The sequence below is a fragment of the Schistocerca cancellata genome, chromosome 4 (genome assembly GCF_023864275.1).
Source record: "Schistocerca cancellata isolate TAMUIC-IGC-003103 chromosome 4, iqSchCanc2.1, whole genome shotgun sequence".
Lineage (NCBI taxonomy): Eukaryota > Metazoa > Arthropoda > Insecta > Orthoptera > Acrididae > Schistocerca > Schistocerca cancellata.
In genome coordinates, this window is record NC_064629.1 from 11,625,171 (window position 1) to 11,697,259 (window position 72,089).

Genomic DNA, 72,089 nt, shown 5'->3' on the forward strand with positions numbered 1-72,089 from the left:
CGTTTGATAGATTCCCTGACGTCATCGTTGACGTGCTTGTCCGTTGACGTGGTTGTCCATTGACCAGAATGCCATTTTCCGTGCAGAACAAGACTCTACGGACATCTGTTGACAGTTTGTATGATTATACCGTGAATTAGACACAGGACAGGGAAACAATGGTTTGTCGCTTTAATTGTGGACACCATTATATATTGCCTGTCCAATGTTCATTAATGTAATGTGAAAATTTGAAGTAAATCGGTCAAGAACTTTTCGACTACTTACACAGTGATTTATACGAGTATGTTATATATGTTAAAAACTAGATGCATAAAAACATGCAGGTATTCGAATGCAAAGTTGAACCAAAATTTCAAAGCAATCGATGAAGATAGATTTAACATCCTGAACAAACGAACACTTACATTTTTATTTATATAGATCAGACCTATTATCGCTTATGCATATATGATTTTGTATATACACTGTCGAGTTACATTAATGTGATCACCTGTCAAAATACTGAATAATTACCTATTGCAGTGTGGACTAATGCGAGATGTGCCGGAAGAGTCAATGAACTTCTGGAAGGTATGCAGGGATGCAGAGCCATACCGATTGCAGTGCCGGCCGCTAGGTTTCTCGGTAGAGGATCCATGGCGCGAGTAGCCCGATCGAGGTGGTCCCACAGATTCTCGATTGGGATTAAATCCGGGAAGTTTGGTGGCGAGAGGAGTACGGTAAACTCATGCTGGTGCTCTTCCAACCACGCATGTGACAGCGAGCTGTGCAAAACGTTGTATTGTCCTGCTGTTAGATGCCATCGTGCCGAGGAGAAAACAGCCCTTATGTAGGGGTTGACGCGGTCCAGAAGGAAAGTTGCATGCTTTTGTAGGTCCACCGAGTCTGCCAGAATGACGGGATCATTCACGGAATGCCACGAAAACGTTCCCCAGACCGTAGTGCTCCTTCCTCTGTCATGGACCCTTTGCTTTCAGACGTTTCACGCTGTACACGCCAATTGTCATCTGTACGATGAAGCAAAAAGGTGATTCACCTCAAAAGACCAGCTTCTGCCACCCAGTAGACGTCCAGTTGTGATACTGGCGTGCAATATTTGCAATATTCAGCCTTCGTCATCGTTGAGCAGCTGTTAGCATGGGTACAATAACCAGGCGCCTTCTGCAGAATCCCGTAAGCACCAACGTCTGCAGAATGGCATTTGAGTTGACACTGCTGGCAGCCCCTTGGTTCATCTGGTCCATCAGTTGCTCAACAGTTGTATGTCTATTTGGCACCATATATCTCCGCAGCTGCTGTTCATTCCTGCCATCTATGGCTCTTGGTCCACCACAGTTGTCTTGATGCGGGTTTTGGATAGCGCAATTTTACCATGCACGGTGTAACACCGCGGCACATGAACAGTTTAAAAACTTAACCGTTTGGGAAGTGCTTCCACGCTTCTCCTGAATGCCAATTATCATGCCCTTTTGAACGTCATATTAATAGCTCGATTTTTGGCACTATAACAATGACTACAATGTTTTTCACGTCCCCAAGACGATTTATATACCCACCAATTCTAGTGTTGCCGCTTGCCGTTTGTGAGTGGTTATTGCACGTTGGCGTCGAACATAGACGGTGGTGATTAACGTGACTCGACCATATATAATTCTGTACTAACGGGATCAGAACTGTTTTTCCTCCCAGTGCTCTTCAGTAGTTCTCGCTGTATCTGACTTCAGCCTATACTTTTCTTTTTCCTATACTCTAATCTGCCTACCCGATTGAAGGATATAATATTTCAAGCTCCGAATCGTATAACGCCAGTTTTGTTTATCTGTATGACGACATCCTACTGAATAGTCCACGCCCGTAGATTATCTTACCTGCGGAAGATTTTAGCCTGATGCCATGGTCATGAAGGCATGCAGGAGAGCGGCATGCCCTCGGGATAAACATTGGATGTAGTTTACCTTTGCTTTGAGGTGAAGTAAGTGTTTTGAGTGGTGATGTAAGAAGGCCATATTGGCTAAATGATAAAAGGCCATATTTGTCAGTCATCCAGTTACACCTGAAACTACTGAAAAGCGTGGTGCGGCTCTTCAGAAACCACATGTAGCGCTGTAGATATTTCTACGTTATGTAGCAATTTGAATTCGGAACAAGTTAACGCATCAGATCAGAGTTCTTGTCTCTTTCCCTCAATAATCTAGAAGAACAGAATTTTTTGCCAGTCACAGCGAAGTATTTTTATGATCTTTTACGTTCTGTCTATGTCATCACAGTTTTTTTCCATTGCGCAATCTATCCATGCTGGCTGTAAATTATGTACATTAAAGCCTCTGATCATACGATCCACTGGTGACACATGTGACTGCTGTAAGTTTTACCACAGGTTGGCTAAAAATATGAGTCTATACGGTATGAGTCTATATGGCAACCCCATTTCACGACGACAATGAATGACAGGTCCAAAACCTCCGTCATAATATAGTAATTCACACAAAAATGGTTCAAATGGCTCTGTGCACTATGGGACTTAACATCTATGGTCATCAGTCCCCTAGAACTTAGAACTACTTAAACCTAACTAACCTAAGGATATCACACAACACCCAGTCATCACGAGGCAGAGAAAATCCCTGACCCCGCCGGGAATCGAACCCGGGAACCCGGGCGCGGGAAGCGAGAACGCTACCACACTAATTCACACACAAATGCCCTTACAATGATTGTTCTATGATCATTCGTTGTCATCTTGAACTATTTTAACAACAAATCCACAATACCATCATTATAAAGAGCAAAATATATTAACTATATACAATGTTGTTACAAATATATTGTCACCATGTGCTGTAAAATGAGTGTATGATGATAAATAATTAATATATGTCTACACTTACTGCGACGGTGTTTTTCAGTGGTGCCGGCCGGAGTGGCCGAGCGGTTCTAGGCGCTTCAGGCTGGAACCGCGCGACTGCTACGGTCGCAGGTTCGAATCCTGCCCCGGGCATGGGTGTGTGTGATGTCCTTAGGTTAGTTAGGTTTAAGTAGTTATAAGTTCTAGGGGACTGATGACCTCAGCAGTTAAGTCCTATAGTGCTCAGAGCCATTTGAACCATTTTTCAGTGCTGTGGAGTGGCAACAAGGACGGCTATAGAGCTCCGTGTTGCAGATGTGGACTGGGAAAAAGCGAGGGAGTGGGAGGGAGAGAATGAGTGAGAGAGACTGAGGGAGAGAGACAGAGGGAGAGACAGCAGTAAAGCTACCTGCCAGTTTGAGGATAGCAGGGTTTTCCCGGAGGAAGGCTAAGTGTGCGTGCGGAGCATACAGAACGTTACGGTGCAGGCCTCGTATATCACGTCTTCATTAAGAGAAATGGCGCTGAAGTCACTAAGGAACGAAGATCCACCAACAGGCAGCAAATTAGCTGTTTCACCAGCAGCCTCAAAAAAACTTGAGTGGGAGTTTCTTCTAAGATTAAACTTTTCGTTTATTATACAGCCTCTGGGTACACCAATAAAGCGAATCCACTTTTACAGCGCTGCTTATCCTTTCACCCTATCTTTTGTATAGTTTACGATAAATTTAAAGAATACGTTTCGATGACACGATTAATAACACATAATTAATTTACAGCGGCCGCTTGAGTTAAGCGACAGGTTTCTAGTAGCTCGAAATAAACACTCACACTAATACACACGCACGCACGCACGCACGCACACACACAATCACACACGCACACACACACACACACATACATACCCGCATGCACGAACACAAATACAAATATATACAATCAAATTTATCTAGTGATTCTGAAGATATTTGCCTCTTTAATTTTGTAATGTCCAGGTGTTGCCATAACATGCAATGATTGCTCATGGGTTGCTTCATCCAATACACAAAAGACGGACGACGTCATTATCCTCCTACTTATGAGGGGAATATTATTCGCAGCCCGATGGCACTGCATGGTCAGTTGCTGGGAGTGTAAATCACCTACTTGCTCCTGCATTCCACTGGGAGATTTTTTTTTCATAACTGTCTTTGCTGTCATCTTCTCTTTCTCTAGTCCAGCGTGGTATCAAATTTTAGGATATATTCTCACGAGGTGATGGAAGGCGAGAAGAGGAATCACAATTCGTAGTAGCGGCTGTGCACCTATAACATGAAATACGTTCTACACATACTTCTGTTGCAAACAGCAATATTCGGACCCTATTGGAATAACGAATTTCCTTCGTGATTTAACGTACTGCGAGGCAGATTAATTGCAGGGTGCGTTATTGATCGTGCACATGAACACAAATTTTTGTTTTTAATGGAAACCAAAATGATGTTTCATGTACGAAATGGTCGTCGCACGAAATACGAGGTAGACTGTATCTGTTTTTGATCGACACCACCTGAAAGGGCGCAAGTGTGATTATCCGCCGTAATGCCACAGAAAATGAACCTGGCGGCACTTAGACAGTTCTGCATTCTAGCCCGAAAGCCTCCTTTTAAAAAGTTTATCTGAGACACATTATTAACAGCATCATCAATATCGCGAAATTGCTCTCAGTGCTGTGGCAAGCTCCTGTGGCCCTTTTGTGCAGAATCTAGTTTTAACCCTACCACTGAGCTGTAAGATTTTCGTACTTGTAGGGGTAACGCACGCAGTCGGATTTTACAGTAGAATTACATGTTCATTTTTAAACATGGACCGAGCCACGCAGCGTACTGGCTACCATATTTGGATCGCATTCTGATGAAAGGGATTCACCTCCCCCCTCCCCCCTCCCCCTCTCAGTGAAAGCAAGAATACCCTTCACGTAACGATAAATATGTCACTAGCTTAAATGTTTAATACAGTTTCAAGTCATTCTCATTTATTTTATGAGATTATAATCGTTGTGTTACGACAATATTAACCAGTTTATTTAACGTCTTAGTGAATGTAGACGTGTTACATGATCATCACTGCCAAATTACAATACACTAAAACGGCAGCCCCATTTTTAAACTGCTATATTTTCAACATTTTATTTGTGTTTTAGCATTTGTAAAAGGCGTATGAGTAACACCCATTCACATGCCAATCCGTACAGTTTTATTATTCCCATTTCACTGAGACGCAAATGCCGAATTTCTGAGTACTTTCATTTACAGTCACAGAGCTTCCGTTTATTTCTCATTTTTCTCCTTGCCCATTACCTGTTCACGGTGATAATTACCATCTGAAAAGGTATAGCACTAGGGAACATACATAACTTCCTTTCTCCTTTTAGTATTTTGGTTTAATTGTTATATTTTAGTAATAAACTTCATTGTATTCAAATATTACTAATACACTTTAAGATTTCTATAGATATCATCCTTTATGGGAACTGACTGCGACTATTTAACATGAACTCTCAAGTGGTATGGTCTATGAGGAGGGAGAGGAATGTTTACGAAACAGTATGGTTGGTGGTTCGGGTTCGTGTGCAAGGACATTGCTAAAACGTTAGATTAACCCTTTTAGTGTAAACTGCAGAAATACAGTTACTGCTGTTGAGAAAACTGTGAAATGTGTGATGCCTTTTATTCTTTACTGGACTAAGACTGCGTAGAGCTCCGGTACATAGCGATAGTGGTGTGGAGTACATAACACCCGGGAGGGCAGAAGCACTGGCGAGGGCAGGTGGTTGAAAGAGCGACGGAGACCTGAGAGGGATAGTGTCTCACTGTATAAAATCTATGTTATACGATATTTCAGTGCCTGTGTTACGATGCAAAGTCCAAAGGAACAGGCACTGCGGCTACCACAGCCATTACAAAACACACCAAATGAATTCACAATTGCGAATAAGGACTACCATCAGCTGTAGAACAGAATGACGACGGGGAAAATTCGTGGCAGACGGGACTCGAAGCCAGATTTCCCGTATATCGCCAGCGGTAGCCTTACCACTTGGCTATCTGTGCACAACTCATGGCCAAACCCAAACTTCGATATGTCGTCAAACCATGCGTCTACGACCTGCACTCATACATCCATTATGTACATTCCCGCAGAGGTCAGATGTCACTTGCATGGTATCGGCAAATAAATATGATAATGAAGTGCCTTTCTGAGAAATACATTTAACAGATTGCAAGAAGCATTCTCATATCGCCTTTTGTCTATTTTTACTGAGTTCTGCAGACTGGCGACAGTACATTAACGCCACCAGAAGGATCTCCTTGTGGACCACCAGCAGCAAGATAGTACAGGTCTTTATCCCTACTTGCGATGGGGGGGGGGGGGGGAGTAGGGGCAGGGAGTGGGTGAGACTGCCTCCAACTTGGTTATTTCGACAGCACCCATCGAGGAGAATGCACTTTCAAATATCGCCGCTCTGCAGTCTTTTGGGACGATGATTTTCCCCAGTACATGGTCTACTTTATGACCTATTCATAACGAGTGCTGGTTTTTTCACGACAGTTTCGACATGTAATTTGAACAATAATGCATTTTCTGTTACTTGTGGTATTGTGTGTTGGCTTCGATTACCTGCGTTGCAAGGTGATTGTCGAGTAGGCATCTATAGCGAACTCTGACGTCAAGCAGCAATAGATACAGTTCTCAGCTGTATGGTGACACCTCTCTGTCCAACACCAGCATCTCATCAGTTGAATATATTTACCACCAAAAAAAAAAAAAAGATAGTATCTTACACACCAGCCTTTTTTCTGCCAGCTTGTAGGTGAGAGGAGAGTATCAGCACGTCTGCCAGTAGTTTTGAGTCGTATTGTGAAATTTTTTCCTAACAGGGTAACACCAGTTGTATGGCATCGTCAATTTTTGAACTGTATTGCAATTTTAGGTAGTTCTTGTGTAGCGCTATGCATATAATTGTGTAATTAGGACTGATCTTTACCTTTAATTACATAATTAGAGCTGATATTTCCTTCAAAGTAAATGAAGTAACCTAACCTTTCTCTCCTTCATCTGGGTAGTTTCCATGTTTTGAGGGGTGCACTTGTGCTTTCCATTCAGAAGAATCAGGGTTCGAGTCCCAGAAAGGGTGTCGCCAGTTTTAATTTCTTGCCAATTCCAAGCGCCTTTGGTGGTATAATTGTGTTACTAGGTTGCACTTGAGCTTTACCTCCAGGAGAACGAGGGATCGATTCTGGGAAAGGGCACCTTATTTTGAATTTCCCATCAGTTTCTGTGGGATGGGGTGGGGGTGGGACGTCTGCAGAGCCCTGGAACAAAGAAATTCCCAACAAAATTCGAAATTCCCACGAAAATTCGAAATTCCTGACAAAATTCTAAATTACTGCAAGTAGGGTAGGAGGGGGAGATGGAGTATGAGGGGGAGGAGGAGGTGGGGGAGAGCAGGTAGGAATCCATGTGCAGTCTGAGAAAAACATGGGACGTCATCTGGGGTTGGGGGTGGGTTGGGAGTGGGCGTTGTTGATGGGGATTAATTATCATATCAATTTGATATCAAAATTGCGCCAGCAACCTCATCTCCCTACTACTGATGTCTCCATCATTGGAAGATGAAACGTAAGACAGAGTTATGTCTTGGACCAAGGCCTCATCCTCATAAAACAAACATCAGCAATTAAGCAAATACCGGTCATGAAAGCCTTAGTCCATAAATATGTCAGCCACGCCTGTTTCCAATTGTGTGTAACACGGAACTGCTGTCCCACGACATCGCGCTCCAGACGACAGCTGCGGCTGTACGAATGTGTTATGATTACCTCTAACAGCTACATAACGCATCAAGAGACATGATTTTCAATACACAATCGTCGGATGCCACCAGAGCACGTCAGAGTCAGCTCCCTATCTCTGAATTCTACAATGACGTCTAATGCAGCCATAGTGGAGATTAGTGAAACATGCAGATAAGCAGGATCAGGCTTTCATTTCCAAAGATTGAGTATTATTTGTCTTCTCTTCAAAATTTGTATGTTGTGTCACTTATAAAAATGAAATGCAGCGCTTTTCTGGACATTACTCTGTATGTAAAGTAAGATCTTAGTATCTTCTCCTATTTAGTTTTATATAGTGATAATTGATGATTAACCGTGACAGGCAAATTATTTTGGCTTGTGAATTCTAAAACTGGTAAATGGTAGATTTCTTAGAAAGATACCGTTGTGACAAACTGTCACTTCAGTACTAAGTTACCAATGTAATCTTGGCTCTACATCCCTCTCTATATTTTATCTGGTAATTGGAAAAATAATAGTCACATATACTCCCATTTATTCAGTGGGTTTTCCAAGTCCGCATATTATGATTTCTTACGCACTAAATGATTTAAATTGTGAAGTGGATAAATTTGCAGTCCGCCTTTATATAGCTTTCTTGCGAACCTATCATAAATATGCTTTGTCCTGAGTGTCGGAAACCGCTGCAGGCGCTTCATTCAAATCTGTCAGCTGGTGTACATATGTTTGGGGCTGGCTATCCCTCGATATGCGTGTGATGGGCCGATCAGTGTATTGCGAGTCATTGAGTGCAATTCTCGATGCATGTATACTGATTATCCAACAACACTGACAGAATTACATGTGGTTGTGAGAACTATATATAACGTCAGACAATCATACTTACTGAATTTTCTTGATTCGGTTTTTGCGGGCTTGGGTCTAGGCACAGGGCGAGTATACGAGCCCCATTTTATTGAGTTTGAGTTGGCCGGTAAATTTAATTGCATTCTTCTCACCCTGAAATCGCATGCATCTAATTTATCACTCTTGACTAATGTCCTTAATTCCATTGAGTGTGAGATAATGCAACTAAGTTACCACTTGATTACTCTGTTCATATCTAGGTGGACCATCTCCGGTGTGTTAGACATCATCTCGGTGTTTTAGGTAATCTGCTACGTTAACGTACCAGAAGGGAAAATGCTCCTATCATACCACAAAAATGGCAAATATTTCCTGAGCAGAGTTAGGAACGTAAAAGAAGGGAACCAGCTTTTCGACTTACCTGGCAGCTTCAGAGGCATAGAAATCCAAACAGCTTGACATATTCAAGCTTATTTACTTGTTAACACTAGTATCCATCGAGTAATCCAATACATCGTGTCAAGTAAAGAAGCATGATACATGATGTCATATTATATAACTTGAGACACACCAGAATGTACCCCACCATGGCATTTTTAATGTTGTGTAATATGACACAAGGTATCATTAAAGTTTAGGATGCATGCATCCCCACTATGGGATACTTCCTATTATAAATGCACCCCCAATCCCGGAGAAGTCCTGCTGTAGATACATCCCACTCGCTAGGAGACCTTAAATTTATGTCTATTTGTTCTTACACCCCTTACCATACATTAACAGAGGTTCGGTAACGGGGAGGCAAAATCCCCTCTGGGAAAAATTCAGCCACTCCTTCCTCCAACCAGAAATCAGAAACATGTTTTAACGTCTCTCAAGGAATAAATTCGCCCTCATAAGTATTATCTACCCAGAAAAAATTGTATCTATTACATGTATGCTCTTCAGCCATAGGATATTATACAGGGTGGTCCATTGATAGTGACCAGGCCAAATACCTCACGAAATAAGCATCAAACGAAATAACTACAAAGAACGAAACTCGTCTAGCTTGAAGGGGGGAAACCATATGGCGCTATGGTTGGCCCGCTAGATGGCGCTGCCATGGGTCAAACGGATATCAACAGCGTTTTTTAAAATAGGAGCCCCCAATTTTTATTACATATTCGTGTAGTACGTAAAGAAATATGAATGTTTTAGTTGGAACACGTTTTTCGCTTTGTGATAGATGGCGCTGTAATAGTCACAAACGTATAAGTACGTGGTATCACGTAACATTCCGCCAGTACGGATGGTATTTGCTTCGTGATACATTACCCGTGTTAAAATGGACCCTTTACCAAGTGCGGAGAAGGTCAATATTGTGTTGATGTATGACTATTGTGATCAAAATGCCCAACGGGCGTGCGCTATGTATCCAGCTCGGTATCCTGGACGACATCATCCAAGTGTTCGGACCGTCCGCCGGACAGTTACGTTATTTAAGGAAACAGGAAACGTCCAGCCACATGTGAAACGTCAACCACGACCTGCAACAAATGATGATGCCCAAGTAGGTGTTTTAGCTGCTGTCGCGGCTAATCCGCACATCAGTAGCAGACGAACTGCGCGAGAATCGGGAATCTCAAAAACGTCGGTGTTGAGAATGCTACATCAACGACTTTGAACGTCGTGTACAGTTCCGCTACTGGGCACAAGGGAAATGACAGATTTTTTGCACGCGTTCTGTTTAGCGACGAAGCGTCATTCACCAACAGCGGCAACATAAACCGACATAATATGCACTATTGGGCAACGGAAAATCCACGATGGCTGCGACAACTGGAACATCAGCGACCTTGGCGGGTTAATGTATGGTGCGGCATTATGGGTGGAAGGATAATTGGCTCCCATTTTATCGATGGCAATCTAAATGGCGCAGTGTATGCTGACTTCCTATGTAATGTCCTACCGATGTTACTACAAGATGTTTCACTGCATTTCTGAATGGCGATGTACTTCCAACATGATGGATGCCCGGCACATAGGTCGCGTGCTGTTGAAGCGGGATTGAATAGCATATTTCATGACAGGTGGATTGGTCGTCGAAGCACCATACCATGGCCCGCACGTTCACCAGATTTGACGTCCCCGGATTCCTTTCTGTGGGGAATGTTGAACGATATTTGCTATCGTGATCCACCGACAACGCCTGACAACATACATTAGCGCATTGTCAGTGGATGTGCGAACATTACGGAAGGCGAACTACTCGCTGTTGAGAGGAATGTCGTTACACGTATTGCCAAATGCATTGAGGTTGACGGACATCATTTTGAGCATTTATTGAATTAATGTGGTATTTACAGGTAATCACGCTGTAACAGCATGCGTTCACAGAAATGATAACTTCACAAAGGTACATATATCATATTGAAACAACCGAAATAAAATGTTCAAACGTACCTACGGTCTGTATTTCAATTTAAAAAACCTACCTGTTACCAACTGTTCGTCTAAAATTGTGTGCCATGTGTTTGTGACTATTACAGCGTCATCTATCACAAAGCGTAAAAAGTGGTTCAACTAAAACATTCATATTTCTTTACGTACTACACGAATGTGTAATAAAAATGAGGTTTCTTATTTAAAAAAACGCAGTTGATATCCGTTTGACCTATGGGAGCGCCATCTAACGGGCCAACCATAGCGCCATCTGGTTCCCCCCTTCAAGCTAGACAAGTTTCGTTCTTTGTAGTTTTTTCGTTTGACGGTTACTTCGTGAGATATATGGCCCGGTCACGAACGATGGACCACCCTGTATACTGTTAATTATGGATGGCGAATCTTCTGGATTTTGGGCAGATTGTGAGGGACTTTATCCTACAGATTGCAAGATGCAAATGATACAACTCCTTGCAGCTAAGATAATTCACTGAACTCGAGAAATAGGTTTATCTCGTCAGAAACGCCGAATATGTCAAGATATTTTGATTTAAATGTCCTTGAAGCTAACAGATAAGTTTAAAACCTCGTTCCATTCTTTTACATCCTTAATACTGCCCATGAGGTATTAGCCCTTATTTGGAATGATAGGAGCATTTTTCTTCTGCTTCCAGCTTTCACGCTAATGTAATTATGAAATTACATGGCCATAGCTGGTAATCGACGTGGACAACGAATGATTGCGTGTAGCTTTTTTAATTGTCTTTCGAACCATGTTGCTTGATTTGGGCATCGTTAGTGTGGCTCCTCGATGGTTACTTGTCTGGTATGGTTAAACTTGTCCGGTATAGCTTATTGTGTCCTCAGAGCAGACAAGCCTCACCACCACGTCAAGGTGCTTTTTGTCTTACTTTTTAAATTATTTTATTTTTATAATTATGTCATTCGGTTATATAATTTTAATTTTGTTCAGTTTTTTATTGTTTTTTTTTGTAGCGTCGTTACACACATTTTATTTGTATACGCAAGAGACTGTGTTCGCAAATATATCAAAAATAACCGTAAATAGTTAACTCAGTACACAAAATAATAGCAAACGTAAATGCGATACTGAACGAAATATTTAATACTGTGCGGAGTTTCTGATAATAAGGTAAGTAAATAGTTATACTACGTAGATAGCCGTACGATAGGCCCATATTACACAGATAAACGTACTTAAAAGCTTACTATATCGCAAGCTGAGCGATTTGCGCAACCACTTTAATTACCGACAAGCATACATCTTGTTATAATCTCGTATCTTAAAAGTCTTATCATTGTACGATTAAAGTACGTCATAATAAAAATTGAAATGTCAGAAGGTGCCACAGTAAAACAAAAGTGATGGATTTTGCCGCGAACTGTTGCAACAAACAATCCGAATTAAGTATGCGTATGATCACCTGGAATATGCAGAAAAACTGTGACACAACGTATGCACCGCAGTCGTATGCACCACAAAATAGTACCATATTTTAAGCCCTATATTCAAATTGACGAACTTAAGCTTATTAGGTCCGAAAGTAAATTTCTACGAGATAGCATAGTAGTTTTTAAAGAAATCGCAGTAAAAAGTTCTCTTTGGTTAGACATAAGGTGACCTTCTCTCTGTAGCAACTTTCTACATCGACATCTACACATATACTCCGCTAGCCACCAATCGGTGTGTGGCGGAGGGCACTACGCACTAAAGTGATATTTCTCCCCCTCTGTTCCAGTCGGGGATCGCGCTAGGGAAAGACGACTATCTAAATGCCTCAGTACGAGCTATAATTTCCCTTATCTTTGAATGGTGATGATTGTGCGATTTTTAAAGCTGGTGGTAGTAATATATGCTCTATATCCTCGGCGAAGATCGGATTTTGGAATTTAGAGAGCAGCCCCTTCCGTTTAGCACGTCGTCTATCTGCAAGTGTGTCCCACTTCAAACTTTATATGAGATATGTAACACTCTGGCGATGGTGAAATGTACCAGTCAAGAATCTTGCCGCTCATCTTTGGACCTTCTCAATCTCTTGAATCAGACCCAACTGGCCGGACTGGTAAGAGTCCCAGACAGACGAACAATACTCTAAGACTTGACGAATTAAAGTATTGAAAGCAATTTCCTTTGTTGAAGGAGTGCATCGCTTCAGGATTCTACCAATAAACCCCAATGTAGAGTTCGTCTTACCCGTTACTTGTGTAATCTGATCGTTCCATTTCCGATCATTTCTAATAGTCACACAAAGATACTTGACGCATGTTACCGCTTCCAGGGATTGGGCATTTATTTTGTACTCGTACATTAATGGGGATTTTCGGTTTGTTATACGTAGTAGGTTACACTTACTAATATTGAGAGATAACTGCCAGTCATTACACTACGCATTTATTTTCTGTATATTCTCATTGAGTTGTTCACAACTTTCGTGTGATACTACTTTCCTGTAGACTACAGCATCATCGACAAACAGTCTAATGCCGCTGTCAATACCATCAACCATATCGTTTATGTAAAGCGTAAAAAGCAGCGGACCTATTACGCTGCCCTGGGGCACACCTGATGTTGCGTTTGTTTCTGTTGAAGTCTCCCCATTCAGGACGACATAGTGCTCTCTGTCTGTTAGAAAAATTTCTATCCAACCGCACATGTCGTCGGATAAACCGTAAGCGGGCTCTTTTTGGAGCAAGCGACAGTGCGGAACTAAGTCGAACGCCTTTCGAATGTCGAGGAATGTGGCATCAACCTGGGAGCCGCTATCTGGATCCTGCTGTATATCATGCACAAAGAGGGCCAGCTGTGGCTCGCATGACCGCTGTTTCCTAATACCATGCTGCTTTCTGCAGATGAGCTTCTCAGAGTCTAGAAAGCTCATTATGTCTGAACACAAAATATCTTCCAAGATTCTACAACAAATCGATGTCTTTGAAATTGGTCTGTAATTATGTGCATCCGATTTTCTACCTTTTTTATAGATTGCTATGACCTGCGCCTTCTTCCAGTCCCGTGGAACTTCTAGCTGTTCCAATGATCTCTGATAGATGATGGATAAGAATGGTGCTATATTTGTAGCATAGTCACCATAAAATCTTAGGGGGATACCGTCTTGGCCAGATACCTTCCTGGCGTCTAATGATCTTAACTGTTTTACAATCCCAGATTCACTAAACACTATGTCAGCCATCCTTGCCTTTGTTCGATAATTGAAAGGGGGGATGGTGCTGCAGTCCTCTAACGTAAACGAATTTTTGAAAGCTAGGTTTAGAATTTCGACCTTCTGTTTATCATCATCCGTTACATTACCCGTACTGTCAGCAAGAGAAGGTATTGAATTATTTGTAGCGTTCATAGATTTTACGTACGACAAAAATTGTTTGGGGTTATTTTTGGAATCCATCACCCGTTACATTACCCGCACTGTCAGCAAGAGGAGGTATTGAATTATTTGTAGCGTTGATAGATTTTACGTACGACGAAAACTGTTTGGGGTTATTTTGAGAATATGCAGATAAAATATTGCTTTCAAATTCCTTAAAAGAATCTCTCCTTGACCTTTTGATAACTGCTTTCATTTCGCATAATTTCTGTTCGTAAGCGGGGCAGTGACTACGTTTAAAACAACAGTGCAAAATTCTCTGCTTCCTCAGCAACTTCCTAACATATTGGTTGAACCAAGGTGGATCCTTTCTCTCCGCTATATTTTTGCTAGGCACATATTTCTCTACCACGTGGTGGACAACACCTTTAAATTCCGACCAAAGATGCTCAATATCTTTGTGTCGTGCGGTGAATGCTAGGAGGTGACTATGAAGATATTCTTTTATTTACACTTTTATTTTTCTTCCCAAACAAGAAAACTCTACGCTGTTTCTTTGGTCTTTTTGCAACTTCCAGTGACATAGAAGCCACAACGACATTATTGTCGCTAATACCTTCTTCTAGATTAACTTCCTCAAAAAGATCAGGTGTGTTTGTGGCCAAGATATCTAATATGTTTCCATCTCGAGTTGATTTTCTAACCAACTGCTCAAGGTTGTATGTTTAGAGCGCTCCTAGAATAACTTCACACGAGCCTTTGCATCTGCATTGCAGATATCCAAATCAAGAAAAATTTCTACGAAAATTTACAATACCTTTCAGTACTATTCAAAATAAATATAAAATGGATATAAAAAGCAGCCAGTGCAAGAAATTGATTTCTTTGGAGGAGGATCTAAAATTAGAGAATTGATAACCGCGTAAGTGACAGCCGCGATGCTCACGACAACAAACAGCGTGCGCCAGTTGTAAGATGCCTACCATGAACTATTATGTTTTCTGTATTCTTGAGTTCACACTTTCGCTGGTGCATTTTTCATAGCGACGCAACGAAATATCATATTAGAATTGTTATCAATCGTTAGTTGATGCGATGTATGCTTCCCACGGCCCTAACGCTATATTTCACAAGAAACAGAAAATACAGCTGGTAAAGCGGAATACTACTAGATGCCAGCAACGCTCAGAAGCGGTACAGCGTACTCCAACAAACACAGTTAATACGGTTACTGGTAAGTATATCCTCCAATGCCAACAATGAAGTATGTAGGCTATTTCAGTGCATTTCGTACCTGATACGGCACTGAACCTCCAAATAGAGGAAATATTAGTTGTTGATTTAGGCAATTTCAACAAAGTTTATGTCCCAGCAAAAGGAGAACGGGGTGGCTGATCGTGTGTGTCAGACGCGGACGTGAGGCGAAAAAAGGATCACCACACAGGTTGAACATTTTACATCAGTGGTTGTGAACTATAAAACTTTCTATCTCCATCTGCGTGTGGGTCATCCATGTCCCCTTTTTATTTAATGAAATAAAAATTAATTAAATCGGTGCCTAATTTGCAATAATCTTATGGGTATAATTTGTGTCGAAGCCGGCCATTTCGTAAAAAAAAAAAAAGACTTGTTCTAGACTGCCCTTTTCTAATCATACCTGCAAGAGTACAGAATTTTGAATCGGGAGACAGTTTAGGATTTGAATAGAAAAAAGGTACAAATTTGCTCAGAGCAAGGGATGTGTTTGCTTGGTAATGGGAGCCTAGCGTTCGATAAGAGGAAGATGTCAGGGCCTCAGGAAGTGGGCGCACGCGATGTTGTGGACCGCCCGTTCCCTCACACTGTAGCTAGTGTTGGTGGCACAGGCCCTTTGTCGCCATTGGGACAACGACCAATAAAATGGAATACTTCGTTTCTTTCTCGAGATAACGACTCCGCGCTGCGTGAGAAACTGGCTGTTCCAGATCCTTTATCGGGGCGAAGGATTTAGCGCTTGCACGTGTCTGGCCCATAAAATGTGATACCCCCGCGACAAGTGCGCGTTCTCACGATAAGGCTACCCTTTATCAACAGGCTTCTGGCGTGACTGTACCTTACCTTCTCGTGTCCTGGCCTTTCGTCCAAAAGTAACCGAGGCATGAAAGCGATAAATAGCAGCTTGTAGCCCTGCAGTTGGGCTAATTCTTGTATTGACGTGACAGGGAACACATCTAATTAAGGAAAACTATCGAGTTTCATTTCATCAGATATACACCTACTACACTTACGTTTCAGCACCAGTATTCAATGTAGTTCAGATTTATTGTGTTTCGATATATAAATTTTCTTGGTGGATAGTTGTCTAAAATCAAGAGCCTTGAACTACTAAAGCATATTGTACATAGGTGTGTTTATAAATTAGTAATACAAAAGTAACCTTTAACTGTAAAAAGGCTAAAAATTTATGGAAATGTTTGATACAACGTTGAGTGCTGTATATATTCAAGCTTTATTCCCACATAACACAGTTAGTTCTGGCCATACTCACTGGGTGGCATGTGCAGATGAGTTATTCGAACAGCCATCTTGGAGTTGTATAGCAGTTTAGAGTGCGTGCAGTGGTCAGTGACGAAACCATCTTCCTCCAAAGTCAACTGGCATACAGTTCGGATGTGGGGTGAGCAGAAATAGTGGGGTAAAGGGAGTGTACTGGCGTTTTGTTAGTGTGGGTTGCCTATTCAGAGGCACACATTCCTTCAGGGGCACACCTATTGTTCCCTTCTGATTGACAGCTCCTTAGCCTAATGTTCTGCTAAGCGGATTACGACCCCTTAGGGACAATCTCCTCTTCTGGAAAGTCTCCTCCTATGCCAACCCCCTCCCACTCTCCTCCCCACGAATCTGGGAACTCCCCTCCCCAATAGAAGTACACATCCAGAACTGTGTTATTCGGACAGCTCCATCCCACTCCAATAGTTTGATTGACTAACTTATTAAATCAATCAATTAATTAACTCCTCTCCCCCTGGTAAATACCCCAGTCCTCCCCCTCCCATCCCCCACCCATAACTTCAGGGTAAAAACACTCAGTTAATTGGCCATTTGGCAGGAAATCGATTGCAGTGTCTGGAATATTGTTTAAATAATTACCTGTAGGGAAGGCAATGTGTGGAATATCGGTTATTTAAACTATTTATGGGAAAGAATGCAGTTTTGGAATATAATTTATTTTCTTAGTCAAAGAATTTGTTGGGAGTTTTACTGCAGTGCATGGAATACTGTTTATTTAAACATTCTCTGGTTGACAATGAAGTATGGAATATTTAAACAATTGCAGCACTTTTTTATCCTGATCACACAAGGAATGCCATCAACATATCTCATTTCACGTAATTACACAGTTAAAAATCCTTCACACTGACTGCAGGACATTGCACACCCACGCCCCAACCACTTTGCTGGGCCGACCACTTGGTGTATTCCTACACGTGCAGACCGCATTATGCCCACTTGCAGCTGGCATAATGAATGTCGTGAAAATCTCTGAAAAAAGTGTAAGGTGGCGATAACTCTTTGATATTGATACCTGAGAAATTTCTGTCAAAACATGTACTCTCTCTGTCTCTGTCTCAAGTGGTCATGTCATGTCCTTGCTTCCAATTGGTGGATTCTAGGATTGGAATATTTGACAAGATTCGATCCTGCAACCACCCAGTTCCAAAACCGTCCTGGACTTTTTTCGCTTGCCTTTTATTGGTAGATGATGGCACAGTTACGTCGTTTGGTAGGAAGTCCATTACATTGGAGGTAAATGAAAATTTAAAATTTGAGCTCAATTGCCGGCTAGGTCCTTAAGCAATCTGTGGAGGCTTAGGACAGGTGTGTTTACTGCCAATACCACTATTGGAAACAATAAATTGAAGATTAAGAACCTTTGTGTCGCGACTGGGTTGCTAAAAGAGCTCACTCACTTGAGTAGAGCTAACATCTGCACCCTCAATGTCCACTTCCTAGGACATAATAACTGTCACCCCCAAGGAGTGGAATGAAGTGCTTTATAGTAGTTACCATTTCGGTTCTCCCACGTGTGTGTCTATAGTCACGGCGCTGCTGCGAATGTCAAAACTGCCTAACGTCCAAATAACATCCCACGTTCCTGTATACCATCGACCACGGACCAGATGTCGACCTCCTTTGATCTTGCGCTCCCAACAAAGCATCAAGTAGCGGCATTCTGTTGATTGCGAAATTCTAGACTTGCTCGCTGTCCCTGTCTCTCTTAAGAGGCCACTCCCTTTATGTCTGTGTGAATCAACGTATCCAGATGGAAGTTTTCATCTCTCTTCAAAATACTGTGTTTGTGTTGGTTAATGCTGGAGACAAAGTGAGAGGTGGCCACGCAATTTCTCTATCAAAAATAAAGTTAAATAATCCATTTGCACTACCATAGAAAATTAACTGTTTATCAACTTGCAGGGGTCAAACAGACTTCGTAAAACACTCACCTCCAATGTATGATGATCCTTCTTTGTAATAATATATATTTTCAGCATCTGAGAATCACACGCAGACATTATGCAAATCAAGTAATGAAATTTACGCCACAAATAGATCGTAACGCTAAATATATCGAAGGTCTTGTATGCAATAATGTTTAAGAACACAAAGAACCTACTCCACCTCAACCTCTCCACTCAACATATCTGGTGAAAAGAATGCCATTAATACACTCGCTCGTGATCACGAAGCGAGCACTCTCCGCACACTATATGGTAGCCCTGTTTGTGTCAGCCAGGAGGGAGCCGCACCTGCACTGACCATGCTGGCAGCTGCAAGCCCATACCCCGTCATCAACAAGCCCGTCATACCGAACGCTCAGCAGATGGAGTGACTGTCACCAAACAGTGAACCAATGAATTTACATGGGGAGGAATAATCATACAGCGCAAACACCCATAATATTGAATCTTCTCTCGCAACGCACACGTCCGCTTCTGTCGCCACTCACCCATCACACAGGCCATTTGCGTACCACCGCTACCGTAGTCAAGATCAGACAGGCCGGAGCGTTATTTGTACCTATCCTCCAGTTACAGGCTGAGCAACATCCAGTCACCGAAGCCTCGTTTCCACTCCTGCCACCAGTCGCGGTACACTGAAAAACAAACAAATGTGGCTTGGATGTACACAGTACCTCTAACCAATTTCACCCCAATGGACGACTCCCCCCCCCCCCCCCAGTTCAAAAGTTGCCTTTATATCTGTGTATATGTTGTAAAAGCACTGTACAACACAATGGCATAGGCTATGTTTCCTCTGAGTATTTCCTCACCAGGTAGAAAAATATCATTTCTAATCAGATTAATATGTGCTGCATCCTACATCACAGGACTACAATATTAAACTCATATTTGGCTCAAGACAGAGTGCTAAGATTTACCTCTGTCACAGCATGCCTCCTCACTTTCAAGCCGGCTGGTGTGGCCGTGCGGTGCTAGGCGCTACAGTCTGGAACCGCGTGACCGCTACGGTCGCAGGTTCGAATCCTGCCTCGGGCATGGACCTGTGTGATGTCCTTAGGTTAGTTAGGTTTAAGTAGTTCTAAGTTCTAGGGGACTGATGACCACAGATGTTAAGTCCCATTGTGCTCAGAGCCATTTTTTGAACCTCACTTTCAAACTCACTTAAAGTGACCAAATGGTCCGCCACTCACGTAGCCTCGTAAGGTAATGGCACAGAGAAGCTGTAAATATCAGGTTTATACTACGCATCACCATTATAAATATGGTAATACATCTACATCTACATCAACAACCATACTCCGTACGCCACCTGACGGTGTGTGGCGGATGGTACCTTGAGTACCTCTATCGGTTCTCCCTTCTATTCCAGTCTTGTCTTGTTCGTGGAAAGAAAGATTGTCGGTATGCCTCTTTGTGGGCTCTAATATCTCTGATTTTATCCTCTTGGTGTCTTCGCGAGATATACGTAGGAGGGAGCAATATACTGCTTGACTCCTCGGTGAAGGTATGTTCTCGAAACTTCAACAAAAGCCCATACAGAGCTACGGAGCGTCTCTCTTGCAGAGTCTTCCACTGGAGTTTATCCATCATCTCCGCAACGCTTTCGCGATTACTAAATGATCCAGTAACGAAGCGCTCTGCTGTCCGTTGGATCTTCTCTATTCTTCTATCAACCCTATCTGGTACGGATCCCACACCAGTGAGCAGTATTCAAGCAGTGGGCGAACAACAAAATCTGTAAGATGATTGATGATAACTTTGGGGTCACAGCTGAGCTTCTGATCCGACATATATAAATTTATTAATCCACATTTGATGGTTATCCATGTTAAACATTCTATTCCAGCTGCCTCATCGCTGTTGACGAAATATGATTGTAAACTTTTTCTCGTATTCCTCTTGCTGTCACATACTCGTCCCCATATACAACAATATTCCTCCACGAAGCAAAAGAGATGCCAGTACTCCCTCATTCCTCCTCAGTTTCCCCGCACTTCGGCATCAGTTTATGTGGTGTCACCGCCAGACACCACACTAGCTAGGTGGTAGCTTTTAAATCGGCCGCGGTCCGCTAGTATACGACGGACCCGCGTGTCCCCATTGTCAGTGATGGCAGACCGAGCGCCGCCACACGGCAGGTCTAGTGAGACTTTCTAGCACTCGCCCCAGTTGTACAGCCGACTTGCTAGCGAAGCTACATTGACAAATACGCTCTCATTTGCCGAGACGATAGTTAGCATAGCCTTCAGCTACGTCATTTGCTACGACCTAGCAAGGCGCCATTTATCCTTTGCTATGTATCTAATGAAGCATGTACAGTAACGAGAGATGTACAACAATAATGGATTAAACTTAAGTATTCCAGCAACTACGTTCTTTTCTTACTAGACTCAACTACTTTACTGTTCCAGACCTCACGCCCGTCTGCGTGAGCTTAACGCGTGCTTTTCGGCACCCTCGCATAGTGACTTGGCTGTCTTGCCAAGTCACAACAGTTTATACGTATTTTCGTAATTTTGTAGATTTTGTGCCACTTTTACCCATGCAGTCATGGCTCACTTCTCGCCAGGTATTCTAAAATTACTTGTCAAAGTACTACAGTTGTCAACACTTAGCGCAAATTCATTATTTTTCTGGTCGACAGTAAAGTATAAAACTACTCGAATACAATCAGTCTCCTCCAACCACATGTTCTACAGTTGCCGTGCATTTGCTCTGTTTTCCTTATTTCTCTATATGTGCATATGTCGCAGATGACTTCTATGACCCAGTGCTCCCATTGGTGGATCCACCTTCGAACATAGAGCACATATCCGGATGTAACGCATGATGGATTCACTTTCGAACCCTATCCCACATGTAGCGAATTGCGGATCCACCTCTGAACATCACACCAGATGTGATGAATGGGGGATCCTCCTTCAGACCCTATCCTGGACATGGTATATTGTTGATCCACAACTGAACATCCCTCTGGATATGTGAGGCAGATCAGCACTCAAAACCTCAGGTATGCTCTAAATTAATGTAATGTAGAGGTCATCACCTTCGTGAAGCTGTTTGGAAATGCTCCACAATGCTCAAGACTCTCAGTTTCTGTATGTTATGATGTCTTCCACATTTTTGTGAATGAGAAACACCGCCTCTACCTTTTATTTCAACCATCCTGTGGGTTGTGGGAGCAGCGCAGTTTACACCATGCGATGTCCAGCTTAGTGTGAGAGCCAACGGATCGAAACGTGTTAGCTTCAGTTTATCACGTCACACAGACCTCAAAGTCGTGGTGGTACAATAACAAAATGTATGGTGGTGTACAAAGTTGTACTCATAGACTACTTGAACGTGTTACAGCAGAAAAAATAACGTATCAAAATATACAGTGATCCTCTCTTGCGGTTGATAGACTGTGGGATATAGTCCTCCTAGAGAACGGCTGACGAAACCTTACACTGATCTGTGCGAGCAACTTGGATCACTGCCTTCTCCAATGGACCAATATCTGTATATTATGTAAGATCGCCACATATGCCCGATGCCAGCACACACTCGGTATTTCTTTTTGATATATCAGAGGAGAGGTGCGTGGTGTATCTTACTGACTCATCTACTGGGTGACATTAGTAGAGTTTTTGTAGTTTGCAGTTTTTCTCTATTGGAGGGTACACAATAACGAGGATAGAGAGAATGTTTGGGTGACAGACATGAATGCACCCTGAACGACGCACGTGTCCTTTAGACTGCAGTACCTGTACATAGTTTGGAGACTCACCGTGATGCAGTAGCAAAATCCGTGCCTTTCTCCCAGTTCCCATACGATGTGGAGTCTTCCTAATTTTCCTGATAAGAAACACGATTGTAACTGCTTGTACCGGCTTTTCTACTACCCCGCATTGCAGGAGAAAGCTTTGTTTGGTACTGGCCTTACACTTTGTACACGGTTGGACGAGGTATGACAACATGTTATCATTTCCGCCCAGAGGTCAAAACACGGACCTGATACATTAACTCAGCTCTCCCTGTATCGGCACAGGATGCAGAAGGTCTTGGATGTAGTGCGCTTCGACTTCCGCTCAGTTTCGTCTTAAACTGACATGACCACATGGACAAAGCTGCAGCGACAGAGCAATAGTTACAAAATGCAGAATGAATGTCTAAAACCACGCTGGTGTTTTGTTGCATGGGGTCCTTAGCAGATAGATTACAAAAAAGTGACATGTTTGGACATATGAGAGTGCCATATGAGAGTGATTCACCAGTGGCTGTAATCATTAAAAGACATCTCCATAGGATCCAATGCAAGTATGTAACTGAATGGAGAGACCTGATTACAAATCGCTGGCAGCATTTTTACAAAAAAAATGTTACACTATAGAACAGCCAGTGTACTGCTGACAGGATTTGTACACTTCTTACAACCTTAATCTAGCGATGCATTTTTGTGGTTCCTAACATAAAAAAAAAGTCGTGTGACTAGGGCCTCCCGTCGGGTAGACCGTTCGCCGGGTGCAAATCTTTCGATTTGACCCACTTCGGCGACTTGCGTGTCGATGGGGACGAAATGATGATGATTAGGTTAAAAAATGGTTCAAATGGCTCTGAGCACTATGGGACTTAACACCTGAGGTCATCAGTCCCCTATAACTTAGAACTACTTAAACCTAACTAACCTAAGGACATCACAAACATCCATGCCCGAGGCAGGATTCGAACCTGCGACCGTAGCAGTCCCGCGGTTCCGGACTGAGCGCCTAGAACCGCTAGACCACCGCGGCCGGCAGATGATGATTAGGACAACACAACACCCAGTCCCTGAGTGTAGGAAATCTCCGACCCAGCCGGGAATCGAATTGGTGCCGTTAGGATTAACATTCTGTCGCGCTGACCACTTTTTTTTTTTTTTTTTTTTTTTTACAGGGGAACCACTTTTCTTGCCAGGAGTGAGGTCTTTTATTATTATTTCTTTTATTAAGGAAGGTAGGAGAAACAGAAACCTTTATTATTCACAAAATAAACATAGTACGTCCTCACACATGATAACTGTCCTGGAAGGAACCTCGCTGCCGTTCTACCATGCAGCATGAAATAACAACAAAATCAAAGTGGGGCCACCTCCAGCACCCTAAGAAAAGTATTTATAGATATGAAAACAAAATTTGAAGTACATCCATTTGCTAACTGTACAAGCGTTAGGTTATCCTAGGTCGCATACTCGCATAGTGTCCTTAGCTGATCACTTTACTTGGTCGGTTTCACAACGACAGCACCTCCGCTCATCTTTGCGCACCCGGCACACCCCTAGTATATGGCGGGTCCGCAAAAACCGTTACTAGGAAATTGGCATACCAATCCTTGTAGTTTTGAAGCCGTAATAGTTTTGTGTGTCCATCTTGCAAGTATTGCCAGTAATCCAGGACGTTCAGTACCACTTAGCTACCGGGGGCGGACATTCCTCACATAGCATATCGTCTACTACGTATGATCATTCTCAATCAATCATCATCTTCCCTCCCCTGTAGTCCTGTCGATATATCTCAGAACCTCTGTTAGACTGTCTACATGGTATCAAGACAGAATTCATAACAAATACTGTTTGTTACCGTGAGAAATGTCTAGTAACAGCAAGAGGAAGTTGCAAATATCAGTTTAATACCACGTTCCTTTGCCGAATCACTTTATAAATTCGGTGATAAGGGTGATTTTATTACGAGCTTACATCCTTGGCGACATGCACAAGTATTGTCAGTCTGTTAATACATACCCTGCGATCAGCATTTGTATTCAGGGTCATGGTATTTGTGTGGAAGTCCACTTCATTTGGAAGCAATACCATACCTCAATTTACAAAGCAAGCATAGTTATTGACACACATATAGTCAGCGACTCTTGTATGTACTGTAGAATCAAGATCGCTTTCATACAGCATCACAGTAGCTAATCTATTCTTGCCAAGAGTTCACTGTGAATTTCAAGGAATAGTTTTGCACAACTCCAAATCCTGTAGACATTTCTTAAGCTCTTGTCCGTAAATGCTGAAACCCCTTGTTTGAAACTTGTACAGCGTGTGAATAAGCTTACAATTATTTTTATTCATTTTTCATTTTTTCGAGTTCACATCTTTCTGCAACCTGATAAATAATTTTTCGAGCTTCACGAGGAAGAATGGTTCAAATGGCTCTGAGCACTATAGGACTTAACTGCTGAGGTCATCAGTCCCCTAGAACTTAAAACTACTTAAACCTACCTAACCTAAGGATATCACACACATCCATGCCCGAGGCAGGATTCGAACCTGTGACCGCAGCGGTCGCGCGGTTCCAGACTGATGCGCCTAGAACCGCTCGGCCACTCTGGCCGGCTCACACGGAAGAATTCTGCCTCTAAAGCTAGGTCTACGGGGTATCGTAGGAGGTGAGCTCAATTTGCCAACAGTGGCTTCTTCGCCATTCAACAACAGGATTCTTCATCAGACAACTATTGTGACACACCTGTTGAATCACTGTCGTTGGCAGCAGTGAGACAAAGAGCACAGTAGCGAAGAAGTGTTCCGAATAGCGCCGCCATGAAACGATCAGTACTTTTCGCAGACCACCGATAGTCACTGCTGGCTACTGAAATTCCACGTTTCCATCATCATTTTGTTTACGTAAGAGGTGCGTAAATAGAGTTTTCTGTTATTGTTTTGAAAATGAACCGTAAAAATCACTCATCTGTGTGGATTTTTTGACGAAAATGGGAGGTAATAATCAGTTTGTAAAGTGTACCGTCTGCATTATAAACGTGATCAGGGAATAGGACTAATTTAAGAGCGCACTAAAAAGAAAGCATAGTGAAAAACTAGAAACCAAGAATTAGTAACAGAATTGAAAGGTGAGGGCTCAACTTGTGCGCTAGAACAAATGCAAGAGGTGCAACCAAAAGAATCGTGAAGCTCCATAAAAATTATTCCAACAGAAGTTCGTTGTATGATGCCAGTTCAAAAGTAAAAAAAGACCTTGGCTCTCTTTATGCACAAATGATTACTATCGATATGCTACCTTTTAGAACTTCCGACCATCAAGTTTGAAAAAATTTGCTTATGTATTTGACAGCAGATATGAGTTGCCAGATAAAACCACACTTAAATGGTTACTAATCTCGAAACTATAAGAAAAGATAAAAAATAAATTTAAGAGAAAGCCGTTACTCAATGTAATTCTTTTATAGTGTTAGAACGGACATATGGAAAAGTAACGCGAATGAAAGCATACTGCCATTAACTTTCAACTTTATTATAGACGAAAAATTAGTTTCACCCATATTAAAAGCGACAAAAACTGCAGGTCATCACAACACAGAATCTATGCACATGTAACTAACATTTTTTAAATTGTTTCTTTCCTTAATTCGTCAATGCCATTCTGAGTTTCGTCTCATTCTTGTGATCGGTACAGGTCAGTGTAAGTCAAGTCGGCGTAACTTGTAAGGTAGTTCTTGGCAGTTTCACCCCTCCCCGCTCCCATCGCTCTTGTCAATAGAAATCTGAAGCCGTCGTGTCATTTGTGTTCTGTTTACGGACACTGCCAACCGTAACAAATAATTCAGGAAACAATTTAATCATTGCGTTACAACAGTCTTAATTCATTTTCTTATTCATTACTACAAATAAGCAACACATTTGAACATAGATGCCTCTATAATGCGCTTTCTTAAACATTGCTACTTCCGCGTCCAAAGTTTTCAGTTGAGAGTTTGTGCAATGGCAGACTAAAAAGTGAGAAACGAACGTGAACCCTAACACAATTACTGTGCTGCTGTCTTCCGAGTGTATAAACAACGTGCTTGGGTGTGCGATTTATGTGGAAATATTTCCATGTGTTAGCGAATAGGAATAGAATTAAAACTTTCGGTGCTTATAAAACAGCGTCAATATTAATGCATATATTTGCCAAAAAAGACTAACCGTAGCAAATTGTAAATATGGGCCTTATTACCCGAATCGTAACCTTCCAATGATAATGGAAAACTCTCACCTGTTGTGTAATGGAAACTATTGTATCGCCACTACAGTGTGGCCGAGCGGTTAAAGGCGCTACAGTCTGGAACCGCACGACCGCTACAGTCGCAGGTTCGAATCCTGCCTCGGGCATGGATGTGTGTGCTGTCCTTAGGTTAGTTAGGTTTAAGTAGTTCTAAGTTCTAGGGGACTTATGACAACAGCAGTTGAGTCCCATAGTGCTCAGAGCCATTTGAACCATTTGAGCCACTACAGTGATGCTGACTAAACGCTATCTATCAAGTTCTGTCACGTGGAGGCTTTGAGCGGCGCCCGTATATTATAGGAATACTTCAGTATAATGGATGAAGGTGGGAGCACTGCTGTGTCTCGCCGCACCTTTCCTTATCCTTCACTAATACCGTATTGCGCTCTTTATGCCGCTCTCTGCGCTTACCCCGACGAAAGGCGAAACAGTCAACATAACTTCTACAAGCTACACACTTTCGACTGCACTAAGATCACAAGTGCTGCCGATCTCAGCGATGTAGCAGCTGTAACACTGCAGTAGAGTGATGGCCCTTTTGTTTTGTTCTGAGTGTCAACTCAGCTGAGAAAAAACATAATGAATGAAGAAGCTGTTCTTTAACTCTTCAACGCAGTTTCAATCTTGTTATTTGCATGTGCAGTTTATACCGTATCTGCTGCAGTCCGTCAGCAAGCATGCACATCTAGCGTAGCAGCATTGCGTGGCAGACCAGTAAACACTTCCTCTCTCGCATCCCTATTCCTTATGGTGCCCTTCCTCTTCTTCTTCTTCTTCTTCTTCTTCTTCCTCTTCCTTTTCCTGCTTTTCCCGTGCTTCCAAAACGCTGAAGCTATCCGACAAGTAATATATTGTCCAAATTTATATGAGAATTATTTTTATATTGAAAGTAATTTTTCAGATAACAAGACATTGAAAATAGAAATTTTTTGACAATATTATGCAAAATTTCCCACATAATGGCAGGATACTTTAACAAAGCATTTTTTCTGTTCATCAATCAAATCTTACTAGAATACAGTATCCTTGATAAGACAGTAATAGTGGTTTCAGACAACGCCGCAGTTACAAAAAGGCTGCCTACATCTTAAGGATTCGACATTAAACCCTGTTTTGTCCACCGAATCAAATTAAAAGTACAACATTGTTTAAAAACAGATACATTTTCCAAAATTTTACTGAAAGCAAAGGCTATTGTGACCTTCTTTCATAACTCTACTCTAGCCACAGACAAACTGCACAATTTCAAAAAAGAGCAAACAAGAAAGAGCTGAGACTGATACAAGAGGTGTCGACTGGATGGAACAGCTCCTGCAGCACGCTCAAAACAATTTTGGAAGTGCGAAATGTGTGGTGTCACCGCCAGACACCACATGATTGCAGACCGAGCGCCGACACACGGCAGGTCTAGAGACACTTCCTAGCACTCGCCCCAGTTGTACAGCCGACTTTGCTAGCGATAGTTCACTGACAAATTACGCTCTCATTTGCCGAGACGATAGTTAGCATAGCCTTCAGTTACGTTATTTGCTACGACCTATCAAGGCGCCATTACCAGTTACTATTGATGCTCTAAAACATGTACCGTCAAGAGCGATGTTCACAAATTATGGATTAAAGTTAAGTATTCCAACAGATACGTACTATTTTTGCTAGACTCAATTCCTTGTGATGTTCCAGACCTCACGCCATCCTGCGTGCGCTTAAACGCGTGCCTTTCGGCTTCCTGTCATAGTGGATTGGCATTCTTGCCAGTCTACAACAGTTGGCGACGAGGCCACTTCGCGTTCGTAACTATACTGCCCTGATTTACTTGTGTAATGGCTTCGCCACAATCTCCAGATGTACTGTCCGAATTTTATCGCTTACAGAATCAGCAGACGCAGGCCTTACTGGATGCCCTTGGACAGCTCGTCCAGGGTCAACGTGCAATGGAAAACGATGCGGCAGCCGCCGCTCCACCGCTCACGCAGCCACAACACGCAGTTGCACCACCTTTTCGTCCTTTTGATGCTGCATTGGAAAGCTGGACGGAGTGGTCACGCCAATTTGGATTCCATCTCGCCGCCTACAGAATTCAAGGCAATGAGCGGCAGCCTTATCTCCTTTCGTCCGTCGGCGTCCACACGTACCATGTGTTAGTCAATTTATTTCCCCGACGCGACGTGGCAACTCTGTCCTACGACGAAATTTTGTCTGCAATAGATGCGTATTTCAAAGAATCAGTCAATGCAGTTGCCAAACGGAATACCTTCTTTCGTACAAAACGTACGGCAGGTCAGAATAATCGGGAGTGGGTTGCAACCTTTCAAGACCTTACTATGGATTGTGCTTTTGAGTGTCAATGTGGACTCCCTTATTCAGATACTATGGTACATGATGCAATTGCACAGAACGTTTCTGATGTTTGTATACGGGAACAGATTTTGAAACTAGTCAATCCCTCCCTTCAACAAGTGATGGTCATATTGGATCGGCAGGACACACCTGACTTTGCTCAGGAATCATTTGAAACTTCGCCACCCGTGTGTCAGGTTAACTGGCCCACCGGGCGAGCTGCACGGAACAGTAAACAGTCCTCGCGCCCGACCGCACCAAAGCCGCCTGGCTCTCAGCCACATGTACCGCGCCAGCAAGCAAATGCAGTGAAATCAGGCCCGTGGTGTGCTACTAGCATTCGTGTGAGAATTGCCCGTCACGCCAAGCAATTTGCTTCTTCTGTAATAAAAAAAGACATGTTCAGAGTGTTTGCCAGAAAAAGCTCAGATCGGACACTCACAACCATTCCAGGCCCTTTGCTTCGCGCCAAATTCGAACCAAGGATACTGAGGCTCGTGAAACTTCGCCCATGGAAATTCATGTAGTTCATTCCACTCCGCCCAGTGCTACTCTCTCTCACAGTGACTGTGTTCGTCCCACAAATCGTGTGCGTCAACATCGCCGGAAATCCCGTCAAGTCGCAAGTGATTCTGTACCAGTGTCAGTTCACGTTGCACGAGACAGTCGCTCTTGTCGTCAGCAGGACAATAAACTTTTTGTAGATTTGGACATTAACGGCAAAGTGATACCGTTCCAGCTCGATACCGGAGCTGCAGTTTCACTGATCAATCACGACACGTACAAACAGCTGGGCACACCTCCGTTGCGTGCCGCAAATGTTAAGTTAAGTAGTTATTCAGGACAAGCCATCCCTGTGTTAGGACAGTGCAGCCTTCTTGCAACATACAAGGGACAAACAAAACTTGTGTCAATTTACGTCCTTCGTTCTTCTTCTGCAGTGAACTTGTTAGGTTTCGATTTATTTCAGTTATTTAACTTGTCTATAGTCAATCAGATCCTATCAGTGAACCAGACTGTGCGTTCAGCAAGTGTTTCTCGTCTATGTGAAGAATTTGCAGACATTTTTGCACCGGGCCTTGGTTGCGCTAAGAACTATAAAGCACGTTTGGAACTGAAAGTCAACGCGCAACCGAAATTTTTCAGAGCGCGCAATGTTCCCCACGCATTGTGTGATGAGGTCACAAGAACATTATACGATTTAGAATCATAAGGTGTAATTGAACGTGTGCAGGCTTCTCTCTGGGCATCACCCTTAGTAATTATGTAAAAACCTTCCGGAAAATTGAGACTTTGCGTGGACTTCAAGGCAACAGTGAATCCACATCTAGTGACTGCAACTTTTCCTTTACCCTGCCCGGAAGATCTTTTTGACAAACTGTGCCCGGGTAAATATTTTTCGAAGTTGGACCTAGCAGATGCGTACATGCAAATACCGGTGGACGACGAAAGCTAGCGCGTTTTGGTGGTTAACACACATCTTGGTTTGTATCAATTCAAACGACTGCCATTCGGGTGTGCATCCGCCCCTGCATTGTTTCAGCAATATCTACAAACTGTTTGTGCGTCGGTCCCTACTGCAGCAAACTATCTGGACGATATTGTGATCTCCGGAAAGATGGAAGCAGAACATTTAGCCAATCTCAGAACATTATTTCTGGTCTTGCGACAAAATGGTCTTCGCTTGCGGAAGGACATATGTGTGTTTTTTGCTCGTGACTTACCCTACCTGGGACATGTACTCAATGCCCAAGGCATACATCCAAGTCCAGAGCACCTCAATGCCATATAAGACTTGCCTTCGCAGCAGAATTTGAAGCAGCTACAGAGTGTGCTGGGAAAAATTAATTATTATCATCGCTATGTGCGCCACGCCTCTTCCATTTCAGCTCCGCTTCATCGCTTACGCCGTAAGGGTGTTCCGTTCGTCTGGACGACGGAATGCGAACGCGCCTTTCGCCAGTTGAAATCGGCGTTGTTTTCCAATACTTGCCTTACGCCATTCCATCCCTGGAAGCCCCTTTTGTTGATGGTGGATGCATCGGATTTCGGGATCGGTGCTGTGCTTGCGCACAAAGATGGTTCGCACGATCGCCCTATTGCCTTTGCGTCCAAATTGCTCTCGTCTGAGCAAATAAATTATTCACAGATCGAGAAAGAAGCATTGGCCCTCGTGTTTGGTGTTACAAAGTTTCATGATTTCTTGTATTGTCGTCACTTTACTATCATCACAGACCACTAACCTTTGACATCGCTTTTTCATCCGACGAAGCCTGTACCTCCACGTACAGCACAGAATTTCATTCGCTGGGCTCTTTTCCTCTCGCAGTACCGCTACGATATCTTGTATCGGTCCACTGCTAAGCACGGAAACGCCGATGCGTTATCCCATTTGCCTGTTGCTGATATAGAGCATTCGATTCCTCCGAACTTGCTTGCATATCCATTGATTCGCAAACCGATGACGTGGTCGAATCGTTTCCGATTGATTTTCGTCGTGTAGCTACGGCCACAGCTGCCGACCCTGTCCTTGCTACCGTTCTGCGTTTTGTTGCTACGCAATGGCCCTTGTCAAAGTCACGGATCGGGGATCCGTTGGTTCGCCGATTTTTTGCTCACAGAGAGGGAGACTTTTTGTACGACGTGGTGTTTTGCTGTTGCATTCTGATAATGATCAGTCCAGGGTCGTGGTCCCACGTTCATTACAGTCCTCTGTCTTACAGCTTCTCCTCCAAGGACATTGGGGTATAGTGCGAACGAAACAACTTGCTAGTCAGCACTGTACTTGGTTCGGCATCGATGCCGCGATTACGAATATGTGCTCTTCTTGCATGGTGTGTGCCGAACAACAATCAGCACCACCGCGGAAATTCTTTGCATGGCCAAAAGCCACTTCCTCTTGGCAACGCTTACACATCGATTTTGCTGGTCCATTCTGGAATGCTCGATGGTTGGTTGTGGTAGATTCATTCAGTAATTTTCCTTTTGTTGTCCGGATGTCTTCCACGACGACCTCTGCCACCATCCAAGCGTTATCTGCTATCTTTTGCATTGAAGGTCTTGCGCAGACTATTGTTTCCAACAATGGCCCACAATTCATGTCCGCAGAATTTCAGTCATTCTGCAAGGCCAATGGTATTCAACATCTGACGTCCGCGCCGTTTTCGCCACAGTCAAAGGGTGCCGCTGAACGTTTGGTCAGGACTTGCAAGTCACATATATGTTGAAGTTGAAAGAGTCTCATTCTCGGGAGGACGCGTTATTGCTCTTTTTGTCCTCGTATGGCTTTCAGCCCCGAGATGGTCGCTCGCCGGCTGAGTTGCTCCACAGTCGCCCTCATCGAACCTTGATGTCTTCACTACATCCGCCGCATCAGGTTCCTGTGCAGCGGCAGACGTCTGCTTTTGCACCAGGCGATCTTGTCTACTACCGCAACTATCGAGGTTCACGGCGTTGGCTCGAAGGGCGCATTCTTCGCTGCCTCGGCCGCGCGATGGATCTGGTGAGGTGCGTCGGCATCTCAATCAGCTGCGCCTCTGTCGTCGCTCGAGATCTGCCGCTCCCCGTCTGCTTTCAGCGACGGTGCCGTCCGGTCAGCGCCCTGGGGACCCGTCTACTGGCTCGCCTCAGCCCCAGGTGTTACCGACGCTGCCTTCCCTTTTGCCCCATGGCGACGCGCCGCCGCCGCCGCCGCCGCCTGTTCTGCCGCCCGCGACGCCTGCAGTGGACGCGTCGCTGCAACCGCCGAGCGCCTCCCTGGGTCACGCGCCGCCGATCGCTTCCCGTGACCAGTTGTCCTCCGACATGGAACTCTTGCCCACTCCGGACCATATGTCGTCTTCGCCCGTCCGGTGCCCCGGCCCGATGGAGGTCGACCCCTCGGCCCCTCCTGTCTCTCTTCGGGCGCATATACCGCATGTTGGCGTGCACCCTGGAGCAGGTTTTCAGGCGTTTCCTAGCTCCCCTCGGGCCGAATGGCAGGGTGCGAGTGGCACAGCCTCGCCTGTAGTTAGGCTCCCCACCTCGTCGCACACGTCAACATGGGGTCCTCCCTACGGCGGGCGGAGGCCTTATGCCACAACCGTCCGCCGATTTGCGGGGGAGGAATGTGGTGTCACCGCCTCACACCACACTTGCTAGGTGGTAGCCTTTAAATCGGCCGCGGTCCGTTAGTATACGTCGGACCCGCGTGTCGCCACTATCAGTGATTGCAGACCGAGCGCCGCCACACGGCAGGTCTAGAGACACTTCCTAGTACTCGCCCCAGTTGTACAGCCGACTTTGCTAGCTATGGTTCACTGACAAATTACGCTCTCATTTGCCGAGACGATAGTTAGCTTAGCCTTCAGCTACGTGATTTGCTACGACCTAGCAAGGCGCCATTACCAGTTACTATTGATGCTGTAAAACATGTACCGTCAAGAGCGATGTTCACCAATTATGGATTAAAGTTAAGCATTCCAACAGATACGTACTATTTTTGCTAGCCTCAATTCCATGTCATGTTTCAGACCTCACGCCAGCCTGCGTGAGCTTAAATGCGTGCCTTTCGGCTTTCTGTCATAGTGGATTGGCTGTCTTGCCAATCCACAACAAAATGAGCTGGAGATTGCGATCAATGAAAGATTAAAGGAACTGTGTACCCGCATAGCAGAAAATCACATAGCTATACAAGAGATACTAGATCATCTTGAACCTTTTGAAGTAGCTACAAAAACAATCTCAGGGGAATCATACATCACTGCTTCCGTAGTTACACGTTTTATACGAGGTATTGCTGCAAAGTTTTCCGACATGTAAAGCACCTTAACAACTAATGAAACACGAAGTGTTCTGGATTCCTTAAGTAAACCAGTCAATGAAAGAATGAAACCATTTAACACACTGATTGTTAATATGCTTGTGATATTATTAGATCCTAGGTTTAAAAAACTAGTTTCAGTACATTTCAAGAGGCAGAGAACGCTGCACAAGTACTACAGAAAGAGTATGTTGTTATCAACGCATCAACTACAAGAATAATACCTGAAACATGAGCACCCATGAGCAGTGTTAATTCGCCTGCTGATAGTCTAACAGCTCGAAATCGGATTATCTACTTGTTTTGCCCAATTAGCAACAGCTTAACGTCGATGTCGTTACACCAGTCAGTGATCCCATAATTGACCTACATCAATATTTTGAACCAACTGTAACAGACAAGCATGCTTGTGTATTAGAATAATGTGAAAAATCTGATAGAATGTTGCGTGTAATGGCCATTAAATATTTGTGGCCTCCAGTGACTTCAATCCTGCAGAGAGGGTTTTATCCATGTTGAGATAAATAATTACTTAAAATCGCAACAAACTAAAGGAGAACAAGTTGATCACCTAACGTGTATCTTTTAATGTTGTATTTTAAATAACAGGGGGCAACGGCCTTGCCGCAGTGGATACACCGGTTCCCGTGAGTTCACCAAAGTTAAGCGCTGTCTGTCGTGGTCGGCACTTGGCAGGGTGACCATCCAGGCCGCCATGCTCTGTTGCCATTTTTTCGGGGTGCACTCAGCCTCGTGATGCCAATTGAGGAGCTACTCGACCGAACAGTAGCGGCTTCGGTCAAGAATACCATCATAACGACCGGGAGAGCGGTGTGCTGACCCCACGCCCTTCCTATCTGCGTCCTCCTCTGAGGATGACACGGCGGTCGGGTGTCCCGGTAGTCCACTCGTGGCCTGAAGACGGAGTGCTTATTTTAAATAACAGACTGAAGGACAAGATTTTAAATACCTTACTTTTTATAAAACAAAATTTGTATATCTTGTAGTATTTTAAGCAATAAAAATTCTTTCAAAGCTATTTTTTATTTCAAATATCTGCTCAACTCAATCGATAGATAATCGATACATCGATAGTTTCTAAAAATGCTATCGATAACACCGTATGTGCCTACTATCGATGCTGAAGTAACACTATTGCTCATTCGTATCACTATATACGGTCTGTGGCAGATGAGATTTCCTGCTTGTGCGTAACTGTGTTCATTACCGCTGTTGAAAGTCCATCACTACGGTCAAGCAGATTGAATGAGCAAGGCGCTCGCACGCTCGCGCGCTCGCGCTGCGCGTATGTATGTATGAGTGTGTGTGTGTGTGTGTGTGTGTGTGTGTGTGTGTGTGTGTATGTTTGGGTTTCTACTGAATGAATCGATGAAAATCGTTGTTATCTGAGAAAACATGAGTAGCAGGATAAAGCCATTTCTAGCGAAATTTCGATTTCAAATTGATATAAAATTAATTAATTACCCCCCAATGACATCATGGGTTTTCCGCAGCAAGTACATGAGTCCCTCCCCCCTTCCGTCCTCTCATCTCCCCCCGCCTCCTCCACAACTGCCCTATTGGCGGGAATTTCGTATTTTTGTGGGAATTTCGATTTTGGAATGAAATTCAGAATGGCAGATGCCCTTTACAGGGTTCGGACCCTGGTCCCTTGGATGGAAAGCCCAAGCGCACACCCCTACACTGGGGAAACAGTCATTCTCTATCCAGCTGCAGGAGAGGAAGGTTGGGTTACTATAATTTATTTCTTTTGGGTGGGAAACTGAAATACAGATCAGTTCCAATTATGTAATTAATTATAAGTATCGGTCCTAATTAGACAAATATATGCATAGTGTGACACATGGAGCGCCAAGAATCGCAATATAGCTCAAGAATTGAAGATTCCATACTAATAGTTTTCTCATGCTGGGAAATTTCCCAGTACCACTGGAAACTAGTTGTAGACATACTCAGAATAAGTAGTAACTCTACATAGGGTGTTCCATTTACCTACAAGTCGAAATAAATCTCTCTGCTTCACTAGTGAATTGGCGGGAATAAGGCTGGAGTGGAAGATACTTTTATTTTTGGTGGAAATGTGCTCAACTGACGAGATGCTGGTGTTCGACCGAGAGTATTTTAGTAAGTGTATTTATTACCTGTAATCATCTACATCTACATCTACATTTATACAAGCCACCCAACGGTGTGTGGCGGAGGGCACTTTACGTGCCACTATCATTACCTCCCTTTCCTGTTCCAGTCGCGTATGGTTCGCGGGAAGAACGACTGTCTGAAAGCCTCTGTGCGTGCTCTAATCTCTCTAATTTTACATTCGTGATCTCCTCGGGAGGTATAAGTAGGGGGAAGCAATATATTCGATACCTCATCCAGAAACGCAACCTCTCGAAACCTGGCGAGCAAGCTACACCGCGATGCAGAGCGCCTCTCTTGCAGAGTCTGCCACTTGAGTTTGTTAAACATCTCCGCAATGCTATCACGGTTACCAACTAACCCTGTGACGAAACGCGCCGCTCTTCTTTGGATCTTCTCTATCTCCTCCGTCAACCCGACCTGGTGCGGATCCCACACTGATGAGCAATACTCAAGTATAGTTCGAACGAGTGTTTTGTAAGCCACCTCCTTTGTTGATGGACTACATTTTCTAAGGACTTTCCCAATGAATCTCAACCTGGTACCCGCCTTACCAACAATTAATTTTATATGATCATTCCACTTCAAATCGTTCCGCACGCATACTCCCAGATATTTTACAGAAGTAACTGCTACCAGTGTTTGTTCCGCTATCATATAATCATACAATAAAGGATCCTTCTTTCTATGTATTCGCAATACATTACATTTGTCTATGTTAAGGGTCAGTTGCCACTCCCTGCACCAAGTGCCTATCCGCTGCAGATCTTCCTGCATTTCGTTACAATTTTCTAATGCTGCAACTTCTCTGTATACTACAGCATCATCCGCGAAAAGCCGCATGGAACTTCCGACACTATCTACTAGGTCATTTATATATATTGTGAAAAGCAATGGTCCCATAACACTCCCCTGTGGCACGCCAGAGGTTACTTTAACGTCTGTAGACGTCTCTCCGTTGATAACAACATGCTGTGTTCTGTTTGCTAAAAACTCTTCAATCCAGCCACACAGCTGGTCTGATATTCCGTAGGCTCTTACTTTGTTTATCAGGCGACAGTGCGGAACTGTATCGAACGCCTTCCGGATGTCAAGAAAAATAGCATCTACCTGGGAGCCTGTATCTAATATTTTCTGGGTCTCATGAACAAATAGAGCGAGTTAGGGCTCACACGATCGCTGTTTCCGGAATCCATGTTGATTCCCACATAGCAGATTCTGAGTTTCCAAAAACGACATGATACTCGAGCAAAAAACATGTTCTAAAATTCTACAACAGATCGACGTCAGAGATATAGGTCTATAGTTTTCCGCATCTGCTCGACGACCCTTCTTGAAGACTGGGACTACCTGTGCTCTTTTCCAATCATTTGGAACCTTCCGTTCCTCTAGAGACTTGCGGTACACGGCTGTTAGAAGGGGGGCAAGTTCTTTCGCGTAATCTGTGTAGAATCGAATTGGTATCCCGTTAGGTCCAGTGGACTTTCCTCTGTTGAGTGATTCCAGTTGCTTTTCTATTCCTTGGACACTTATTTCGATGTCAGCCATTTTTTCGTTTGTGCGAGGATTTAGAGAAGGAACTGCAGTGCGGTCTTCCTCTGTGAAACAGCTTTGGAAAAAGGTGTTTAGTATTTCAGCTTTACGCTTGTCATCCTCTGTTTCAATGCCATCATCATCCCGGAGTGTCTGGACATGCTGTTTCGAGCCACTTACTGATTTAACGTAAGACCAGAACTTCCTAGGATTTTCTGTCAAGTCGGTACCTAGTATTTTACTTTCGAATTCACTAAACGCTTCACGCATAGCCCTCCTTACGCTAACTTTGACATCGTTTAGCTTCTGTTTGTCTGAGAGGTTTTGGCTGCGTTTAAACTTGGAGTGAAGCTCTCTTTGCTTTCGCAGTAGTTTCCTAACTTTGTTGTTGTACCACGGTGGGTTTTTCCCGTCCCTCACAGTTTTACTCGGCACCTACCTGTCTAAAACGCATTTTACGATTGCCTTGAACTTTTTCCATAAACACTCAACATTGTCAGTGTCGGAACAGAAATTTTCGTTTTGATCTGTTAGGTAGCCTGAAATCTGCCTTCTATTACTCTTGCTAAACAGATAAACCTTTCTCCCTTTTTTTATATTCCTATTAACTTCCATATTCAGGGATGCTGCAACGGCCTTATGATCACTGATTCCCTGTTCTGCGCTGACAGAGTCGAAAAGTTCGGGTCTGTTTGTTATCAGTAGGTCCAAGATGTTATCTCCACGAGTCGGTTCTCTGTTTAATTGCTCGAGGTAATTTTCGGATAGTGCACTCAGTATAATGTCACTCGATGCTCTGTCCTTACCACCCGTCCTAAACATCTGAGTGTCCCAGTCTATATCTGGTAAATTGAAATCTCCACATAAGACTATAACATGCAGAGAAAATTTATGTGAAATGTATTCCAAATTTTCTCTCAGCTGTTCTGCCACTAATGCTGCTGAGTCGGGGGGTCGGTAAAAGGAGCCAGTTATTAACCTAGCTCGGTTGTTGAGTGTAACCTCCACCCATAATAATTCACAGGAACTATCCACTTCTACTTCACTACAGGATAAACTACTACTAACAGCGACGAACACTCCACCACCGGTTGCATGCAATCTATCCTTTCTAGACACCGTCTGTACGTTTGTAAAAATTTCGGCAGAATTTATCTCTGGCTTCAGCCAGCTTTCTGTACCTATAATGATTTCAGCTTCGGTGCTTTCTATCAATGCTTGAAGTTCCGGTACTTTACCAACGCAGCTTCGACAGTTTACAATTACAATACCGATTGCTGCTTGGTCCCCGCATGTCCTGACTTTGCCCCGCACCCGTTGAGGCTGTTGCCCTTTCTGTACTTGCCCGAGGCCATCTAACCTAAAAAACCGCCCAGCCCACGCCACACAACCCCTGCTACCCGTGTAGCCGCTTTTTGCATGTAGTGGACTCCTGACCTATCCAGCGGAACCCGAAACCCCACCACCCTATGGCGCAAGTCGAGGAATCTGCAGCCCATACAGTCGCAGAATCGTCTCAGCCTCTGATTCAGACCCTCCACTCGGCTCTGTACCAAAGGTCCGCAGTCAGTCCTGTCGACGATGCTGCAGATGGTGAGCTCTGCTTTCATCCCGCTAGCGAGACTGGCAGTCTTCACCAAATCAGATAGCCGCTGGAAGCCAGAGAGGATTTCCTCCGATCCATAGCGACACACATCATTGGTGCCGACATGAGCGACCACCTGCAGATGGGCGCACCCTGTACCCTTTATGGCATCCGGAAGGACCCTTTCCACATCTGGAATGACTCCCCCCGGTATGCACACGTAGTGCACTTTGGTTTTCTTCCCCTCCCTTGCTGCCATATCCCTAAGGGGCCCCATTACGCGCCTGACGTTGGAGCTCCCAACTACCAGTAAGCCCACCCTCTGCTACCGCCTGGATCTTGCAGACTGAGGAGCAACCTCTGGAACAGGACAAGCAGCCATGTCAGGCTGAAGATCAGTATCAGCCTGAGACAGAGCCTGAAACCGGTTCGTCAGACAAACTAGAGAGGCCTTCCGGTCAGTCCTCCGGAATGTCTTTCGCCCCCTGCCACACCTTGAGACGACCTCCCACTCTACCACAGGTGAGGGATCAGCCTCAATGCGGGCAGTATCCCGGGCAACCACAGTCATAGTCCGATCGGGGGATGCGTGGGACGAGCTGGCTGTCCCCGACAAACCCCCATCCGGACCCCCACAGTGATGACCATTGGCAACAGCCTCAAGCTGTGTGACCGAAGCCAACACTGCCTGAAGCTGGGAGCGAAGGGATGCCAACTCAGCCTGCATCCGAACACAGCAGTTGCAGTCCCTATCCATGCTAAAAACTGTTGTGCAAAGAACGTCTGAACTAATCTACAGAGAGCGCAAACAAATCGACACAAAATTTAAACGGTTATTAAAATACAAGATTGCCTAGTAAATGCAGTAATGCTGCCACTTGTGCACTGCTGACACACTGCTCGGCGGCGGAAGGAGACTACGCGATTTTACATTATTCAGGTACTAAAACGCGATGCTACAACTCTCAAATACTATAATACGCCCGAAATTTATGAATTAAACAATGCAAGTACCAAAAACACGCAAAGAAATTAAGAATTAAACTATGTAACAAATGAGTGAGCTAGGAGTATACGACTTGCTGCTGCAGCTGCTTATCCAACGGCGGCAGGGAGCACACTGACTGACCAACCGACACTGGCCGTTCAAAACAAAAACAGAAGACAGACGACTACGCGAATTTACACTATTCAGGTACTAAAACGCGATGCTGCAACTCTGAAATACTATAATACGCTCGAAATTTATGAATTAACCAATGCAAGTACCAAAAACACGCAAAGAAATTAAGAATTAAACTATGTAACAAATGAGTGAGCTAGGAGTATACGACTTGCTGCTGCAGCTGCTTATCCAACGGCGGCAGGGAGCACCGTACATATGGATACAGGGCAGTTCTACAAAATGGTTCAAATGGCTCTAAGTACTATGGGACATTATCATACAGCTAAGGACTGTGTCTATGACCTCCTACATGTGAAATCGAAGGAGGTGATAATGGACGAGCGTGGGGGCAATAATTTACAGCAAATAACGAAGAAGCTGTGGTGTGAACTAGAGATCCAAATAATGGTGATGCAGCAGGATGGACTGAAGATGCGTTTTACAACTCATGGAGACTATTGCCTGTGCTGGAGTTGTTCGTGTTTCTGAAATAGCCTGTCAGTCCAAAGTGCAGGAGATGACTTCACACACCCGTGAGTGTGTCTCGCCTGTTTGACGTCTGAGTTCGCTGCAGAAGCCTCCCACTGCTTTGCAGTATACCTTACATGACAATCACCCTGCAGCTCAGGTGCTGGAAATTCAAATGAACAGTGCTCTGTTTGTTTCTCGACAACTTTGTCCTTTCCACTACCCCAAAGAGGTCACCTTGGCATAGCTGCTGAGTAGCTTGAACACTGATACATAGCAAGAAGAAATAGGGAAGCAAAACTTCACTGAATTGTAGGAAGGCCAATACACGCAACCACAGCTGATGGAAAATGCTTCAGTTTTCTAATTACTCACCGAAATTGTCGTGAAAAAATCAGCAGAGTCATAATGCAACACACATACTGTGGACTGAGAAAAATGATTGTAATAACACAACTACCGCAAAAAACAACTCCAAAACATCGCACCAGGAGAGCCGGGTGGCAGCTGCAATTGTGTTCACATCGATGTGTGATCACGGACTAACCAACTTAGCCTGCTACCACCCCTCGTCCCTCCATCTCATCACCGTACATATGGATATAGGGCAGTTCTACAAAATGGTTCAAATGGCTCTAAGTACTATGGGACTTCATATTTGAGGTCATCAGTCCCATAGACTGAGAACTAACCTAAGGACATCACACACAACCATGCCCGAGACAGGATTCGAACCTGCGACCGTAGCGGTCTCGCGGTTCCAGACTGAAACGCCTAGAACCGCTCGGTCACACCAGCCGGCTGGGCAGTTCAATCCTGTTGCTGATGGTCCACAAAGAGACCCATCTGGTGGCAGAGATATACTACTTCCGGTCTGCGGAAATCGGTCGCAGTTGGACAAAAGACAGGAGGGTCATTCCATGGTGACTAACGTAACATTTTTCAGTGACAACACACATTTTAACCCCTCCCTTTTGGCAACAATGATTACTTTTTCACAACCTTTATACTACACATGATAGTTCGACTTCCAGGCTTCTTTGAGAGTTTCACAAATTGCCTATAAATACAATAGCCTATTTATACATAAAATTTAAAAAAGTGTGACAAACGTAACATTCGTGTGACACTTTAAAAACCAACTGATGTTGTAACAGCTTTTGTCAAGTGCCAATGCTGTTCAGTTTCACCCTCAATATATGACTTTGACCTCTGTACTCTACCTTACTTCTTACCAGCTGCTTAATGATGTGTGGCTAATTATTAGGTGGAGGCAGAAAGATTTTATCAGTAAGGTGCTGTGTCAAACGTAACGTGACAAACGTAACACAATGGTCATAACTATTAACTTTATTTCAAAATAAGCTAAAGCCTTATGATAGAAGCACATGTGTAAATACAAAGCATACAGCATTGGATAAATCTCATATAGCCTCACTGAACTTGAAATGAGCACGATGGGCATGGTGGTGGTTGCAGTTTCTTCACAATGTCACTCTTGTGATAAATAGCTTGATACTTTCTGTCAGGCCATTTATATGTAGATGTGCCAGCAGGAATCATTACAGACATTTGAAAAGAATTAGACTCCTCAGGATCCACTCCAACAACTTCTCCAGGATACCTCTGATTATCATACCAGTCATGTACAGATAGTTCTATAGAATCAGAATTAACAAATGTTAGGACATTACTAAAGTCTTCACTACTATCTTGGGGAATACTGCTATTTGAATCATCATTGCTATTATGAAGACTGACAGTATAAAAGTTTTACACTATCAGATATGGCAACCACATCTTCTGTGTTTTCAAACAACAAAAATTGCTAATTTCCTACTCGTTTCACACAATGCGCTCGCTTGATACCTTGGACAGGAGCTACATGTTTAAAAAAGTTACTCAGTTCACGCTTTTCTTCTTGCATGTTACTCTCGGCGACAAACAGTACCTGCATATTCAAATTACCAGCAACAAGAACATCATTGAACTCTCTAGCATTCGAAATATGCTCGTCACCTTGGAGGACGCGCCTCCACACATATCTTTTTGCGACAGCACCCACACCATCATGTGCGCCCTTACCATGATGCGATTCAAAAAAGTTCCAAGCAGAATATTTTGGGCACGCTGACATAGCTGCCATGGAATACCTGTTCTTGAAATGACTGGCTGCTCCAGCACTCCATACTGTAATTTTTTCAACTGTCTCAAAGTGCTCTTCAAAATGTGTCATGATGGCTTTGTTGAAGATCTGTACTTCTGCAGATGTGTGACTGGTGCAATCTGAAATTACAGCGTAACACTGATGCTTGACATCCTCGGTAGAATCTGGTCGATGATGTATGACTGCAGTATATATTGTCACAGCACAATCGTTGTTCCAGTGTGCTGCCATTACTTCATTCTGGTGTCTTATACAACAGTTTTCAGCAAAGTCTGTTTGCAGTATCACACTTCCGGGCTGGAGAGAGTCTTTCTGTTTCTGCAGTTCTGATGCCTGTCGGTATATGCTACATAGGTGTAATTTTACTTTCTGGAGTTGAGATGTTAGTTCATCTCTTGCTTCAAGAAGCTTCCATTCTTGCTTCACAATTGCACCTCTTCTATCCCACTCAGTGACTTGAATCTTGCAGTTCTCAAGTTCTTCAGTTGACTGTTGCACTTTGAACTCCAAGGTGTCTACTAATTGTTCGGAGGCTAAGCACAAGTGACACATTCCTATCATACAGTTTTTGTTATGCGTATCACACACAATAGAACGTACAAAGCCATTTGTGGATGTTTCTGCACTTGTGTACAAATGAATCTGGCGAAGAAGGAATTCAAAGTTCTCACAGTATAAACAACAACACACTTCTTGTCTCAAACAGCCAAACAAGTCAACATGTGGTGGACGCAGTTGGCAAAACATTGACAATCCTATTTTCAATCAGGGTACTTTTCTTTAAACAAAAGTGGGCCTCCTTCAGACTGAACATCATCAGCCTCTTTTGCATGCTTGTCTTTGTCTTTGTTTGTGCATCCCTGACAACTTTCAAATCTTTCTTACCAGGCAGCTGACGTGAAATTGTATCACTGCATAAGAAAACTTGCACAAGTTGTTTCGTTTCTTCAGTGATTGCAGTTGACCTGTGTCTTGACACTGTGTCACACAGAGAGACACTACATAAACTTGTTGAAAATAACTTCGTTATCACTTCTTCGTTATCTTCGTTTTTGAGGACTGCTGGGTAAAGCTTCATTCACTTTTCTGACAGCTCTTTGTAGTGACCGAGCACTTTTGTATGGTGATATTTCAGACGAACTTGTTGGTATTGTAGGGGATGTTGTTTCCTCAGAAACCTGTTTTCGGCGTTCTCTCATTCTTTTCATACGGATTCTTGAAGCTTCCCTCTCCGTTTGTTGAAATTTCTTCTTACCTTTCCTACTTTCTCGGAGTTTCTTCATATTTTCACTTGCTTTCCGTCTTTCCATTTCCTTCTGCTGTGGATCTTGCTTAGCTCGACTTCTTCTTTTCCGTTCTACTGGTGTCATTGGAGCCATTGTGGACAATGATGCACGTTTCAACTAATTTTCCTACCAAAAAAAGTAGGCTATTAATTGTCATAAATATTTTATACGTTATTTTTGACACACACTAACATTGTCTCTTTGAAATTAAATCGTAAAATTAAGCTGTTATTTCCAGTGAGGCAGATAAAATGACGGTATAGCCAATGACTAACGTAACAAATAATGGAGGTTACGTGAGTCACAAAATACCTGTTACGTTTGTCACGTCTACTATTAGAGTTTGTAGAAGCATATTACGCATCCCCTTTCTCAGTATGCTATATTGGATGTCTGTCCTAATGTTTATGGATACAATAGCTCAAAAAAACTGAAACCACAGTACAAATGTGAAAAAATTGCGTGTTTCGTGACTAACGTAACACCGACGTGAAAGCTACTATGATTATTATCTGCCCACACCATAATAGTCAGTGGGTTGTGAAAACCTACATTAATTGACAGGGGAGTTCACCATATAGCATGTCACATGTAAAATACGTTTAATATAGAAGTAAAGACTTACGTTTTAGTTCACTGAAAACTGCCAATAATGGCTTCTGCGCAAGGCATTGTTACTGTTTATATTCGGGCTTCTATTGCATAGCTCGTGCTACGTTTATTGTTGCAGGGTTGCCAAATTCAGAAACTACACATTCTGAGCTTTAATATGACATGCTACACGATGAAGTGGAATAAAATTTTAATTATGACAAAAATGTCGCATTTCCGTGGAATTACCCAGGACGCTTCCTACAAGTCGTTAAACGTGTTACTCTCGAGACTTGCCCCCGTGGAACAATAGCGAAATACATGACAATTCATCCCAGATGAAGAAGGGAATGGTCAACAGTGGTAAAATCAGGATCATGTGGGAAAAAACATTGAAACGATACATCCTGCGTAAATGAGATACAAATGGATCTTTATATTAGTTCCCTCACCTTTCTCCGAGTCACACGCTATGCCCCCATACTGACGGACAGCAGTGTCCACTGCTGCATGCAGTTATGACCCGTATTTGCTGACGTTTATTCTACCTCTTCATGTAAACAGTCCGAAAGCAGTCTGATAAAGGTTTCAGACGCTCCACCCTACCCAGTAACAGCTTCTCGTACGTGCCTGTATGGTTTGTATACTGTGGAAGGATGACCTATTCCGCTCGCTTCACAGATTGTTACCTTTATGGATAACCGAATAAGTAAAATGCTCGTTGACAATGCTCTAGGTACATAAGTGTGCGGTTGGGACCTGCTCCAGATAGAATATGCACACAAAGCCATTGTGCTGGTGTTAAAAGAGTGGAATTACTGCTTTACAGACGTTGAATGAATAGAAGACGGAGAAACTTTACACAACTCACTTGCTGCTAATAAATTAACACAATGCATGTCTTCCTAAAGTATTGCCATTCTCAACAGCACAACTGCTGTAATGTCAGCTCATTGTTAAAAAAAATTGACTAAATAATCATGAACACTCATTTGCTGCGTGACGTATAACATTATACAGTCCCTAGTTGTGATTCTTACGACTGGTACAACGCATATTGTACCAACAGTTCTCACCTGACTTCGTGTAAGGAGTGTAGTCTTAAGGTTTTGAAACGAATACTGTAACGTCAGTAGTGCAAACAGTGGATATATAACTAAAATCAAGAATTTCTGCAGCTAAATAAGTATAAACTCACATTTGTGATAACAGTGGGTAACAGTCAAAATGAAAAAAAAGGACATATCAGGAAGTTGTGTGTTACTATGCGTCTGCACCTCAGCATTGGTTCTACAGCAAACCTAATCAGAAAAACAGATGCGGGTATCGCTGTGTTGATTATCATGTTAAAGGTATAGGCGGTTTTATAAATCGTGGTTGCCATCATAGTATCGAGGAATCGATGTACGGTATTGACTGCTATGACTCATTTAAAAACTACATTGTTCCACTACCAGATATAAAAGCCACACTGCACGGTGTTTGTGATCACATTAATTGCGTATTAACCACTCGGTGGGGAAGTGCGGGATCGTGCGGCCAGAAAGCACTACGCCACATGATGTAACGTCGTAATAAAGTAGTCCATCTTACCGCATTATTATAAAGTGATGACATGACCACAGGTTGTCTATCAGTAACTAAAGACCTATTCCGTCTGTGAAGATTTTTACATGAAACCTCGAAAAAAATAAAGGAAACTGGTAGTTCCACTCGTATTTTATTTTTTTAACGAATACCGATATCAGTGATACAACATATTCCAGGTCATCCTTGTAATTTACAAAGTCATCTAAGGGTTTTAATAGTAACAATCATGTGTGTTTCTCATGTCTACAGAACCAGAAAATATCTTCTCCACCAATGTTTCATCTTGGAAACAAAGTAACAGAATCGATGTTCTCTCAACGTAGTAAAGACCGGAAACGTGGAGAATGGCAGTGTACCTCACAGTCGAACATGAGGCCTCGCACCTACCGGACTGATCACACACACACACACACACACACACACACACACACACAGAGAGAGAGAGAGAGAGAGAGAGAGAGGGAGAGAGAGAGAGGAGAGAGAGAGAGAGAGAGAGAGAGAGAGAGAGAGAGAGAGAGACTCGTCTCAAATATATTATGTGATCAGAAGTATCCGGACACCCCCAAAATCGTACGGTTTCATATTACGTGCATTATATTGCCACCTACTGCTAGGTACTCCATATCAGCGACCTCAGTATTCATTACATCCCTAGGTCCACTGTTTCCTATGAGATATTGAAGTGGAAACGTGAAGGGACATGTACAACTCAAAAGCGTACAGGCCTACCTCGTCTGTTGACTAACAGATGCCATCGACTGTTGCACAGGGTCGTAAGGTGTAATAGGCAGATATAGCGTGACGGACTGCCGTCCTACGGGCCGGGGTTCGATTCTCGGCTGGGTTGGAGATTTTCTCTTCTCAGGGACTGGGCGTTGTGTTGTCTCCATCATCATTTTATCCGCATCCGGCGCGCAGGTAGCCCAATGTGGCGTCGAATGTAATACGAACTGCACCAAAGCGGCCAAATCTGCCCCGAAAGGGGCCTCCCGGCCAATGACGCACCAAACGCTCATTTCATTTCCATCTACCCAGACCATCACATAAGAATCCCAAATTGCATCAGGATCCACCGAAAGTACTAGGACAGTTAGGTGAGAGGTGAGAAAACTTGGATTTCATGGTGTAGCGGCTGCTCATAAGCCACACATCACGCCGGTAAATGCCACACGACGCCCCGTTTGGTGTAAGATAAACATTGGACGACTGAACCGTGAAAATACGTTGTATGGAGTGACGAATCACGGTACACAATGTGGCGATCAGATGGCAGGGTGTGAGTGTGGAGAATGCCCGGTGAACGTTATCTGCCAGCGTGTGCAGTGTCAACAGTAAAATTCGGAGGCGGTGGTGTTATGTTGTGGTCATGCGTTTCATGCAGGGGGCTTGCACCCCTTGTTGCGTGGCACTATCACATGATGTTTTAAGCACCTTCATGCTTCCCACTGTTGAACAGCAATTCGGGGATGGCGACTGCTTCTTTCAACACGATCGAGCACCTGTTCATAATGCACAGCCTGTGGCGGAGTGGTTACACGATAATAACATCCCTGTAATGGACTGGCGTACACAGATTCCTGACCTGAATCCTACAGAAAGCCTTTGGGATGTTTTGGAACGCCGGCTTCGTGTCGAGGCTCACCGACCGACACCTATACGCCTCTTCAGTGTAGCACTCCGTAAGGAATGGGCTGCCATTCCACAAGAAACATTCCAGCACCTGATTGAAGATATGCCTGCGAGAGTGGAAGCTATCATCAAGGCTGATGGGGGGGGCCAACACCATACTGAATTACAGTACTGCCCATGGAAGGCTCCAAGAACTTGTAAGTCATTTTCAGCCAGGTGTCCGGATACTTTTGATCACATAGTGTATGCACGAAACTAGTGTGCCTTTATGAGATTCGACAATGAGTGAAGTATCGGAAATACCCCTTCATGGATACTGTAGCTCTGGAAATGCCAATTGCAAACCTATAGCGTTCTGCAACTGGACCTAATGTTTGCACGCAGTATCCTTTATATCTCTGCGGCCTGCACATGCGTTGAAACAACAATTTTCCATGCCATATCTGTACCTACATTACAACCAGACATTGTTTGTCACTTCCCACCCACCTTCCCTTCTTTTGCAGATGTCTGAACACAGACCACAGTAACATTACACTACAAATGGTTCTGAGCACTATGGGACTTAACATCTATGGTCATCAGTCCCCTAGAACTTAGAACTACTTAAACCTAACTAACCTAAGGACATCACACGACACCCAGTCATCACGAGGCAGAGAAAATCCCTGACCCCGCCGGGAATCGAACCCGGGAACCCGGCATTACACTACAACACATATGCATTTTAGACATACAATGCATTTATCCTTATGTGTGTATAACGTCCGAAAAAATATGGTCTGCCCACATTCACACCGGCTAGGTGTCTCGATTCTCCACTGCTCTAGGAAATTATTTAACATTTATATCTCCAAGCCAACCAGATTCGAGAAAACTCTGCGAGTATTTTCAGCCAGCGCTTCCGGAAGGTGTTGCATCCCATCAAGACTCTCTCAAACTAGTGTTGTAAAACAAAGGTGTCTTTCACTACGTGATATGGACACTGAACAAACCATGTACTGTATTCCCATTCCAGTGTCATTACTACCATTCCATTGAAATTATCTCTCAACCAGAGAAGCGCAACCTTCCCCCCCCCCCTTAAATTGCATACATTTACATCTACGTCTACATGGTTACTCTGCAATTCACACTTAACTGCCTGGCAGAGGGTTCATTGAACCATTTTCGTACTACTTCCCTACCATTCCACTCTCGAATGGCAGTGGGAAGAAGAAACACCTAAATCTTTCCGTTCGAACTCTGATTTCTCTTATTTTATTGTGATGATCATTTATTCCTATGTAGGTGGGAGTCAACAAAATATTTACACATTCGAAAGAGAAAGTTGATGATTGAAATTTCGTAAATAGATCTCGCCGCAGAGAAAACCGCCTTTGTTTCAGTGACTGCCACCCCAACTCGCGTATCATATCAGTGACACTGTCACCCGTATTGCGCGATAACACGAAACCACCAGCCCTTCGTTGCAATTTTTCGATGTCTTCCGTCAATCCTACCTGGTAAGGATCCCATACCGCGCAGCAGTATTCCAGCAGAGGACGGACAAGTGTAATGTAGGCTGTCTCTTTAGTGGGTTTGTCGCATCTTCTAAGTGTCTGCCAACAAAGCGCAGTCTTTGTTTCGCCTACCCCACAATATTATCTATGTGGTATTTCCAATTTAAGCTGCTCGTAATTGTAATTCTTAGGTATTTAGTCGAATTGTTAGCCCTTAGATTTGTGCGATTTATCGTATACCCAAAATTAATCGAATTTCTTTTAGTACCCTTGTGGATGACCTCGTACTTTTCCTTGTTTAGTGCCAATTGCCACTTTTCGCACCATACAGAAATTCTCTCTAGATAATTTTGTAATTGGAATTGATCATCTGATGATTTTACTAGACGGTAAATTACAGCGTCATCTGAAAACAATCTAAGGGGGCTGCTCAGATTATCATCTAAAGCATTTTTATAAATCAGGAACAAAAATGGTTCTAATGGCTCTGAGCACTATGGGACCTAACTTCTGAGGTCATCAGTCCCCTAGAACTTAGAACTACTTAAACCTAACTAACCTAAAGACATCACACACATCCATGCCCGAGGCAGTATTCGAACCTGCGACCGTAGCGGTCACGCGGTTCCACACTGCAGCGCCTAGAACCGCTCGGCCACACAGGCCGGTTAAATCAGTAACAGAAGAGGGCCTATGACACTACCTTGCGGAACGCCAGATATCGCTTCTGCTCTACTCGATGATTTACCGTCTGTCACTACGAACTGTGACGTCTCTAAGAGGAAATCGCGAATCCGGTCACATAACTGAGGCGATACTACATATGCACGCAATTTGATTAATAGTCGCTTGTGAGGATCGGTATCTAAGCCTTCTGGAAATCTGGGAATATGGAATCGATATGACACCATTTGTCGACAGCACTAATTACTTCATGGGGATAAAGAGCCAGCTGTGTTGCACAAGAACGATATTTTCTAAATCCGTGTTGGTTATCTATCAATAAGTCATTTTCTTCAAGGTGATTCATAATGTTCGAGTACAGTATGTATTCCAAAATCCTACTGCGAATTAAGGTCAGTGATATGGGTCTGTAATTCAGTGGGCTACTCGTATTTCCTTTCTTGAATATTGGTGTGATCTGTGCTACTTTCCAGTCTTTAGGAACAGACCTTTCGTCAAGTGAGTTGTTGTATATGATTGCTACGAAAGGCGCTATTGTGTCTGCATACTCTGAAAAGAACCTGATTGGTATACCATCTCGACCGAATACTTACTTCGTCTTCTTTCGCGAAGGAATTACGGAAAACTGTATTTAATAACTCCGCTTTAGTAGCACCATCATCCGTAACATTTCCATCGCTATCGCGCAGTGATGGTATTGACTGTTTTTTGCCACTGGTGTACTTCACATACGACCAGAATTTTTTTGGGTTTTCTACCATATTTTGAGACAACATTTCATTGTGGAAACTATTAAAAGCATCTCGCACTGACGTCCGCACTAAATTTCGAGCATATCAACTACTCCGATCGTTCGAATTCGATGACTAAGAAGTGCTTTCAAACGATAGTCTATTACATTGGTGGTTACAGGTGTGTTTGTGTGGACTGATGGGTATCAAAAATGCACTCAAATGTGCTAAAGCACTCTTTACTAACTTTGACTGGAACGAGCACGTACAGTCGTCCTCAATAGTATCCGAACGACCTGAATTACATTTCGCCTGATTCTAATGCAACCCACATAGCGCAGCTGTCTAGTAGGTCCTCTAATCGCCCCTCGGTACAGTCGTTTGACTATTGAAAATGGTTCCAACAAGTCACCACTAGAAAACACTGCTCTGTATCGCAATAACTCAAGATGTAAAGTAAGACCAAGGTACTGCAAATATCAGGGAACATCTTATCTGAGATAAGACAATTCTTCAGGCTTGTAAGCTCATATTTATTACAATAAATGACATACATGAAATGTTACCATTCTCATTATTACGTCAGATAGGTAATTCACGTAGTAAGTTCGTCGTATTCATGATTTCCTCTTCAAAATAACATACCGTACTTATTATTTAACACAAAATGACATTAAAATTTAAGTTATTCACGAGCAGCTAGTTGAGAATATGTATGAACTTCAAATGACACGACGAACCGTCTCGTTCTGCATATGGATTCAAACCCAGGTCCTGCAGACTAAGCAAAGAATTCGTGACTGACGGAAACTAACAGTCATTCCTGACTAGGCATACAGTGAGTCATATGCCTCGATTTTAGACAGTATCAGTTAGCAAATATCAACTTTAAATTACATATCTAAACATTTTTAACAGACGCGAATTCCTACCCAGCATCTATTGTCCTTGTTAACGAACTACGAGAGATGTGAAATACTGCTTCTTCACAAGTAACTGAGGTTGTGTTGGACAGGGATTCGAACCCAGAACCTAATTGGATTGTCATCGAAGCACAATCAACTGTGACATATCGGATTTTCTCGGCATTAGCTAGATGTTTTAACTGAAATGACGAGACGAAACATAAATTTTTTCTATCCCAGGACTCCAACCTGGCACCTATCGCTGTTGTATTCTAGAGAAAACGAACGTTAAAATGGATTTGTTACACCAGCAGCGACATGTGAGCATGTTTGAACTAGAAAAATTATGACGAAGAGTTCAGTGCTTACTGGGAATCGAGCCACTCACATATCGTTGTTGACTGCACACAGATCCCGGGTTCGATTCCCGGCGGGGTCAGGGATTTTCTCTGCCTCGTGATGGCTGGGTGTTGTGTGCTGTCCTCAGGTTAGTTTGGTTTAAGTAGTTCTAAGTTCTAGAGAACTGATGACCATAGATGTTAAGTCCCATAGTGCTCAGTGCCATTTCAACCATTTGACTGCACACAGAGCGACGCCAGCTACCGAATTTTTCTCCACCAGCAGCTCGGAATAACACCCTTGAATTTACAATGATTTCGCAAACAGTTCTGTGCCTCACTGGGACTCAAAAACGTGAGATACCGTTAGTGTTGACAAAGAATGAAAATACATTAAAAATCAAAATTATTACCCACCAGCAGATAGGTGTTCTCATGCTAGAGCTTGATAATACATAATAAAAGCTTTAGTGCCGGGCCAGGATTCGAACCCTTTCACGCGCAATATGTGGAGGTGTTGAGGAATCTGCAGTTTTGAACAAACAACAAATTGCAGTCGAGCTGTATTGTCACGAAGGGATCAAATTCCGCGTTAACGGCGGTCTGAGTTGCATTCCCAGATCAGAACCAATTTTATCGACATACAGAAGCTCAAATAAAAGATGGAATAAGTGTCCTGTGACCCTACATAGCGTTTGTTTCGTCACTAGAAATAAATAACTAGTATAACATACGTTACTGTTGATAGAGTTTCTGCGTGTCGCGACCCATGACTTTATTGTGGTTCAACCTAACGTCTACTTGGCAGAGAAGGAATATCATGTTTAACATCAATGTCAGACCACAATGCCATTATACCTTCTTCACTTGGCGTAGCCAGAAGAGAACAGAGTCTGTCTCTCCTTTTTAAAAATCATCAGCAGAAGTTGGAATCGAACCCAGACCATAAGTATATGAACCTAGTATCAATCCGAGAGACCACCAAATTCTCTTCTCTGTTACTTATTTTTCGATCATAACAATGTTGCGCCACACTGGATGAGAATTCTGAAACACAGACTCCCTGTAGTGGTTTGCAGCACGTTCAGTACATTCATTTACTTGGTTGACCGAATCGCCATGAACTATTTGCCTCGGCTACCCAGTTCATGCATTCGACTTTATTTTGTAATCGCCGAAATAAAATCACGTAACTGACACTTACACAGAACTACCAACAGTGTAGGATGGAGAAATTTAAACAGGAAGTGTTCCTTTCGACTTGAGCTACTCTATTACGCTATCTGTTTGTTAAAAACGTCGTGCAGTGCAAAAGAAAAGCTGTAACTGTCTGTTTCTCAGAAGTCTAGAACCGGCCATATTCATTATCTCACAGCACTGTGCATTGCGCAAGTTCTGGAGGAATTGTTGTTGAGTTCTGGAGGTGTTGTAGCTCTGTGTCAGCTAGTAGCGTGACGGTAAGCGTCGCGCACTGTTGATAAGACGTCGCGAGTTTGGTTATATTCACTGCTACGATTTTTAAAACGCCATACTGCTGTCTGCTGAAGTTATCGATCTAATGGAACTATGAACATAATTCCTTCACTTTTCAACACAAAATAGTCGCAAGTGGAAAAAGGGCTAACTACTGCGACATTTTGTTCTTTTCTACATCTACATCTGCATTTATACTCCGCAAGCCACCCAACGGTGTAATGCCACTGTTATTACCTCCCTTTCCTGTTCCAGTCCGGTATGGTTCGCGGAAAGAACGACTCTCTGTAAGTCTCCGTGCGCGCTCTAATCTCTCTAATTTTACATTCGTGATATCCTCGGGAGGTATAAGTAGGGGGAAGCAATATATTCGATACCTCATCCAGAAACGCACCCTCTCTAACCTGGGGAGCAAGCTACATCGCCATGCAGAGCGCCTCTCTTGCAGAGTCTGCCACTTCAGTTTGTTAAACATCTCCGTAACGCTATCACGGTTACCAAATAACACTGTGACGAAACGCGCCACTCTTCTTTGGATCATCTCTATCTCCTCCGTCAACCAGATCTGGTACGGATCCCACACTGATGAGCAATACTCAAGTATAGGTCGAACGAGTGTTTTGTAAGCCATCTCATTTGTAGACGGACTACATTTTCTAAGGACTCTCCCAATGAAACTCAACCTGATACCCGCCTTACCAACAATTAATTTTATATGATCATTCGATTTCAAATAGTTCCGCACGCATACTCCCAGATATTTTACAGAAGTAACTGCTACCAGTGTTTGTTTCACTATCATATAATCATACAATAAAGGATCCTTCTTTGTATGTATTCGCCATACATTACATTTGTCTATGTTAAGGGTCAGTTGCCACTCCCTGCACCAAGTGCCTATCCGCTGCAGATCTTCCTGCATTTCGCTACAATTTTCTAATGCTGCAACTTCTCTGTATACTACAGCATCATCCGCGAAAAGCCGCATGGAACTTCCGACACTATCTACTAGGTCATTTATAGATATTGTGAAAAGCAATGGTCCCATAACACTCCCCTGTGGCACGCCAGAGGTTACTTTGACGTCTGTAGACGTCTCTCCATTGATAACAACATGCTGTGTTCTGTTTGCTAAAAACTCTTCAATCCAGCCACACAGCTGGTCTGATATTCCGTAGGCTCTTACTTTGTTTATCAGGCGACGGTGCGGAACTGTATCGAACGCCTTCCGGAAGTCAAGAAAAATAGCATCTACTTGGGAGCCTGTATCTAATATTTTCTGGGTCTCATGAACAAATGAAGCGAGTTGGGTCTCACACGATCGCTTTTTCCGGAATCCATGTTGATTCCTACATTATAGGTTCTGGGTTTCCAAAAACGACATGATACTCGAGCAAAAAACATGTTCTAAAATTCTACAACAGATCGACGTCAGAGATATAGGTCTATAGTTTTCCGCATCTGCTCGACGACCCTTCTTGAAGACTGGGACTACCTGTGCTCTTTTCCAATCATTTGGAACCTTCCATTCCTCTAGAGACTTGCGGTACACTGCTGTTACAAGGGGGGCAAGTTCTTTCGCGTACTCTGTGTAGAATCGAATTGGAATCCCGTCAGGTCCAGTGGACTTTCCTCTGTTGAGTGATTCCAGTTGCTTTTCTATTCCTTGGACACTTATTTCGATGTCAGCCATTTTTTCGTTTGTGCGAGGATTTAGAGAAGGAACTGCAGTGCGGTCTTCCTCTGTGAAACAGCTTTGGAAAAAGGTGTTTAGTATTTCAGCTCTACGGGTGTCATCCTCTGTTTCAATGCCATCATCATCCCGGAGTCTCTGGATATGCTGTTTCGAGCCACTTACTGATTTAACGTAAGACCAGAACTTCCTGGGATTTTCTGTCAAGTCGGTACATAGAATTTTACTTTCGAATTCACTGAACGCTTCAAGCATAGCCCTCCTTACGCTAACTTTGACATCGTTTAGCTTCTGTTTGTCTGAGGGGTTTTGGCTGCGTTTAAACTTGGAGTGAAGCTCTCTTTGCTTTCGCACTAGTTGCTTAACTTTGTTGTTGAACCACGGTGGGTTTTTCCCGTCCCTCACAGTTTTACTCGCCACGTACCTGTCTAAAACGCATTTTACGATTGCCTTGAACTTTTTCCATAAACACTCAAATTCAGGTTTAATAAATGGCCAGGCTGCAGATGCATCTCGAAACTTTTGTATTATGTATGGGGAGAGCGCATCGTGCCAAAATACGTCAGAAAAGTATTTTGTACATTAGCTGTCGTGTGGCAGTGGCATTTTATTCTTCATAAAACCATGTTTGACAGCTTTAACTCAGAACAAGTTTTCTACATGCATGTAATCAATAAACAGCATGTGCATTGTCAGACTGTTATAGACAACATTAGAGAATTCGCATATATCGTTGATGATTAATTTTCCTCTCATGTTAACTAATGTTTTAACAACACCAAAAGAAACCGTACTAAAATTGTGCACTGTATAATAAGAATTGAAATAAAGCTACCCACCATAACCTTACGACGAAAGTCTTCTTCAATAAAACTGAGTATCTGTACACAAGCGTGCCTCTATCGGCACGAATTAGTAAAATACTAATCACTTAGAATTGTATTGGGTCTGTGTTTGATTGGTATGCTGTGTCATACTCTAGTGGTATGAAAATGTGGCATTTCATAAATAAAGTTATGTATTCCTAGAAACCCAAAATTTGTTTCTCAGCAGCGGAAAGAGGCGTTACCTGTTGTGCAGCATTGTAAGTTTTTCACCATAGCACTGTGAGCCGAATGTATTTTCTTGCGAATTTCTTATCGATGTGCGATCTGACTGCTTGTAGCTCTTTCACAGAACGGATAAAAACGTTACAGTCAACAAGACTGGAACCGCAAACAATAACATAAGCTTTCTTTCAGGTTACCACGTTTCCACACACCCAGCGAAGAGGCATGCGCGTAGGTCTTCTCTTACGCGACCAGTAGTGACTAGAACTCGTAAACCGCTATTTAAAGGACGAGATTAGGTGCGATTTTCACGTGCACCGACGTTCCCGGGCTGAAAACCATAAATTTACAATCGTTTGTTACAGCTCAAGCGTTAATAATAACTCAGATTATTCCATGTAAATGGCAGGAAAAATCAAGTGAACCTTGAGGCTTAATTCCGCGCACACCAGGAAGTAACTCGTTGATCACAGAATTGCCAAATATACCTTGCTTTGTTGCCAAACCACAGCTACATTATCAGCAGGAAGAAGACGAACCGATGTGATCCTACAATGGGCTGGGAAGTGGCCATAGCTGACGTCTCAAAGACGCGGTTGGTACGGCCTGGAGTACGTAATCCGTCTGATTCACATTTCTGTAAGTGGGTTTAGGGACTGGAGCGTAGTTACTAATAATACTCAGAACTGACTGCAAACTAAGCTTCATAAAGCAGTAACTCTCATAGTTGTTTTTATATATCTTTTGTAAGTGTACTCAAAACTAAGAAAATCATTGACGAGCGTTTTCGTACCTCGCCAACAGTCGGGCACAGCAAACAAATAAAAATAAAAAGAGACTGTGTGCGTGCGTGTGTGTGTGTGTGTATGTGTGTCAGGCACGAATTACAGAAATTCTCGCCAATATCTGTAACACTAAACTTGAAAAAAATATACAACAGTGTTTGTAATAAACTGGGACTCCTTTAAAGACCCTTTCGTCCCTGTTAACTAACCACGAAAGATGTGTGATATACCTCCATTCATAAGAAACAATGTGTTCATGCATTTAAAGATGAAGCGCATGATGTGAAGTTCTGTGGCGGAGATACGAACCCACCACGCAATCGGATTGTTAACTAAGTAAAATCAAATGTTACTTATCGGTTTTTCTTACCAGATGCTAGGTGTTTGACTCTAAAATAAGGATACAAATTTTTGTGCCTGACCGACAATCGAACTGCACACCTACCGTCCTTCTTTATCATCCACGAACATAGCTTAAGTAACACTTGCTTACTCACCAACAGTAAGATGTGTGCGTGGCTGAATAGAAATAACGACAACTATTGCGATTGTTGGCAACACATGAACAGACATTAAAAATGCACGTTAATTTTCACTAGCAGACTGGTATGCACGTGATAGGGCTTGAAATGAAATTATGAATAATTTTGTACTGGATCAGGATTCGGACCCACATACTTACCTTTGGAGGACACCTAGAGAAGATTGCAGTCTTGGGAAGAGGAATGAAATGATTGAAGTATACTGTTCCGAGAGATTCAGATCCTCGAAAGATGAGATACGAATTCGAATCACAGTCCAGCACCAAATTTTTCAACGTCTGCAGTTCAACCAAGTACAAGAAATATAAGAGCCCTGTTCCTTTATATGGCTTTCGTGTCATGAAATAAAATAAAATTTTCTAATGTAAGTAAGTTTACTGGAGACAGTATTTCTGTTTACCATGACTTCCGCCTATGTCATTTCCCACCGTAATCCGGCTGTGCCCAATTGGTAATGAAGGAACGTGATGTTTAATGCGGATTCTGGATTATAACGTCTTTCTCTTGAGGTTACCAGAGGTAAAGTAAATCCGTTTGTGCCTCTTAAAAGTAAATGCCTGAACCCAGGCATTGCACCTGTGATAACTCGTTCCACCAGACCATTGTGGCCACATTTCCCAGCCCCAGTAGTGTGCTGTAACGGATGATGTGCTTAGCTTACAAAATTAGTCACGGTGGAAAAAATGCGAGTCTATTAAATGGTTAAGTAGTACCAATCTTCTGACGTGGAGATTATGCTATTCTCATGTCAGCAGGATGTAAAGACTCTTATAGGCATCATAGCATCATATTCACAAATTCAGCAAATTTCTTAGTTCGAGAAAATCCACTGTGAAGTGTGAGGTTACCGGATAATTCGATTATTACCGTCATTGTTACTATCTTTTTCTTCTTACCGTTGCTGGAACACATGTGCTAGAAGATCATTTAATGCCTTTTGGTCATTATAGAAGTAGTTGCCCAAGAAGAGCTTCTTTCCCTGTCTACGGAGTTCTTTTCGTGTTAATATCAAACATCAGCAATTATTCGCAGATTACATTAAAACTAAAGTAATAGATGAAGACGTTCCTTGATAACAAAAACGCGCTGCCTTTCTTAATTTACTTGCGCCTATAAATGGCTGTCGAATACTGCCAAACCAAAAGCCAAGGGATCTTACTGCCTTCCGTTATACGTCACTGTCAGTTCTTCCACAAGATTTGGTCGACGTGACCTGTCTCAAGTTGTGTGTGGCAGAGAATGTTTTAGAAAATCAATTGTTTTCATTTGCAATAAACAGAAAGATCAGAAAGATTTTCATTGTAAGCTATCCAAGTTCAAAATTTTCGCATTATTAGTTCAGATTTAATATTCACTTCTATAATGTAGGAAAGTATTTCACAGTTGCAAAACCCGCATCCGACTCGTTGACCTTATACTTAGTCGCTGACCATGAGTTCTAGCTCAGAGTGACACCAGTTTAAGTAACCTAATGTAGCGAAGACTGTTTGCCAGTGCTCTTTTTCACCGGAAAATATGCAATTCACTCATTGGGCTCCAATAGTACACTGTAACAGTAATTTCTGCGTGTATGCAATGCATGCGGATTGTGGAATTTTGTGGTGCTCTCTCTTCCACTTCTATATACAATATGCCTGACCTAAACGGCGGGCCCTTTATCATTATAGGCTCTGGGCAAAGCAACATCTTTCTGACAACAGTAATGTGCTTATACTGACAGCCTTACTGTTCGTTTCAGCTGATTTTGTAATCATTTAAATAAAACAACATGACCTTCCAGTGGGAGACATTTCGTCTCCCTTTTCCTTGTGAGAAATATGTCAGTAAGCTTTTTGCCTCCCAACCAGCGAAATGCGGCAGAGTACAGCCAGTAAACGATTCGCATAACACGATTTTGTGCCGTTAAGACGATTTCTTTAAACATTGTCGTAGCTGAAGGAATTTATTTTCTTCCTAAATCGTCTTATGCGGCAACGTTCACAGATATCTCAAATAGGAAAAGCTGTTTATCCAGGTACGAAGGTTATGAGACAAACTTCCCACAGTTTGTGTCAGGTTGATCTTTTCGTCTGGTAGCACAGCATAAGTATTTTGTCTAAGAGGTATCACAAGTAGTGTTGCTGTAGCTGTGGGAATCATTGGTTGAAAACGATTTTAACACCAATGGGTACAGTACTGCCAAATATTCAAAATGATTATCAACCTAAGTATGAGTTCATCCAAAAACTGAAGCGTATTTATAATACGGTAGCTAGACTGCGTATCCTTGTCTTCTTTGAGTGGGGATTGGAAGACATTTATACACACGTCTACAATACTATGAATACTTCGAACGCTGTAGCTATCTTTGCTATGAAATGTAATTTTAGTAGATGTGAGGATACAAATAAACAAGCAGATTCATGGGTGTGGACAGAAACTAAAGGGCAGATGTGGGCACTGTGCAGATCTGCGCTTTTTCTTCTTCCGATCTATACAAATAATGTATACAAATCAGCGTATGCACTGCTTTCATAATGTTTCCGTTTTGTTTGGTCTTCTAATGATGAAGTGGATCCACACCAATAAGTCTGATTGTTTCTTTGTATCCTTCCATCTACTATCTTTGTGAGTTACTGCTCGGTGTTCTAAAAGCAATAAATTATGCCTGCTCCCACGAGAAATTAGAACGAGGTCGCAAGAAGGCTAACGATTTATAATCAAAATACACTGAGACGCCAATTTGTCCGTCGTCATGGCGTTAAGTCGGTAGATATAGTTGGGTATTATTGCCTGCATCACCGGCATCCGATTGCCGTCTTCTCTTTCGTTTGTGTGTTGCGCATGGTGCAATAAATATTTGTGTTTTGCTTGCTTCTGTGACGGGTTTCAGCCCACTGAATGCGAACAAGCTCACGAATAGACTGCCAATAATTGGAATTACGCAATAATACACTTAAAATGTGTATTTTTGCATTATGTATCCCGATGAAAATAGCTATAAGTAGATTATATGCCTAATTTCTTATTACTCGCGCTTCTCTATGCTTTCCTCAGAAAATAAAAATAAAAATAAAGAGAGGGAGAGGGACAGAAAGAGAAAACAGAAATGTATTTCAAATATCAGGTCGGTGACGCCATGTTCGTCTCGTGATGTAAAGCGAGGATAGTTGATAGGTAGTATCTCGTTGTACTAGCGATATGTATGGCTACAGGGGTCTTTCTTTTCTCTCTGCAAACAACCAGAACAGAATTCAGTAACAAAGAGGTAAGAAGACCTATGCAGTGCGACAATTAAACACTCAGTCTTTCTTGGTTATTTTTTTAATCCTTAACAATCGTCTGTAATGCAGTAAACATCTTTGATTACTGATTTTTTATTACTACCATTGTCATTATTATTCGTCACATCACAACAGATTTCCTATCACTCACTGCTGCTGATGCACGTTACGAATGGATCAGGATGAATGGAATGTGAGATGTTTCGTCACGGAGAATATACACATTTTTCTCGGCGTCTTATGTTTAGAGTAATATGAAAATCTCAGTAAGAGCAGACGACAACGGGATGCCGGTGATACAGGCAATAATATCCAACTGTTTCTGTCGACTTAACACCATGACGACAGACAAATTGGCGTCTCGGCGTATTTTGATTATAATTCGTTAGTCTTCTTTTCTTTTGCTACGAGTATACAAGACAAGTGTAAAGGTTGAGTCATAAGCTGATTTACCAAAATCTTTACTACCAACTTCAAACATGTGATAGGTACGATAGGGAATTACATCTCTATCATTAAAACTTTCAAGACCGGGTACACTAGAAAATCATAGAAAACATCGATCTTACAACAACATCTGGAGACAAGAAAAATCGCATTCCAGTCAAGAGTGTTGCAGCCCACGCCCTCGTCGATGGACCTTGTGCATTTCTTGGATGTTCTCTTAACTTTAGCTTGGATATAAACGATACTCCCTCACATGGAAATGGATGGTTCACCGTTGCCATAGTAAGAGGTGGTAGCGGAGTTTCTAGTGTGCCTGGTCTTCAAAGTTTTAATGATAGAGATGTAATTGCCTATCGTACCTATCATATGTTTGAAATTGGTAGTAAAGATTTTGGTAAATCAGCTTATGACTCAACCTCTCCACTTGACTTGTATACTTGTAGCAAAAGAAAAATTAATCAAAATGAGTCTGTATTTATTTGGGTTAAAGGTAAAGGTGTATGTGAATATGTAAAATTTGTAGCTGATTGTACTTTATATTTTCATAAATAAAGGAACCAAACATATTACACTGCATTTACTCTCTGTGCCTTGACTAACACATATGAATCCATGAAAAAAAATTATTTGAAGAATATCTTGTAAAAGGGAAAAGAACAGGATATGACACTTTAATTATAGCGCACTGGATCACAATGAAATTAAATCTGTGCCTCATTAATGTATTGCATACTAGTGTAATAAAATACTCACCAAATAAAAACGGGTTTATGCCTCCGTTGCAATAGAGTGTGAAACACAAATAGTAGAGAGATTTTATGGGTCACCACTCAACAACATTAAAGCATTTCACAGCGTCGAGAGTGAGGAGTGGAGCAGACGTTGCCGGCAGAAGGCAGCGCAGTGCCTCAGCCCCCGCCGGTAGGCAGCAAACGGGTCCCAGAGAACTCAGACGCATGCGGTGTTCAGAGGCGGATGGTCGGCCAACAAATCTCTCGCTAAAATATTGTTGAACCAAACTGTTATTACCAATGTGACAGATAGCGAAATATTTTGTATATTCGCTTTAAATACACTCATAGCTTCAGCACCGAGAGGAAAGGGGTGATAAAAATTACGTCGACGTGTGCTCTCGGTTGCCAGGTGTCGTAGTAGCTACTCATGCATTTTACCTCAAGACTACAGTCGCAGTGGAAAATGATGCACTCAGACTGGAGTCAAGACTTAATCCAGGAAGTGACGCAGTCTACAATGTAGCCAGATCGAGCATATTGCCGGACATAGAATTCTGAGGGCAGCACGATTGTATTGTCCGCCTTACGGACAATTGTTTTAAGACAGTGTTTACAACACATATTGCACATTGAACACCCAGAAAAATTAACAAAATAAAATTATTTGATGAGAGCAACGTTAGCTACAGCGTTCGAAGTATTCATAGTGTTGTATATGTGTGTGTAATGCCCACTCAAGGAAGACAAGGATACGCAGTCTAGCTACCGTATTATAAATACGCTTCAGTTTGTGGATGAACTCAGACAGGTTGGAAATCATTTTGAATATGTAGCAGTACTGTACCGATTTGCGTTAAACTCATTTCCAACCAATGATTCCCACAGCTACAGGAACACTACTTGTGATACCTCTTAGACAAAATACTTATGCAGTGCTACCAGACGAAAAGATCAATCTGACAAAAACTGTGCGAAGTTTGTCTCACAACCTTCGTACCTGGATAAGCAGCTTTTCCTATTTGAGATATCTGTGAACGTTGCTGCATAAGACGATTTAAGAAGAAACTAAATTCCTTCAGCTACGACAATGTTTAAAGAAATCGTCTTAACGGCACAAAATCGTGTTATGCGAATCGTTTACTGGCTGTACTCTGCCGCATTTCGCTGGTTGAGAGGCAAAAAGCTTATTGACATATTTCAAACAAAGGAAAGGGAGACGAAATGTCTCCCACTGGAAGGTCATGTTGTTTTATTTAAATGATTACAAAATCAGCTGAAACGAACAGTAAGACTGTCAGTATAAGCACATTACTGTTGTCTAAATGATGTTGCTTTGCCCAGGGCCTGTAATGATAAAGGGCCCGTTTAGGTCAGGCATATTGTATATAGAAGTGGAAGAGAGAGCACCACTAAATTCCACAATCCGCATGCATTGCATACACACAGAAATTGCTGTTACAGTGTACTATTGGAGCCCAATGAGTGAACTGCATGTTGTTCGGTGAAAAAGAGCACTGGCAAACAGTCTTCGCTACATTAGGTTACTTAAACTAGTGTCACTCTGAGCTAGAACTTATGGTCAGCGACTAAGTATAGGGTCAATGAGTCGGATGCGGGTTTTGCAACTGTGAAATACTTTCCTACATTATAGAAGTGAATATTAAATCTGAACTAATAATGCGAAAAATTTGAACTTGGATAGCTTACAATGAAAATCTTTATGATCTTTCTGTTTATTGCAAATGAAAACAATTGATTTTCTAAAACATTCTCTGCCATACACAACTTGAGACAGGTCACGTCGACCAAATCTTGTGGAAGAACTGACAGTGACGTATAACGGAAGGCAGTAAGATCCCTTGGCTTTTGGTTTGGCAGTATTCGACAGCCATTTATAGGCGCAAGTAAATTAAGAAAGGCAGCGCGTTTTTGTTATCAAGGAACGTCTTCATCAATTACTTTAGTTTTAATGTAATCTGCGAATAATTGCTGATGTTTGATATTAACACGAAAAGAACTCCGTAGACATGGAAAGAACCTCTTCTTGGGCAACTACTTCTATAATGACCAAAAGGCATTAAATGATCTTCTAGCACATGTGTTCCAGCAACGGTAAGAAGAAAAAGATAGTAACAATGACGGTAATAATCGAATTATCCGGTAACCTCACACTTCACAGTGGATTTTCTCGAACTAAGAAATTTGCTGAATTTGTGAATATGATGCTATGATGCCTATAAGAGTCTTTACAACCTGCTGACATGAGAATAGCATAATCTCCACGTCAGAAGATTGGTACTACTTAACCATTTAATAGACTCGCATTTTTTCCACCGTGACTAATTTTGTAAGCTAAGCACATCATCCGTTACAGCACACTCCTGGGGCTGGGAAATGTGGCCACAATGGTCTGGTGGAACAAACTATCACAGGTGCAATGCCTGGGTTCAGGCATTTACTTTTAAGAGGCACAAACAGATTTACTTTACCTCTGGTAACCTCAAGAGAAAGACGTTATAATCCAGAATCCGCATTAAACATCACGTTCCTTCATTACCAATTGGGCACAGCCGGATTACGGTGGGAAATGACATAGGCGGAAGTCATGATAAACAGAAATACTGTCTCTAGTAAACTTACCTACATTAGAAAATTTTATTTTATTTGATGAAACGATAGCAATTTAAAGGAACAGGGCTCTTATATTTCTTGTACTTGATTGAACTACAAACGTTGAAAAATTTGGTGCTGGACTGTGACTCGAATTCGTATCTCATCTTTCGAGAATCTGAATCTCTCGGAACAGTATACTTCAATCATTTCGTTCCTTTTCCCAAGACTGCAATCTTCTCTAGGTCTCCTCCAAAGGTAAGTATGTAGGTCCGAATCCTGATCCAGTACAAAATTATTCATAATTTCATTTCAAGTCCTATCACGTGCATACCAGTCTGTTAGTGAAAATTAACGTGCATTTTTAATGTCTGTTCATGTGTTGCCAACAATCGCAATAGGTGTCGTTATTTCTGGTCAATCACGCACACATCTTACTGTTGGTGAGTAAGCAAGTGTTGCTTAAGCTATGTTCGTGGATGATAAATAAGGACGGTAGGAGTGCGGTTCGATTGTCGCTCAGGCACAAAAATTTGTATCCTTATTTTAGATTCAAACACCTAGCATCTGGTAAGAAAAACCGATAACTAGCATTTGATTTTACTTAGTTAGCAATCCGATTGCGTGCTGGGTTCGTATCTCCGTCACAGAAATTCACACATTGCGCTTTATCTTTAAATGCATGAACACTTTGTTTCTTATGAATGGAGGTATATCACACATCTTTCGTGGTTAGTTAACAGGGACGAAAGGGTCTTTAAAGGAGTCCCAGTTTATTACAAAAACTGTCGTGTTTTTTTTTTTCAAGTTTAGGGTTACTGATATTGGCGAGAAGTTCTGTAATTCATGCCTGACGCACACACACACACACACACGCACACACACACACACACACACTCACACACACACACACACACGCGCGCACAGTCTCTTTTTATTTTTATTTGTTTGTTGTGCTCGACTATCGGCGAGGCACGAAAACGTTCGTCAATGATTATCTTAGTTTTGAGTACACTTACGAAAGATATATAAAAACAACTATGAGAGTTACTGCTTTATGAAGCTTAGTTTGCAGTCAGTTCTGAGTATTATTAGTAACTACGCTCCAGTCCCTAAACCCACTTACAGAAATGTGAATCAGACGGATTACGTACTCCAGGCCGTACCAACCGCGTCTTTGAGACGTCAGCTATAGCCACTTCCCAGCCCACTGTAGGATCACATCGGTTCGTCTTCTGCCTGCTGGTAATGTAAGTGAAGTTTGGCAACAAGGCAAGGTATATTTGGCAACTGTGTGATCGGCGAGTTATTTCCTGGTGTGCACGGAATTATGCCTCAAAGTTCACTTGATTTTTCCTGTCATTTCCATAGAATAATCTGAGTTATTATTAACGCTTGAGCTGTAACAAACGATTGTAAATTTACGGTTTTCAGCCCAGAAACGTCGGTGCACGTGAAAATCGCACCTAATCTCGTCCTTTAAATAGCGGTTTGCGAGTTCTAGCCACTACTGGTCTCGCAATTGGAGACCTACACGCATGCGTCTTCCGTGGCTCTGTGGAAACGTGGTAACCTTAAAGAAAGCTTATGTTATTGTTTGCGGTTCCCGTCTTGCTGACTGTAACGTTTTTCGCGTTCTGTGAAAGAGATACAAGCAGTCAGATCGCATATCGATAAGAAACTTGCAAGAAAATACTTTCGGCTCATAGTGCAATGGTGAAAAACTTACAATGCTGCACAACAGGTAACGCCTCTTTCCGCTGCTGAGAAACAAATTTTGGGTTTCTAGGAATACATAACTTTATTTATGAAATGCCACATTTGCATACCACTAGAGTATGACACAGCATACTAATCAAACACAGACCCAATTCAAGTTCTAAGTGATTAGTATTTTACTAATTCGAGCCGATAGAGGCACGCTTGTGTACAGATACTCAGTTTTATTGAAGAAGACTTTCGTCGTAAGGTTATGGTGGGTAGTTTTATTTCATTTCTTATAAGACAGTGCACAATTTTAGTACGGCTTCTTTTAGTGTTGTTAATACATTAGTTAACATGAGAGAGAAATTAATCATCAACGATATATGCGAATTCTCTGATGTTTTCAATAACAGTCTGACAATGCACATGCAGTTTATTGATTACATGCATGTAGGAAACATGTTCTGGGGTTAAGGCTGTCAAACAAGCTTTTATTAAGAATAAAATGCCACTGCCACGCGACAGCTAATGTAGAAAATACTTTTATGACGTATTTTGGCACGATGCGCTCTCCCCATACATAATACAAAAGTTTCGAGATGCACCTCCATCCTGGCCATCTATTCAACCTGAAAAAAACAAAATGTCGCGGAAGTTAGCCTTTTTTCCACTTGCGACTATTTTGGGTTGAAAAGTGAAGGGAATTAAGTTCATAGTTCCATTAGATCGATAACTTCAGCAGACAGCAGTATGGAGTTTTAAAAAATGTAGCAGTGAATGTACCCAAACTCGCGACGTTTTCTCAACCGTGCGCGATGCTTACCCTTGCGCTACTAGCTGACACATAGCTAGAACACCTCCAGAACTCAACAACAATTCCTCCAGAACTTGCGCATTGCACAGTGCTGTGAGATAATGCAAATGGCCGGTTCTAGGCTTCTGAGAAACAGACAGTTGCAGCTTATGTTTTACACTGCACGACGTTTTTAACAAACAGATAGAATAATAGAATAGCTCAAGTCGAAAGGAACACTTCCTGTTTAAATTTCTCCATCCTACACTGTTGGTAGTTCTGTGTACGTGTCAGTTACGTGATTTTATTTCGGTGATTACAAAATAGAGTCGAATGTATGAACTGGGTAGCCGAGGCAGCTAGTTCATGGCGATTCGGTAAACCAAGTAAATGAATGTATTGAACGTGCTGCAAACCACTACAGGGAGTCTGTGTTTCAGAATTCTCATCCAGCGTGGCGCAACATTGTTATGGTCGAAAAATAAGTAACAGAGAAGAGAAGTTGGTGGTCCCTCGGATTGATGCTAGGGTCATATGCGTATTGTCTGTGTTCGATTCCAACTTCTGCTGATGATTTTTAATAAGGAGAGACAGATTCTGTTCTCTTCTGGCTACGCCAAGTGAAGAAGGTATAATGGCATTGTAGTCTGACATTTATGTTAAACATGATATTCCTTCTCTGCCAAGTGGGCGTTAGGTTGAACCACAATAAAGTCAGGAGTCGCGAGACGTAGAAACTCTATCCGATATGTCACAGTTGATTGTGCTTCGATGACAATCCAATTAGGTTCTGGGTTCGAATCCCTGTCCAACAAAAAGCTATACCTCACGGCATTTCAAGTAAGTTACTTGTGAAATAACAGTATTTCACATCTCTCGTAGTTCGTTAACAAGGACAATAGATGATGGGTAGGAATTCGCGTATGTTAAAAATGTTTAGATATGTAATTTAAAGTTGATATTTGCTAACTGATACTGTCTAAAATCGAGGTATATCACTCTCTGTATGCCTAGTCAGGAATGACTGTTAGTTTCCGTCAGTCACGAATTCTCTGCTTAGTCTGCAGGACCTGGGTTTGAATCCATATGCAGAACGAGACGGTTCGTCGTGTCATTTGAAGTTCATACATATTCTCAACTAGCTGCTCGTGAATAACTTAAATTTTTAATGTCATTTTGTGTTAAATAATAAGTACGGTATGTTATTTTGAAGAGGAAACCATGAAACGACGAACTTACTACGTGAATTACCAATCTGACGTAAAATGCGAATGGTATCAGTTCATGTATGTCATTTATTGTAATAAATGTGAGCTTACAAGCCTAAAGAACCGTCTTATCTCAGATAAGATGTTCCCTGATATTTGCAGTACCTTAGTATTACTTTACATCTTGAGTTATTGCGATACAGAGCAGTGTTTTCTAGTGGTGACTTGTGGGAACCATTTTCAATAGTCAAACGACTGTACCGAGGGGCGATTAGAGGACCTGCTAGACAGCTGCGCTATGTGGGTTGCATTAGAATCAGGCGAAATGCAATTCAGGTCGTTCGGATAATTTTGAGCACGACTGTACATTTACTTTACCGGTCTGACACTCTTCGTTACAGCAAGATGGTGCTGCACCGCTAGTGAAATAGGAAGAGCGAACTTATTCACATTGTGGATGGTGTCATCTCCTGAACTGTAAAGTCCGCCAACGTCTTCAAACTGAATGACTGACGAGTTTTTCGAAACGGGATCCGACGGTTGCTATACTTTCAGCTATCAAGTTCTGGATACTTTTGAGAGGATAAATATGCAATTAAATTCTCTCTCTCATTGCAATGCTGACCATTCGGTATAGTGAACTTTCTGTCACCTTAAAAACTCTATTACAACTCCAATGCACTCTATTACAGAGAGGAAGATATTGTTGTTATATCGGGCAACTAGTAGACGCAGGTAATAGTGGATACGATTCCCTGTCTTTGTTAGCGGCCACCTATGGGGCCTGCTTCGCATCCTCCATCGCTCTGTGACCAAGCGCAAAATGACGACTGTATGCTCTGTTCAACTGTGGATAAGCGGGGGCGGTCCTCCTTACCACGACCTGACGCCAGACAAATGATGCCTTCCTCGAGTGACGTAGTGGCCTGATTGTAGGAGGACTAATGCAGTTGTGAGTTCTTTGTTTCTTATTTGTCAGCCCCAGCTACACAGGGATGCAGCGATCGCCGTATCCGATGGAGACTACAAAGTAAATATTTTCTGCCAACCATCTGCTTTTGAAAGTGGATAGCGCTATTTCTGTTGTAGAAACGACTCTTCTCCAATGGTCTGCAGTTGGCAATGCCCTGTGTGTGTCTGTTTTGTGTGTGTGTGTTTATTTGTGAGTGTGTGCGTGCGTGTGCGCCTTCCTGCACACAAAGAAGATGCGTCTGCAGGTGGGTAGCGGCTCGAACCCCTCCGCTTATATACATATTTCAACACTAAAAGAAATTCACTGCAGAAATACTGCATTCAAATTCCTACATGCAGAAGTACATAAGTAAGCAGACTGCATCGTTGGTGAATCATACAATTCCCGCTGTTGATCAACACTGCTCTCACTTCTTTTGTAAACTAACGGCATTGTGATCTAGCGGTTACGGTTATGGAGCGCTCATCAATTACAAGTAGCTCTCACACTAAGCAGGAGGACTGCAGCAGCCCCTAACCCCAGATTCTCATTCTATATATTAGCAGCCAGACCGTGTGCATCTTTTTTCACAGAATTCAACGTCTGTGTCGTCTAGATAAGAATCCATTCTGCATATCCTCCTTTTAAACCCCTTTCTGTAATTATGTCTTTTACTTGACACGGTGGTGGGGGTGGGGGAGGGAGGGGGGGGGGAGGGGCAGAACATCATGTATTGTAGATTCAACGTTCATATTCATGCAGACCAGACACTTGCAACCACAGCTAGTTGGATAATTCCAAGGTAGCTTGTCCAATAGGGATGTATTCGCACTACAACCCTACCCCCACCAACGGGCTATCCATGGCTCTGCGTCTCATCAACCACCACCAACCAATCAGTGATCCAAAATATCGTTGAGTTGATCAGGTCGCGGCTGCGAGGCTCTGGTTTAAGTCTCTCTTTCTCTTTAAGTATCGCCAGTTCCATGTGTTTATTCATCAACATACATATGTCGTCCGAAAGACTGTATTTGTGATTCTTTCACGTTTTTCCTGCACAACTCGAAAGGCTCTGAGCACTATGGGCTTGAACTTCTGAGGTCATCAGTCCCCTAGAACTTAGAACTACTTAAACCTAACTAACGTAAGGACATCACACACATCCATGCCCGAGGCAGGATTCGAACCTGCGACCGTAGAGCTCGCGCGGATCCAGACTGTAGCGCCTAGAACCGCTCGGCCATCCGGGCCGGCTGCACAATTCGATGTAGGGGTGGAGCCCATCGACACTTTTATGTTAATGGGTGTAACTGAAGAAGATGAAGGGCACACAATCTCCACAGCTGACACTGTGGAGTTTATTGGAGGTACGTGATCTAGTTTTGGCATATTCTGTCAGCTGATATATAATTACAAATAAATAACATGCAGGGGTATCATTTTTTTTCGTTACTATCCTCAAGGGAACACCTACATCAAGCAGAGGAGGAAGATACAGATTTGGATTCAGACCTGCTTGATGGTGAGCACAATACAGTGTTTAATGTCATAGAATTTGATCTCGCATTCTTCCCGTGTAGCTGAAAATACTTCTAGACATTTCGAATAATGAAATTGCTTCAATAACTTTAACTATATGTACATTGTTTCCGTTTTTATCCACAGATAAGGAGCTCTGGACTCCTGTGAAAAGTCTCCTCGACGCGATACTGAGAGATTAGAACGAGATGGAGGTGGAGTCAGCCGATGGTAAGTGCAATGTAGTGTTTATATATGTAAAGGTTTGAGTCGTAGATGAATCTTGAATGAATAGTCAAATCAGTACAGTAAATGTGTGTGCTCGTTCCAGTCGAAGTTAGTAAACAACGCTTCGGCACTTCTCAGTGCATTTTAGATCCCTATCAACACACATAGACACACCGATCATTGGCCATGTTATTGACTGTCCGCAGAATTAGTATGAAATTCATGTGTAATGTCTTTCCTTTCCTCCACCAACGCGACTGATAAGTGACACTGCACTGCGTACTTCCAGCTATTACCATCAGTACTCTAGTCTCATGTGAGAAGTGATCCCAGTCCCTATGCTCTTGACCAGTTCGCAACATGCTTAGGTAATGTCCTATGATAACGGAATGACCATAGTTCATTACATGCGTTAGTTCTCGAGTACCTTGACGGCGATGAATGTAGGTTAATGTGTTAAACGATCTTCATCAAAACCTGACGAGTCAGTAATGTTGAAAAAGAGAAAATCAATTTCTTACCTCACTGTGTCACAGCACAAAATGTTTCCCAGTTGCCTCCGCTGCTGTCAACCCTCTATTGATCAGATTTACAACAGACTGACGAAATGTCCAAAGAAATTACGATGATGGAACAACGGGCTTCACATATTAATAGGGACTAGTATCACCCATAGTCGAAATTCGAGCAATATATTCAATGGACATGGTGTCGACAAATTAACTTTCCCCTGTCCAATCCCAAGAAAAAAATTTAATAAGCAATACTAGCCAGATCAAATGAAAGGAGAACAGTTGTAACTCC